Source organism: Rhamphochromis longiceps, linkage group LG23 (genome assembly GCF_057381845.1).
Source record: "Rhamphochromis longiceps isolate RC_006_pf linkage group LG23, R_longiceps_female_GT1.1, whole genome shotgun sequence".
Taxonomy (NCBI): Eukaryota; Metazoa; Chordata; class Actinopteri; order Cichliformes; family Cichlidae; genus Rhamphochromis; species Rhamphochromis longiceps.
In genome coordinates, this window is record NC_140578.1 from 43,122,350 (window position 1) to 43,183,297 (window position 60,948).

Here is a 60,948-nt window from a genome sequence, read left to right on the forward strand (position 1 = left end):
TATAGTGCCAAACAGATGTCTCAAGTCGTCACTGTTACAACATAGATAAACATGAACATGAAATCCATTATTTAATTCTCTTCCATTCACTCCAGTTCAATTCAATAGCTATATAGATGGATAGACAGATACTGTATTATATACTATATTGATTCCAAATGGAGAATTAATGTGTTATATCACCAGGATAATGAATTCAAGTAGTACAATCTCCAATAAACAGACAACACAGTTCAAGTTCAAAGTGCAATATGTGCAGGATCCAGGCTTTATATTGTAAGATGCAAAATGTTTATATATACATAATATTGTTGAAAAAATAAAGAAAGTTAAAAATCAAAATAAGTTTATTGTCACTGTGGCTGATGTGATTGCAATATGAACCCGGAAGCAGACAAGGGAGAGATGGACCTGAATCTTAACAAAAAAACAAACCATTTATTAGGTTGAAAAACACGAACACAAAACAAGGCCCAGCAAACAGGGGCGGAAACTAAAACTAAAACCTATCCTGGGAATAACTCGGTATGACTATGACAACTATGACAAGAAAAACATGAACATGATTCCGAGGAGGTGCATGCGAGAAACTCTGATGAAAAAACATGAACATGAACATGGACCTAAACAGAATCAGGAGATAACCTGAAACCCGGAATAACGTGAACGGAGGAAAACGCACCAACACTGCCCAGAGGAAGACAGCGGACTTAAATACACAGAAGAGAAAGGAGGGAAGTGGAAACACAGCTGACACAAATGAACCTGACACCACAGGGGAAGCAACATGAAACACACTGAACATGGAAACACAACCCTTTCATAATAAAAGACGAAACAAGGAGAGACGTGGACGTGTGATGGGCTGAGTTGCCAAATGGCTGGTAGGCTTTTAGCTAGGCTTTAGCTTCAGCCAAGTGGAAGCTAAATTGGCTAGTCATTCATATGTAAATTAGGTTGTTACCTGAGAATTCTGGAGGGGAGTGGGGGTGTGTGAATGATTGCTGATTTCTAACTGCCAACTGCCTCTTTGTTTGTCTGGGGGGGGGCTGCTAAAAGCGGTGAACTTCCTTTTGTGTTCGTCTTGATGCATTCTCAATCATCCAGGAAAATAAATCTCCAAAAGTCACCAACTTGGAGTGGTTAGTTTCCTGAGCCACAAGGAAACTTGTGTTTCAGTTTGCCATCTTAGGGAGAAGGAGGATCATCACAGTTTTGGTGGTTGTATAAACTAATAATTTGTTTTAATTAAAAAACTTTCCCTCTGTCATTTCCTGAGTGTTTCAAAATAAAAGTCCTCTCTTTCATGTTTTGAATGTGAGGCTGTTCCTGTGATGCCTTCAAATCTGTTTCAGTCTGCAGATTTTTACATTTCAGACCCAAAGTGACTCAAACATTTACTTAAAAGAGGTTTTTGTTCGTCTGGGTTTTCCTGCTCAGCAGCTCTAAACAGGCAAAAGCAGAAACACACAAACAGAAAGAAACAGGAAAATATGTGTTTCTGTGAACAATGCAGCAGCAAAATGAAAGACCAGGATTTATTTTTAATGATTGACCAGTGTTGGGTAAGTTACTTTAAATTAGTAACTTAGTTACATTACTAGTTACTTCTCTCAAAAGTAACTCAGTTACTTCAAGTTACTCGTTACTTTCAAAGTAACTAGTTACTAGGGAAAGTAACTTTGGTTTTACTCAGAATTCTCTTGTTAATGTGTTGCTTCCATAACTTTGCCAGTCTTCTAGCTTGCTTACCTGCCACAGTGCACTGTGCCACCTACCAATAGAAAGGAAAAGATAATGTGCATATTTCCACGAGAGAAATCCCACGCCTGGACCGCCGTTGACCGCCACCATGATTCTAGCCTACGTCACAGCATCATGTGCGCCTTTTACATCCAACACAAAAACTGCAGTCGTGGTGCTTTCGACTGTACTCAGAACTCGGAAATTCTGCCTTCTGAATAGGAAGATGTAGGTAACACCAGACTGCAGATGAGCTGCATACAGGGCTGGACTGGGACAAAAAAATCAGCCTGGGCATTGTGACTAGAGACCGGCCCACCATTATAGCAAAAATCCTAAAGCCTTTGAATGAAAACAAACGCTGTTGTGACAGTGATGCTCACTGTCTTGATGGTGTATATGCATCAATCTATCAATCGTTTGTTGTAAGATTCAGATAATTATTTTTTAAAAGCGAGACATTTTAAACGAGAATAAGAAAGAAAAGTATTTCCTTGTGCCCCCCTTTCCCTGTTAATGCCCTACCTGGCCCCCCTGGCAAAACTTTGCTAGAGCTGCCCCTGCACAGTTACCAGCTGTCAGCTACCTAAAAAAGGATCCTGGTGTTATTTGTCTCTCAGAAACAGTTCATAACTTCCCTTCAACTCATTCATGTCACCTAAAAGGTAAACCTGTTTCTCCATCACTGTTCAGCTCTGATGATTCAGTAAGGACATCTCCTGGTTTCATCTTCATGTTTCCCTCTCACCACGTAACCAAACCGACATCATGACCAGCAGCTTTTTTGCAGCTGTGGCTCCAGCAAACATCAGCTGATACTAGAAATTAATATGAAATAAATTCTAACAACAGCTGATCAAGCTTAAACGTGCTGCTGTTGTTTAACGTGAACTTCGCTGGTTTCCTCTTTCTGTTGCAAAGTGGGAGATAAACAAACAAGAGAGACGATCAGCTGATCATTGATCAGCTGATCAATGATCAGAGGCAGCTGTGCAGCAAAGACACAGATTAACTCCAGCTTTGTGCCTTTTTCATTGTAGCTGAATTACGGGACTAACTGTTCCTTTTCACCTCAATAAGAAACGCGTAATATTTTCTCTGAATACCAGATGAGACGGTTGGCAATTCTAATAACTTATGAACAAAATAAAGTTCAACATCATTAACTTCATAGCACCCACCCAGCTGTATAGAAACTCTGTCATGCTAGCTAGTATGCAGTACGGAAAAAGTCAGAATAACGAAAATAAACTCCACCTAAACTTGGTTTATATCTGACCCAGAGAGACTGCAGGTCATAACTTCTTACCTGAAGTTCAGTTCACACTTGGACCGGCGGCCGCCTCGGGTCTCTTTTCCTTCTGCATCCCCCTTTCCCTCATCCACCTGTTGGCCTCCACCACTTGCTAATGTTACTGAATCTGTGGAAGCTCCGCCTCTGGTCACCACACGAAGTAACGAGTAACGAGCCTATCTAAATCCCAGTAATGACTAACGCGTTCCTGATTTTAGCATAATAACTAGTTACCGTGCTCGTTACCACAATAATAACGTAGTTACTGTAACACGTTACTTAATAACGCGTTAGTCCCAACACTGTGATTGACAAAAACATTAAATGATCATGTTTATTTTCACATAAATGTTCCATCGGTCCTTCTTTTAGAATAAGTTTAGAAATGAAAAATACTAATAACACACCAGGAAAAAGCCAACAGCACGAGTCCTGAAAGGCTTAAAGAGAAAATAAACGCACAAAGAATGAAACAAAAAGGCACAAAACCTCAAAACAAGAGTGAATTAAATCTGAGCGACACACAAAGATGCTAAAAGCCCCAAACATGAACCTGTGAGGTCATTAATACCTGTGTGTGTGCATGTTTACATGTCTTTGTGGGGACCAAAATGCCCGTCCCCACAAGTTTGAAGACATTTGTGAGACTCAGAATGTGGTTTTAGTGTCAGGGACAGTCAGGTCAGGGTTAGGCATTCAGTCTTAATGGTTAGAGTAAAAGGCTGAGGAGAGCATGATGTCAAATAGATGTCCCCACAAGGATATGAAAACACAACCGTGTGTGTGTTACTGTGAATTTGTGAAACAAGTGAAGATTTCAGAATCAGTGAGAAATGTTTCACTTCCTGTTGGTGAAGAAGAGCAGACTCCTCTTCAGCCACAGAAATGAAGAAGCTTTTATTTTGTCAGCCTGACAAACACGAGCTGAGCCACGAGCAGAGGCGACCCTGCAGAGGTGAAGGTCACAGTCAGAATCAGCGCCAGAGAACCGCACAAGGACGGCCTCATTGGTCACGGCTGAGTTCATTATGTGATGGTAACAAGCTGATTATTACAGAACAGGAAACACACGTCTGCTCATCAAACACCAGCTGCTGCTGCTTTTATCAGTCTGACAACAAAACCTCACAAGAAAGAAGTTTTTGTGAGTTTGCAGCGTTCCTCTAAACTGAAAACTAAAACAGACTGAAAATGGGAACACGCACCCACACTCGAGAGTCAGGCAGCTTAAATGTGTTTGTCTTCATCTGTAGTTACGTTTCATTGGCTGGAAATGTGCTAACTGGAATCCTTCATGAGTCCAGATGAACAAAAACAAGTGTTTACTGCTCCACGCTGCACGAATCTGAATCAAAATCACTCAGACGCGCCCACGTAGGCATTCCACTAAAACCATGTGACCACCTTCACCTTTAAACCTGTCGTGAATATAATTTTAGACTCTTCACTTTATTTTGAAAGAACAGATTTGCAGGAAGTGCGGCTGCTGCAGAAACTCTTCACTTTTCACTGGCTTTAATCTTGAAGGTTTCTCCAGATGTGGAACATTCATGCTAAACATTCAACATCTGACGACCGTCTCCGTGTAAAACACTGACAAACTCAAACTTTATACGGTAACTGACAGATTTATTCCTCCATTTTCAGGCATTTCACAATGAACTTGGATTAGTTTGATGATTTTATTCACGTCGGTGAATAAAACCAGCCAAGAGGCTGATTCCTGCAGAGGAGGAGGCAGAGTGGAGGAATCTGCAGGTTCTGTCTCTAACACACAACCAGAGCTTCAATCATAACGAGCACATAATAAAACCATGATCCCCCCCTGATCGACTCTTTTAGCCTGTTTCCTCTGGATCGAACAGGATCTAACAAACCCCAGCTTCTGCTGGGACACTGGTCATGATGGGAGGAAAAAGATGGCTGCCGTGTTGCTGTTTCCTGTCTTACACCAGCATTATACTTCCTGTATCTGTGGGTCTGAGTTTTTAATCAGAGGATGAACTTAAAGCTTTCAGTCTGCTCTACAACCCAGCACCTATCCACACGTCTGCTAAGTGGACTGGAAATCAGTAAAACTTCTACCAGACTTTAGAAAATATTGCATTAAGATGAGCAGACAGATTTTAATCTCAGCATCATGCACACAGATTTTTCAGGACACTGGAAGAGTTCCTGCCGTGGATTTAGATGTTAGTGTTGTGTGGATGATCCCATTCTGTCATCTTTGTGTTACTAACACTGATGCTTTTACACTTTAGGACCCTCGAGACCTCTGCTGCTCAGCCGTCCTGATCGCTGCCTCCACTTTAACCAGAGGCTGTAACCTCTGATCATTTCACCTGCACCGGCAGTAAAACTCTTCTCCAGAACCAAACGTGCCATAAACCCGTCACAGCTTCATCATCAGCTCAGTCTCAGCAACATGCAGACGACCGAGCAGCAGAAACTCTGCAGGGAACGTCTGAAGTCTGTTCTTCAGTTTTCCCAGCTCACTGTTTATTGAACATGAGACAGAAAAATAACTTCACCTTTAATGTGAAACTTTTATCGCCTGTGACATGTTTGCAGGAAGTCTTCATGCTGTGATTTAGTGTCACAGCCATAAATATCACACAAGGTAAAAACTACAAGTCCCAGCATCCTCTGTGTTTAGGGAGGAGCAGTGAAACAATGTACATTTCAAATTCCTTTAATTTTAAATATGTTTATATTGTCTATCCTGTAAAATAGTCAGATGTCTATTCATATTAATGTACAGAATTCACCTGCTTGCTGCTACTACTGTACATTCACCCAATATATATATATATATATATATAATGTTCTTCCTCTACCCCCCCAATTTTTGCACATGTCGAGGAGCGTGTCAGGCTACATTTCACTGTGTGTTATACTTATATAACTATGCATGTGGCAAATAAAGAACCTTGAACCTTGAACCTTGAAAGTGAAAGTGTTGATCCTCCGTTCAGAGCAGCAGGAGGAGGAAGGTGGAGCTGAGGCAGGTGAGTGTTAACATGAATATGTTTCTTCTTATGACATAAAATAATTCCACACTGTTCGTGTCTGTGGGTGAAACGTGAGGCCGGTCAGCTCCTCTGAGCGCTGGTTTCCTGTAAGTAGAGAGGAAGTGAGTTTAGCTGAGAGAGCAGGAGGAGAGTGAGAGCTGTGCTGAGGCAGGTGAGTGTTAACACCGCTCTGACATTACTGTGTCTCTGTGGCGGGAACAACAGGCTCCGTCAGTGGAGGCAAAAATAATCAGACTTTGGTTTTTCAAAGGAAACTACTTTATGTTGGGAGAAGCCGCGCGCTCATTGGATAACGGCTTGTCAATCTCAAGTTATTAGCCAATGAGCGCGCAGGTTCACAGTAAGACCCGCCCTTATCACGACGTCTTTTAAAAACTAAAATGGCGACAGAAACTTTTTTTTTTTTAAATTAAACTTTATTTACAAACAACAGTATAACATACAAGGCACCATAATTAATCCGATTATGTTACATCCTTGGTTGAGCATCAGAGGCGGAGCCAGATATTTGAAACACCCGGGGCTTAGCCCAAAGAGTAGTATGCATGTGGGATTTTTTCTTTTGGGGGGGGGGGGGGGGGGGGTAGAAATGACTGAAAGATTAATAGGCTCTGTTCAAAAAAGAATGACTTCATATAGGGAAAAATCTATATCACATGTGCAGGACACCTTAAACGAGTTTTTTAATTAAGCAGCAAGGCAGAACAAGGTCAGGGCTGTATCAAGACACGAGGACTAAACCCCAATTCAACCAGACCCAGAACTGATCCAGAATTAAAACAGGACTACAACAGTTCAAAATCAGGACTACTGAGGACTTAACCAAGACAGAACCACAATCAGAACTAGATGATAGCACTAAAAATCATCATAGACCTGCACTACACTTGTTTTTTAATTCTACCAAAGTCCACTATTTAGATTGAGAAAAGTTTATATAATTATTTAGCCTTGTTGTGCGAACAAGCCTGCAGAACTTAATAAATACAGAATTTGAAAAATAACAAACCTAAAAAGAAACACTAGGTACGAGATACATGAGTACCTATGATACGCTGATACTTTTGGTAAACAACCATTTGACTAACATGTGTGTCTCACCTGCTCTTGTTCATCTGTTCTGTCCTCGTTCTCCTCTCTCTCCCTCTTTGTGCTGACAATCATCAAATATACAGTTGAAACCAGATATTTACTCTTCAGATAAAAACACTTTTTTAATTGTAACATCAAATCAGACTAAATGTTTATTTTTTTAGATTGATAAATATAAAAACATATTTGTTAACTTTAAGAGTAAAGAGAGAAACTATCTGTATTTCTTAATAGCAAATGGCACCAAATTGTATTCAAATTGAGCCACACTTATGGAGCTCCACAGTTCTTTTCCTGGTGTTTTGGTTGATATCTCTTGATGTTCCCATGTCACAGAAACAGGCTCTGTGTTTTGCCTTATATGCATCCACAGCTGTGCCACCAACTTACTCACATGGACTCTACTAACCTATCAGAAGCTTCTTCAGCTCAGAATGGAATCGTCTGGAGTTTTCTTATTAATTAACAATAAACTTAGTGTATATGTACTCCTTAATATGATGAAAGTGATAATAAATAGACAGCTCTGTCTCTCTTTATTCTGACATTTAACTAATTCAAAATATATTTCAATATTTATCTAAAACAAAAGTTTACTCTAAATTGATGTTGTACAGTAAAAATGTTTTATGTTTTCTCCCTAAAGTGTATGTAAATATCTGGTTACAAATGTGAATATCCTGCTGTGTACTGAAATCCCTCTTGTTTTGCATAGAAATATACTGAACAACATACAAAGCATAATATATAAAATAACATTTACCTGAGTTTTTTCTTTGAAAGAAGCCTCTAATGTCCATTCTTATATTTCAGTACATAACTGAAACCGATTTAGTCGGGGAGGGTAAGAACTGAAAATATGAAATAAACACACGTAAGCTAAGACTCTCTAAAAAAATAGCATTTGTTCGGCTTTTCATTTCGCCATTTGTTGATTCACTCGAAGAGCAAGTAACGTAATATTGGTCAAGTGATCAGTTTGATATCAATCTTTCGTGATGCACTGTCATATTTACATTATTTGTACAGTACGAATGATTTTCTTTGGTACCTGGTCAAACTTCAGCTCTCCTTAGTATGGCTGGCTCCGTTTCTCCAACAGCGCACTCACTGCTGGCAGCAGCTGCCCCGCCCCCTCGCTCAGTTGCTTAGTGCCTGAGCTCGGATCATACCAATATCAGGGGGGATTCACGCACAGTCGTAAATTCCCACAGTGTGCACTATGTGCTTCGAATATTGTGTGTACTTTTTGTTTTATACAGTTGTCAGCCAGGCATCTAACTATGAAAAATTACACTCCAAAAGACCCCGGGCTTCTGACAAAACAACCCGGGCTTAAGCCCAGTAAGCCACCCCCCCTGTTGAGCATTATAGCAAAACAAACAAACAAACAAAACGACCAAAAAAAAAACAACAACAACAACAATAAGCACAAAGCAGTCATTGAAGGACTTGAACCAAAGGCAAAAAATAACGTGCAAAAAAAGGGCAGTCGTGATTATAAAATAGGGAGGTTTTTTTTTTTTAACATAGATTAAACTCTTTAAATAAAACAACAAGTTTATGGGCTTTCTTGTTATTCACAAGTTTCAGCGATTTAGTCCAGAGTCTAAAGTCATTCAGCCATCTGTTTATACATGGTTTAGCTTTAAAGTATCTGCATTTGTGAAGAAAAAATTTTCCCATTAACAAAATCGTCCTAATCAACAGGTCAAAATCTGCATTCTCAGCAAGTATTCCAAATTTTATTACTGTCACTGTCAAATGTGGTAACTGAATTCTCCTGTCCAAAAATTAGTAGTAAGTCCATCTGTCCCTGGGGACTTGTTTAATGCCATTTTCATGACCACCAAATCCAGTTCCTCAATTTTAAACTCTGAATCCCACAGATCTTTGAAAGGCTTGTCAATACATGGGATGAGATTATGAATCTTATCAAAGAAACTATCAGAATCAGCTGCTGAATATTCTGAGGAGTACAATTTGGAATAAAAAGTGAAGACTTCCTTTTCAATCTTTCTGAAATCTTTACATTCAGTCCCATTTATCAACAAGCTTGAGATTAGATTTCTCTGCTGTCTACACTTTTCCATCTTACTAAAATATGATGAGTTCTTTTCTAGTGATGGGTCGTTCGCGAACGAAATGGCTCTTAGAGCCGACTCTTTGAAGTGAACGACGGGAGCCGGCTCCTTATTGGGAGCCGTGGGGTTTTTTTTTTTCTTTCTCTTGCCCTCTCACTAACCTTTTTCGCTTAATGCCACACCTGAGCCTTGTGTTTGCGCTGAGCAGAGGGGGGAGGGAAGCAAACACAGCTGTGCGTTTGTGCCCCTCCCGCCTCTGCTCAGCGCTGGGCAGAGGGGGGAGGGGCGGTAGTTACACTCACAGCAGCAGTAGAACACGAACAGAGCAGGAGGGAGAGAGAGAAAGAGAGCAACAACAAGAGACAACGTCGTCAATTTAGAAAGGTACAGTAAAGAAAATGAGTGAAGCAACCAAGAAAACAAGCAAAATCTGGAACCACTTCAATTTTATTGACAGTACAAAGGCAGAGTGTAGAGTCTGCAAGAAAAGAATTTCATATAGAGCTGGCTCCACAAACAATATGAATAGGCAAGCAGGAAGGCTCTCTCCCAAAAAATCATCCCAGGCATATATGAAAGAGAACGTGCATCACTGCAAGAGAGGGTTAAAAAAGCCACAGCAGTGTGTCTAACAACTGACAGCTGGACATCCCAAACCACCACATCCTTCTTGTCAGTTACGTGTCACTTTATTGAAAATTATAAAATGGTATCCTGTCTTCTGGATTGTTTTGAGTTCAGTGACAGACACACTTCTGAGAACTTAGCAGAAGAGCTGCTCAAAGTGGCAAAAGAGTGGGATGTGGAAAAGAAAGTGGTTTGCTGTGTTACTGACAATGTGGACAAAGTGAAGGCAATAGTGGAATTTTTCCACAGGAGCACAACAGCCACACACAAGCTCAAATCTACCCAACAACAGATGGGCATGCCTGAGCTAAAGCTCAAACAAGAATGTATCACAAGGTGGAATTCAACCTTTCATATGCTAAAACGGATTCTGGAGTCCAAGGATGCTGTCATCTCTACCCTGGCAGTTATCAATGCACCGGTTGACCCTCTGAGCCATGAGGAATGGGAGGTACTACAGCAGGCATGCACTGTTTTGGAGCCATTTGAGCAGGTCACCGTGGAGATCAGTGCAGACAGGTGAGTGTGCAAATGTTATTGCATTATTATTAGTAGTAGTAGTAGTCGTAGTTAGTTGCATTGCTGGTATGAAAAGTAGATTAGACATGATCATAAATAATAATATGATCATGGGGGCAGGGATAGCTCAGTAGGTAGAGCGGTTGCCCCATGATCGGAAGGTCAGGGGTTCGAATCCCCTGAACGGCTACCCTGAGGTACCCTTGAGCAAGGTACCATCCCTACACGCTGCTCCCCGGGCGCTGCACTGGTGGCTGCCCACTGCTTCACTGAGTGAATGGGTCAAATGCAGAGAAGAATTTCCCCACGGGGATCAATAAAAGTGTACATTATTATTATTAATATACTGCTGAATTTTAAAAAAGCATAATTTTGAAACTTGTTATGTACTCTTTTTCAGCCTCCAAAATGTTAATCCTGTGCAAGGGTCTGCAGAGAGTGACAGCTGAACACCAAACCAGAGTAACTACTGGAAAAGTGAAAGAGTTGGTGGATGCTCTCTGTGCATCCATGGACAGAAAATTCCACAGAATGGAATATAATGCTGTTCTCTCTGAAACCACCATTCTTGATCCAAGATTCAAGAAGCTGGTCTTTAATGACAACAGAGCGGTGGATGAAGCTCTTCAGAGAATAACTGCAGCAGCAAGATCCAGCCAACCAACTCCACTGCCAGGGAACCAAGAGGGAGAAGAGGCAGAAGAGGATGAACAAAAGGAGCAACAAGCATCTGCTGTTTGGAGGTTCTTTGAAGAACGAGCAAATAGAGACACTACCAGAAGGAATCCCTCAGCAGATGTAATACTGGAAGTGAGATCCTACATTGATGAGCCCCTTTGCCAGAGAAGTGCAGATCCACTGAGCTGGTGGGAGACAAAGGCTTATACTTATCCACGTCTTACCCAGGTGATGACACGGAGACTTTGCATTGTAGCAACATCAGTCCCCTCAGAGAGAATCTTCTCCAAAACAGGACAGATAATGAATGACAGAAGAAACCGGATCAGCTCCTCAAAGCTAAGGCACTTGATATTCCTGAATGCCAACCTTTCCGTCAATTAAAGATCTGGTTGTTCATGTTTTCTTTTTGTTTTGCATATTTTAATTGATATTTTATTGTGTTGTGGTTTGTAGTGTTTTGTGTTCTTTCGTTTTGAATTGGTTTAAAAGGAAAAAAGCTGAAAATTTAAAAGGAAAAAAGTTGAATTGTAAATAGTTGGTTTTTGTACTTATAATTTATTTTTTTTTACATTTTGTGTGCTGTGAATAAATACAAGAATATTTATATGATAAACATTTATAAATAAAAAAGACATTTTTTACATTAGTAGTTCATTGTGTGCATGATTTTATATTGTTGTTAATAATAAATTACTTAAAGCAATAAAACAACCTGAAGAGCCGGTTCGGAGCCGAAAGAGCCGGCTCTTTTTAGTGATCTGAGCCGAAAGAGCCGGTTCTCTAAAAAGAGCCGGAAATCCAATCACTATTCTTTTCACCTGCCTCAATCCACTTGGCTCTCGATCTTATAAAGGCACCGTGGGCTTTCTCTAGGTAAAGATCGTCCAATTTAGTTTGTAACTCCATCAATTTATTCTTCTCTTGCACGTTTAGTTTTTCTTTACTACAGCACTGAGTTATTTCACGAAGTAAATTACTTTCATATTCCCGTTTTTCCCTGTTCAGTTCTTTGCAGAATTTTATAGTGAATTCTCTGATTTTGAATTTAACAAATTCCCATTTCTGTATATTACCCACTACTGAGTCATCATTTTTTATATCTGTAATTATATGTCTAATTTTATCACAATACTTGTCCTTATTTAAAAGGCTGGCATTAAATTTCCAATATCCTCTGCTACTACGTCTCATCCTTGTTGGTTCTAAGACAAGATCAATGAAACAGTGATCAGAAAGGGGTGCATTGGAGATTTTAGATTGTGAAGTACACCTCAAAATGTCATCGCTCACTAACCAATAATCAAGTCTTGACCTGCTTTCTCCATTAGGTTTAAACCAAGAATAATTCTTAACTCCAGGATTCAAACTTCTCCAAATGTCTGTAAAATTATTATCACTAGAAAAGTTCTCAATAATGTTATTCTGTTGCCTCCTTCCTAAGCGAGGAGGCCATCTGTCCATCCATTCATCTGGTGTCATGTTCCAGTCTCCTCCTACTAGGATGTAATCTGTGGGGTACATAACTTTAAACTCTGAAATAACATTTGTTAGATTTTCCAATAGACTTTTATTTTGACCCTCATTATTATGTCCATAAAGATTTGTAACAATTAGAAATATACCTTCGCTCTTCAAGACTGCAGTTAACCAATGACCCTCACTATCAGCTTTATATGTTATAATCTCCCCTGGGAACTTATTAAAACAAATCGCCACACCTCCAGATCTGTTAGATCCATGACTGAAAAGAATCTTGTCTCCCCACTGATTAGCCCAAAAGGTAGCATCGGCATCCACAGAGTGAGTTTCTTGTAAAAACAGACAATGACATTTTTGCACCTTGCAAAATAAAAAAAGTGCCTTTCTCTTAACAATTTCCTTCAAACCCCGAACGTTTAATGAACCAAAAGAAATTTTTGAGTGAACCATAATAAGAATATGCTAAGAAAATAACTTTTTTTAAAAAAGAAAAGAAAAATATATAAATATGAGTTTAAATTGTAACACTTGTCACCAACTCAGTGACTAATAATCTTTAACTTTAAGTAGAACTCTTTTGTCCCATTAATAATATTCCACTGTATACAGTCTTACATCAAGTCTTTCATTCAACGTCAATGATCCTCCGTCCTTCGATGTATCCATGAGGACCCCGGAAAAAGGCCCGTTTCCCAGCCCGTCTGGCTTGTTCAATTTGCGGCCACAGCCGCCTCCTCTCTTCCCAGTCCTCCCGCGGCAGTACCTCAGCGAAGTGGAAACCCCCGTTCTTACAGACAGCCGAATCTTTGGTGCGACGCCAAATCTCCTCTTTAGCGTGTCTCAGAGCAAACAGAATGATGATATGTCAGACCTTGTTCTCAATCTTCTTCCCAACTCTATGCACCACATCCACAGATTCTTCAAGCTTTGATATCATATCAGGTGCGATCTTGCCAAGAATTCCAATAACCAGCGATCTGACATCTTCATCTCTTTTCTCTTCTAATCCTTTAATCCGGAGGCACCACCTCATTTTGTACCTTTCTTGCTCTCTCACTCTCTCCTTGAGATCGTAGTTATCTTTGGTCAACTGCTCGTTTCGTCTCTCCAACTCTTTAACCTTTTGTTTACATTCTTTCACCTCCTCCGAGTTGAACTGAACCGCTTTGGCTAGGCTGGCTAGCATCGTACTAGCTTGCTTGCATTGCACACTCAGGTCAGCTAGCTGCTCGTCCACTCTTTTTTCAAGGTTTAGAATCGCTTTCAATATAGTAGCATTGGAGACTTCGTCACTTTCACTTATCTCTGCTGACTTAACTTTCTTTTCTGCAGGCTTCTTACAAGGTGTAGATGGAACCGAATCATTGCCCCGTTCCCTTTTGCTCATCACTGCTACGTCCATTGCTACGTAGTCATGATCCGTTCCTTCTCTGCTGTCTTCCCTTCCATCACATGGCGATGTTGTTTCTTGTTTTTTGAGGTCGAGTTTGAATTTAGCAGGTTTAACTATACTTGGGGCAGTCATTTTACTACTTTCGAGTGGAAACAATAACGAACACAAAGTAAATTCTGGGACAAGTTCAACGAGCTCCTAATTTGTACGACTGCTCAACACGCCATCTTGCGCCACCACGGATGATGGCGACAGAAACTCTGGTCGTGTCTTTTTTTTTTTAAACTTTATTTAACAAACAATGAGTATACAACATACGAACAGATGAAGTATACAAAACAACAGAACATTAACACAAAAAGCCAAGGATAAAAGAAAAAGGTAACAATTATAAGAATACACGCAAAAATTCACATACATATATTGTTTTGGGAGCCTTTTTGTTGGTGGAGTCTGATATTGATTGTATGTACATTTCCACATCCTTAAAATAATGACAGAAATATGGTGTTTTGTTAGTAAACTTACATTTATGGATAAAAAATTTAGCTAAAAGTATTAACAAATTTATCATAAAAAAACATTTATCATACTTCTTGGGGAACTTAAAGAAACAGAATAAAACATTTTCCCATCGTAAAGAAAACTCCCTTAAAATATGGACAATAACAAACCTGCTAAATTCCTTCCAGAATCTCTGTGTAAAAGAACAGTACCAAAAAAGATGTGTCACAGTTTCTGGATGATCCCCACAGAAAGTACAATTAGTATTAATGTCCCTTTTAAATTTTACCATGTAGTGACTGGCTGGATAACATTTATGTAGAATTTTAAATGAGACTTCTTTCACCTTATTTACAATCAAATATTTATGGGGGACCATCCAGACTGTCTTCCACTTGATATCTGGAACATATCGGTTCCAATAAGATATTACATATGGGAGAGAGACGATATCTTCTTGGAATAAACTACGTATTCTCTTATTGCTGTTACCAAGTTCCTGTGAAAAGCAGATTTTTCCTATTGGTGACTCAGCTGGATCAGGGAGAGCATAGGTGTCAAACTCTGGCCCGCGGGCCAATATTTGGCCCGCAGCCTAATTACATTTGGCCCGCGAAGCCATACCAAATTATTATTAGAGCTGGCCTACTGGTATTATACAGCTAATATATATATTGTTTAGTATTAAGCTTTGCTTGTTCCATATTCAGTTTTTCAGAAAAACTTGTTTGAGTCCATAAGAAGAGATTCATTCTTAAATCTGGAGGAAGATTTTTTTTTCAGTAAATATTAATGTTAGCCCGCGACCTTGTTCCAGTTTTGAATTTTGGCCCACTGTGTATTTGAGTTTGACACCCCTGAGGGAGAGTGACTGAGGTAGATATTGAGCTGTCAGTGTTTTTATATAACATTAAAGTCCCTGAGGGTATGGCACCAAGCACCATTGAGAATTCCTGAACACTGATTGGAAAATTATATAGTGCAATAAAGTCGTTGTAAGTAAGTAGTTGTCCCTCTTTATTAACCAGCTGAGCCCCCAATAGGATCCCATTTTGGACCCAAGTTTCCAGGAAAAGTGATTTATTTTTATATAAAATATCTCTGTTGTTCCAGATAAGGTATTTGTGAGGTGAGAAGTTGTGTTTATAAATGAGGGTCCACGCTAAGAGGACCTGCTTATGGAAGGATGAAAGCTTTACAGGGAGTTTCTCAACATTGTAATTACAATTTAAAACAAAATTAAAGCCACCAAAACAAGAGAAAATATAATGTGGTATAAAGTTCCAGATAGAGGTAGGGTTTTTAAGAAAATGTTTGGCCCAATTAATTTTGAAAGTGTTATTTAAAGTAGAAAAGTCTAAAACGTTAAGCCCACCTGATTCGTACTTATTCATCACAACAGTTTTTCTAATATAATGCGTACGGTTTTTCCATATAAAATTAAAGAGCATACGGTCAACATCTTTACTAATTTTCTTATCCAGATGTAAGGAGACAGCAGCATATGTTAATCGGGATATCCCTTCTGCTTTAGTAATTAACACTGTACCTTTCAAAGACAAGTCCCTTTGCAGCCACTGGTTGAACTTTTTTAGGGTTTTCTGTATAATTGGAGTGAAGTTTGAAGAGAATCTTGATTTTTGGTCTTTGGATATTAACAGATTGGGATTGGGGCTGCAGCTGCAGTAATGCGGACGCTGGACGCCGGTCAGTCGTGGTGAAGTCGTAGTGACCGAAAGAACGAGATCGCGGATACAAGCGGCAGAAATGAGCTTCCTCCGAAGGGTGGCTGGCCTCTCCCTTAGAGATAGGGTGAGAAGTTCGGCCATCTGGGAGGGGCTCAGAGTAGAGCAGCTGCTGCTCCACATCGAAAGGAGCCAGCTGAGGTGGTTCGGGCATCTGACAAGGATGCCCCCTGGGTGAGGTGTTTCAGGCATGTCCCACCGGGAGGAGGCCCCGGGGCAGACCCAGGACACGCTGGAGAGGTTATATCTCTCGGCTGGCCTGGGAACGCCTTGGTGTTCCACCGGATAAGCTGGAGGAGGTGGCTGGGGAGAGGGAGGTCTGGGCCTCTTTGCTTAGGCTGCTGCCCCCGCGACCCGGCCTCGGATAAAGCGGATGAAGATGGATGGATGGATATTAACAGTCCCAAGTATGTGACTTCTTGTCTAACAGAGATATTACAGATAGTATTTGCAGGGCAGTCTTTAATTGCTAGTAACTCACACTTTTTTAGATTTAGGCATAAACCAGAGGCCTCAGAGAAATCACTAATTTAGTAAGAGCTGGAGGGATTTGGTTTGCATTCTTCAAGAAGAGTGTGGTGTCATCGGCTAACTGGCTGATGACGAGCTCCTTATCAGCTATGGTGATTCCTTGTACAACACTGTTTGAAATATTAGTTGCAACAATTTGTGTACAAAGTAAAAATAAATATGGTGAAATAGGACATCCTTGGCGAATACCACGTTTCAGGTCAAATCTCGGGGTGGAGCCGTTAATCATTTTAATAGAACTATTGCCATTTGTGTATAAGGTTTTGACAGCTTTACAGAAAAACTTGCCAAAGCCAAATTTTTCCAAAGAGTGGAAAATAAATTGATGTTCAATTGTATCAAAAGCCTTATAAAAATCCAGGAAGAGAATGAAGCTATTGTCAGATACCAAATCAGAGTAATCAAGTAAATCCAAAACCAGTCTAATGTTATTAGAAATGTGTCTGTTTCTCATAAAGCCTGATTGTGTCTCATCAATAATTGTTTCCAAGACCTCTTTAATTCTGTTAGCAAGTATTAAAGCCATAACCTTATAGTCATTATTGAGCAGGGAGATGGGTCTCCAATTATCAATAAAGAGTAAGTCTTTGTTTGGTTTTGGAATAAGTGTTATGAGACCTTGAGTAAGAGAAGGAGGGAGGATGTTATTCTCTATACTTTCTGTAAAAACCTGCAGTAAAAATGGAGCCAGGAGATTAGAAAATGATTTATAAAACTCTGCAGTCAAACCATCTGTGCCGGGAGATTTATTGGCCTTAAGTGCAGAAATGGAATTACAAACTTCCTCCACAGTCAGAGGGCTGTCACAATAACTTCTATCTTCCACAACAATAGATTTTAGGTTTTTAATATTATTGAAAAATCCTGTTGAGACAGCCTCATTATATTTTGAGTTGTATAGTTTAGTATAGAATTCGGCACAGAAATGTGAAATTTCTCCAGGATTGTCAGAGACAATGCCATTAATATTTAGTTGATGAATAGAGTTTGTTTTTGATCTGTATTTTTCAAGTCTGAAAAAGTAAGCAGAATTTTGTTCACCCTCCTCCAGCCACCTCTTCCTGGATCTTATGAAAGCACCCTCAGCCTTGAGTCGTTATAAACCGTCCAATTTATTTTGAAGTTCTAGTAAACTTAATTTATCTTCCTCTGAGATTTCTTCTGGGGACTTCTGGTAATAAGAGGCAATTCTGCTTATTACTTCTTGTTCTTCAGCTTTCCTTAATTTAGCAATTTGACTCCCATATCTTCTCAAGAATTTGCATGCTTCAAATTTAAAAAGTTCCCAATTGGTACAAAAGGACTTCTCTCTGTTAGCTTTGTTCCAATAATGAACAATTAATTTATTAATCTGCATGTTAACCATTTTATCTTTTAGTAAAGAATTATTTAACTTCCAATAAGAGAATTTATGAGGTATATTATCAAGTGTAAACATTCGGACGTTAATGTAAATTGCTCTATGATCAGTGAGGGGCGTGGCAAGTATATTAATGGTAATATTATCTTTATCAATACAGTCAGAAACAAGCCAAAAGTCAATACGTGATTGCCTGGATCCTGTCTTATTGCTCCAAGCAAAGAGTCTATCATCTGGAAATTTTTCTCTCCAAATATCCACAAGATTAAATTTTCCCATGAAATTTTTTAAGTTTGCACTGTATGAAGACTGCTGCCCTGGAGGCCACCTATCAACCGTATTGTCTAAAGCAATGTTAAAGTCTCCACCAATTAAGAGGACTGAATTTGGGTATTTGGAGAGCCAGAAATTAATTCTTTCTTCTAAGGAGTCAAGTAATTTATCATTTTCAGTTTTATTATTGTAACCATATATATTTACTGCACTGAAAGTACTGTTATTGTGTCTGATTAGTGAGCAGAGGTAGTGTCCTAAGGTGTCACAGTCAGAGTGTAACACATCTACAGAAAAAGAATTTTTAAGCGTGGCAACTCCAGCAGAACGCTCAGAGCCATGGGACAACCAGACTTCATTACCCCATTGTGATTTCCAAAAATTTGTATCAGCAGGTGTGGAATGACTCTCTTGGAAAAAGCAAAAATCTGTTTTAAATTGTTTGGCAAATAAAAACAAAGCTTTGCGTTTACATGTTTGTCTTAAACCCCTGGTATTAAGAGAAACAAATGAAAAAGACAAAGTTATTAGAAAAAAGAAAGAGAAAAAGTAAGTTCTAAACTTCTACAACTAAGAATAGATCTATAGGATAAGGGGACCGGGTGCTGCACAATTTAGGTAGTAGAACAGTAAAAACCCTGAGTAACTAAGCTTATAAAAATACAGTATTTAACTATCTGCTTTGGTTTAAATATAGCTTTTTATAGATAAACACACTCTTCAACACAAAATAAAACTTTAACCTGAGGGTGAAAATATCAAGTTCACCATGTAAACAAGCTTACAGAAATGTCATTTCGGAGACTGAATAAGCGTCTCTATGAAGGAGGGAAAACTTCTGATCCACTGATGAATCCTCGGCCTCCCACGAAATAAGCCGGCTTACCCTCCTTAGGGGCTTTGTCTATCATCGGCCACAGTTTGTCACGACGTTCTCTGTCCTCCCTGGACAGATCTTCAGCGAACCTCAAATGATTGTCCTGCAGGTAGGAGGATGTTTTGGCTGCTTTCCATACAGCATCTCTGTAGATTCGGGAGGTGAACTGCACGATGATGCCTCTAGGTCTGGTGCTACCTTGTCGCTTGGCTCCGAGTCGGTGTACGGTGTCGATGACGTCAGGCAGCCTATGATTTTGTTCTGGCAGAACAGACTGGCATATCACAGTCACCTTTCCCCTTACGTCTTCTTTCTCAGCCTCCCTGACTCCATGTAGTCTGAGATTCCACCTCCTGGAATATCTTTCCAACTCAGAGATTCTCTGTTGGCAGTTGTCCACTCGACCTTCCTCTTTAGTTACTTTTTTTTCCAAGTCGCAAACTTTCCCCTTCATATCTTTCATTTCCGCGCACACAAAATCAATCGTCTTTTTGAGACCCTCAATCTGGAGCGTATTCTCTTTCACCATGTTCGAGTTCTCTCTCACCATGCTCTCAATGTTATCAGACCTGGTGTTTATTAGTGCCGACAGACGAGAAATTATCTCATTTACATCAACTGGGTCAGAGTTGCTGCGTTCGTACATCACCTTCTTCGGAGCTGGCGATTTGAGAGGTGTAACAGGGAGAGGTGGGAACTCATCCACTTCTTCTTCGGCTAACGTGAGTGCCACCGTAATAGCTGCGTAGTTATGGAAGCTATCCATTAGCACGTTGCTGGGCGTAGCACTCTCCTCGTTAGCATTCTCAGGCGCTATCTTAGACTTGGAACTTTCCAGTCCCCTTTTCGCTCCTTTCTGATTCGGCATTCTGCTGCTTCTTGCCCTATGATTGCTGCATCTTCTCTTATTTAGTGAATTGTTAGTGTTAGCAGCATAAAGTTGAGGTTTTACCGTTGTTCACGAACTTTCTGTGCAGAACTCGGTAGAGAGCGTCTACTCACTCCGCCATTTGGCACACCCCCGATCGGGTAGTGACAGTATCCAAATTCATCGGCTGCATCCTCCCGAGGACCCGGCCTTCGCGGCGTACGTGGGCTGGGTCCTCAGAAGGTTGGATATGCTGGAAGTAAACAGCTGGGGAAATTGGACAGTCTAGCCTTCTGATTAGCGTCACCGCTGTCTCGGTGGAGTTTAATAAACTCGGCCGTCTGCTCCTTGCTATCTGCAATATAACAGGACACTGGAGTAAATTCTCGACCGTCTCATACTTCTGTTTAATCAGTTTTCTGTTTGATGTTTATTCAGCTGTGTAAAAACCAAGGAGGAACCCACCCGGGGGATTAATAAAGTTTTATTTTATCTAATCTAATCTAATAACTTTAATCTCAGCCAAACCGATTTACTCACGAACAAACAAAACACTGAAAAAAGCCAAACAATAACATTTTTAGGTTGTCTAAGTGACTTATGCAGGCACGTGCAGAGGGGGGGGGGGGCTGGAGGGGCTTGAGCACCCGCCCCTTTCCTGATGGGTGCCCAAAGTGCCCTTTTGTTGAGGCAACTTTTAAAAAACTTTTTTTTTTTTTTAATTTATTTTTATGTGTGTGTGCGTGCGGAGTCCTGTCTGTGCCCCTCAACAATAATATTTAACTATTAATCACAGTTTTGCTAAATAAAAGGATCTGGCTTGCATCAGTCACATGATCACATTTAACCAATGATCGCCCTTGATGGCAGAACGCGCTGGTTACGAGCCGGGAACGAGCTCACAAAGAGCACGCGCATTTTTAGCGGTCCGGAGCTGTAGGAGAAACACAAGTTTGTTAAAGCAGAGACACAGACTGATGCGACAAACCCAGTAAGTAGGTGTACAGCGTACACTGTAGTGTGTAGCACCCAGGAGTATTGGCTTATTACGTACACGTTGGTAAGTTGTCTTGTGGCAATTTGACGAACTGAAACAAACGAGCGTGCTGTGTGTGCAACAGCGTGACAAACATTACCTGTCCTTTTATTAACTGCACAAGTAGTGCTGGTCATAGCTGCTGGCTACCTGTGTAAGGCTGTCATGGGTCTGTAGCTCTGTCACCGTTTTAGTGAACATATTTAGTTTTAAAGTAAGTTACAGAGCATTTGCTGCCTTTCTGGGGGGATTATATTTCACTAAAAACCGATTTAATATACATGTCCACATAATTATGCATTATTATAATATTTTAAAAAACACACGCTGTATTTTAAAGAACATACTTTAAGAAGCAGATTATATTAGATTTATATTTTAAATAAGACAAAATTTGGATTTTACAGCAGTAAAATGATTGTATCTCTATACATGTAATAAGCTTTGCCCTGCACAGAGTGGATAGTGAAACAAATGGAATCATCATAAATACATTATTTCATATTTATTACTTCCCCCTCCTCATTGCTTTATTATTGTAGCTCTAGTAATAAATGGATTCTGAATCAGCACCGTGATGCCCATAGTATATACAGTATTCTGAAGAAGGTCTAAAATGTCACTGTGTGTGCGTGCATGTGTGTGTTTTATGTATATGGATTTTTTTAAATTATTACTCATGATATAACATTGTCCAGACATGGCTGGTAAGGACATGAGGAGGAAACAGTAGGTGTGTGAGGCTACTAAAGGCAGTGCTATAACATTTTTCTGTCATCATTTTATTATAGATTAAGTGCAAGAGTTGTTAGGTGTGGATAATTAGATTATAGTTTATTGCAATAGCAAGTTGTGCCTTGTTCTCAGATGGACAGCAAGTGGAGAGTGATGTATGAAATGATGGGATGGAAGGAAGAAGAGAAGCAAAGAGTGATTCACAGGCAGAGCCTAATTTGTTTCTCACAGTTTTTTGTTGCCTTATGGTTCCAAGCGCTGTCACCAATCTTTGCATTTTGTTATTATCTCATGACACTTGTTTAATCAGCTACCATCTCTCCTGTGGACTTTTTAATGTCTACAGTCTCAGATCAACACAGCCCTGCCCTTCAGCACTATCCACAGCAACCCCTCAACAGCAACATTGTACCCATCAGGTAAAACATCGGCTACGTTTGCTTTGCCTTGTCGCCACCTCACAACAGTGATATAGTATGATGCAATCCCAATTAGATTGTTGATGAATGTGTGTTGTTGTTATTCAGCCTGGTTCAATGTGCCCCTTTTTAACTTTGAGCACCCGCCCCTTTAAACGTCTCTGCACGGCCCTGGACTTATATATCATGTTTAACCTGAGTAGCGAAAGTCCGCGGTGATCTGAAAATGATGTGCCGGGAGTTGTGCCGTTCTCGGTGGCTTCAGTGACCCTCGAGCTCCCGGCTGGCTATAGTGCTGGTGGGTAGCAGACGTCTCCGAAAACGTCGAAGCACTTTTGCAAATATGCGGTATCTTGATAAACCGAGCAGATATTTGATGTTTACACAGCTACTTTCTCGCCTGAAAATATGTTAAAAGTTTATTTTGTGACCCAGAAAGATTAGTATGAGTAATTTTAAAACTTAGTAGCGGCCGCCAAATTGAGGAACTGGATTTGGTGGTCATGAAAATGGCATTAAACAAGTCCCCAGGGACAGATGGACTCACTACTAATTTTTATCAATTCTTCTGGAAGGACCTAAGAACTTTATTGTTTGATGCATTAAAGGAATCGATAGAGAAAAAAAGAACTGATGCCGAGCATGAAACAAGCGCTGATAACCCTGATCCCTAAATCGGGTAAGGATAAAAGAATTTTAGACAATTTAAGACCCATCACCTTAAACACTGACTATAAGATCCTGTCTGGAGCTGTAGCTGAGAGGCTAAAGAAAGGCATCTCAAACATTATCAGTGAAACACAATCAGGTTTTTTGAAAGGAAGACTAATTCATAACAATATTGGGCTGGTTTTGGACCTCCTTGAGTACAGTGAAATAATCCAAGATGTCACGGTCCTGAGTCTGTGGACTCAGTGTTTTTCTGTTTGTATTAGTTATCTTTGATTTCATGATGTGTTTTGATTCTCTTGGGTTTGATTTTTGTCGCTAGTATTCCTAACTCCCTAGGTCCTTGGCATTTCTTGTGTTCTCCTTCTTAGGTCGTGGTTCTGTGTTACTTCTGTTAGTATACAGTCATCTCTGTCAGTGTGTCTCTTGTTCTGTCACTGTATCCCCTAGTTTAGTCCACGTCTGTTCAGTTTCCTGTTTTACTTTGAAAGTCTGTGTACTATGTCAATGTGTTGAGTTTTGCCGCCCCTTGTCTTGTCATGTCTGATGAGTCCCAGCTGTGTTCTCCTCCTGTTTCACATTCCCTAATCACCTCAGTATGTATTTAAGCCCTGTGTTTTTCTCTGCCAGTTGTTGCGTCCTCCACGTTTGTTGTGTGTGTATTCATTGTCGTCTACCTTCATCATCTCCAGTCTAGTTAGTTTAAGTTGTTGTTTATGTATCGCCAAGGGTGACTCACCAGCAAATAAAGCTGTCGTTTAAGTTAATGTTTTGTCTCTGAGTCCTGCACGTGGGTCCAGCCACTGACAGCCACACAACTCATCGTGACACAAGAGAGAGGATACATCCTGTTCTTAGATTTTTACAAAGCATTTGACTCAGTTGAACATACGTTCATATTCAAAACTCTGCAGTCTTTTGGTTTTGGACAGGAATTTATCAATGTTATAGAGATGCTATATAATGACATTAACAGCTCTGTTTTGCTAGAACATGGTACATGTTCAAGGTTTGAGGTTAATAGAGGGATAAGGCAGGGATGTAGCAGCTCACCACTTCTGTTCATCATGGTTGCTGAGCTGTTGTCTATTTTGATTATAAACAGTCACATTGAGGGGTTAACTGTGATGGGTGAACAGATAATAATCAGTCAGCTCGCAGATGATACCACCCTGTTTCTAAAAAACGAGGACCAGATTCCTTTAGCCTTACAGGTGATCAACCACTTCTCCAAAGCTTCTGGCCTACAGCTGAATATTAATGAATAAGAAATTCTAGCTCTGCATGAGTGTCCCCTGCAAGCAATAAATAATATACAGATAAAAAAAAGAGGTTAAGTATCTGGGCATTGTAATTTGCAAGGATAAGACATCAACTGAAAATAAGAATATCTGTGCCAATATAGAAAAGTGTAAGTCAATTTTAAACAGGTGGCTGCAAAGGGACATAACTCTGTTTGGGAGAATCTTGCTAACCAAAATGGACAGTCTGTCCAGACTAATCTATCCAGCCTTTTCTCTGCCCATATCTCCAAAACTAATTAAATCTATAAATAATCTTAATTTTAGGTTCATATGGAGGAACAAATGTCATTATATAAAGAAAAATGATATGATTAAGAATTATGAAGAGGGTGGGGCTAATGCCATTGACTTTGATGTTATGAATGGTGTACTAAAACTGAAATGGTTAAGATCTTTCATTAGGAACAAAAATTCCTTTTGGAACATTATTCCCAGTGTGATTTTTGGCAAAATGGGTGGAATAGACTTTTTGTTACGTTGTGACTTTGATTGCAGTTCGTTACCTGTTAAACTCTCAGCTTTCCATCAGCAGGTCCTTCTCTACTGGAAATTAATCTACAAACATAACTTTACTCCTCACAATACCCCTATATGGAACAACAGGTATATCCGTTTGTGTAGGAAATCTGTGTACATGGATGAATGGAGATCTAAAGGGATTTGGGCTGTAGCTCATTTTACGGATGATAATGGGGTCTTATTAAAACATGAGACGTTTTGTGAGAAATTTGATGTAAGATGTACTGTTAAGAGATATAAATCCCTAGTGAAAGCCATTTCAGTCCCTTTGAGATCAATGATAAAAGAAGATATTGTGCACTCTAAAATTTCTCCTGGACTGAGGCAGCTCTGCATAGCTGGAGCTGAATTTGGTGACAGCAGGTTTACAAACAAAGTGATCAGGAATATTTTGATCAACGACATTTGCCCTAATCTGGTTAAAAGAAATTATATCCTTAAAGAATTTGAGACCATGGAGGTTAAGGCGATAAGAAAAAAGTATATTTCACTTCCTCTTTCCCCTAAAGTAAAAGAGGTTCACTTTAAAATCATTAATGAGGTTTATCCAACCAATGAATTCTTAAGACGGAAATTTAATTTAGATGTGAACGCCTGCACATTTTGTGAAAATGATATTGAAAGTCTGGATCACTTGTTTTTCTACTGTGAATCAGTGCACTCCTTCTGGACTGACATGTGGAGCTGGCTACAGTCCAGGAGAATTCAGTTACCACATTTGACGGTGACAGTAATAAAGTTTGGAATACTTGCTGAGAATGCAGATTTTGACCTGTTGATTAGGACGATTTTGTTAATGGGAAATTTTTTTCTTCACAAATGCAGATACTTTAAAGCTAAACCATTTATAAACAGAAGGCTGAATGACTTTAAACTCTGGGCTAAATCGCTGAAACTTGTGAATAACAAGAAAGCTCATAAACTTGTTGTTTTATTTAACGAGTTTAATCTATGTTAAAAAAAAAGAAACCTCCCTATTTTATAATCATGACTGCCATTTTTTGCTCATGGTATTTTTTGCCTTTGGTTCAAATCCTTCAAAATACATACAAAATCAGTATTGATACTGACGTAAATTAATAGAAATAGAGATGGACCGATACGTAATATCGCATTGGTCCATCTCCATTTCCCTTTCTGGATTAAGTAAGGTTGTAAAAGCAGCTCGATGTACAACCTGTTCTTTGGATCCTCTACCAGCCTGGGCTATAAAGGAACTGTGGTCAGCATTAGGACCCTACAACCTGTTTCTTTTAAATACTTCATTGAGCCTTTCCTGAATGTTTTAAATCAGCTGTGGTAGTACCAATCTTGAAAAAGCCTGGACTGGATGTTGACATGGTCGCAAATAGGGCAGGGTATCGTCACTGATTTCTAGAATCGATTTGATTCCGATTCACAAGGTCCTGAATCAATTCGATCCACGATTTGATTCAATTCGATTTGAATCTGGGAAATTTTGCCTCAGACAGTCAGAAATATTATAATTCAGATCAGTACATTTACATATTTTTGTATCTATAAAAAGGAAGCTGACACTCGCAAGACTTTATCAAAGGTGTGAGCATCACAGCAGAGGCCTTTGTGTCAAAGTAGCTGAAGATAAAACAGAAAAACATGAAGGTGGTTTTATAAAAATATTCTACAGTAGATCAAAAACGAAAGAAAACCATTAATCGACATATGAACATTACCTCTGAAGTTACAGCGGTTTTATGACAGACACAGCGTTTTGCATTTTGCATAATTTTAAAAAGTTAAAATTTGTTCAGAAGCCTGTTGAACGGCAGAAATTAGGTTTTCTTTTCGGAAGTAAGTAAAAGGAAAAAAACAGCGGCCGACAGCGCTGTAAACAACGGTAGACTTGTGCGTAACAAGCAAGCGAATAATGCAGAAAACAGATTTTTAGACAGGAAACTGTGTGTGAGAGAGAGAGAGGGAGAGAGAGAGAGAGAGAGAGCTGTGCATGAAGTGTGATTTTATCCTGGTGGAAGCAAAACAGCAAAAGTCAGAGTGAGTTCATGACGATGTTTATGTGAAGCGTAGTTTGGATCTTCTTTTGCTGCTGGTTCAGTCAATATTGTTTGGAGAGAGATAAAACTAACAGCTTTAGAATCAGCGTAAAAAGGACGTAAACACAAAGCTCGGAGCCGCCGAAACATCAGAATCAGCGAGCTGTCGGCTTTCAGCCCCGACCGTGTCCGTGCCATCGGGTGAGAAAGGCGACATCTCACTGATTCTGATGTGTCGGCGGCTCTGAGCTTTGTGTTTACGTCTTTGTGCAGAATCCGTGTTCCTGCTCTCATTTACTGTTTCAGCTGTTTGGTGGTTGTTAAAGTTTTGTGAGGTTTAACCTGAGATTCTGGCGTTGGTGCAAAATGCAGCTGCTCGCATTTTAACAAGAACTGGGAAATTTGAGCACATTACCCCTGTTCTGAGATCTCTTCACTGGCTACCTTGTCAGGTTCGAGCAGATTTTAAGGTCCTGCTGCTCACCTACAAGGCTTTAAACGGATTGGCACCTTCATATCTCTCCGACCTTTTACACCTTTATGTTCCATCTCGTGCTCTCCGATCTCAGGACTCTGGTCTTCTAAAAGTTCTTAGAGCCAGAAAAAAGACAATTGGAGAGCTTTTTCTTTTCATGCCCCGTTTCTGTGGAACAACCTCCCACAAGATATGTGGCAGGCTGCTCTGTGGAGGTTTTTAAAACCAAGTTGAAGACACATTTGTTCACCCGATCCTACATGTCTTAATTCTATGGCTTTTAGTTTTTACATTTTTATTGTTTTTAACTTGTATTGTGTCTTTTACCTGTATTGCTATGTATCGCTTTTATTTTATTTATCTCTTTAGTTGTACAGCACTTTGTTTGAAAGCGCTTTATAAATAAAGTTATTATTATTATTATTACAAGGTCCACGTTTACGGGAACATCTGCTACAGATATGGGAGAATATTTGATTTCTATTGTAGACAGAAGCCACGGGTGTGTTCAGTCAAACGTTTAGAATAAACTTTGGTCTATAAATGTGTTTCATGATTTATTTTTAACTCCAACTGCTTATTTGTACTATGCTTTCATTTCAGAGTGCAATGAGAAATAAAAAGGATATTTTCAATAAAACTGTCACGATCCTGGGTCTGTGACTCAGTGTTTTCTGTTTTGTATTGTTAATCTTTGATTTCATGATGTATCTTTGTTTATTCTTACGTTTTGGTTCTGTGTTTTGTTGTACCTCTAAGTTCAGTCTTTCTATTTCCTGCTTTGTTGTGAAGGTCCGTGTCTCATGTCAGTGTGTTTAGTTTGCGTTTCCTCTGTCTCGTCTTGTCAATCACTCCCAGATGTGTCTTCCTTCTGTGTCTCATTCCCTCGTTATCCCTCTGTGTATTTAAGCCTTGTGTTTGCCTCTGTTAGTTGCTGGTTTGTCTGTGTAGCTGTCAGGGTCCTGGGTCTCCTGATCTAGTGGTTTCAGTTCTTTGTGATTTTTGTATTATGTCGTTTGTGAGTTATTCTATGCTTCCTAGGTTTTGATTCCCTGTCCCCCTTGTTTCTCTGTGCGCTCTGTTCTGTGTTTAGTCTTCTCTGTCCATTTGTTCCGCCCTGTGTTGTTGCCTTCTGTGTCTCCCTCTGTGTAACTGTCTATATAGTGATGTGTTGTGGTGCTTTGCTCCCACCCCTTGTGTTCCGTGTTTTCGTCTTCCCTTCGTGTACTTCTTCATATTCGTGTACTATTAGTTTTTAGGTTTTTGCTTAGTTACCATGCTCACCTTCGCCATTTCTGTTTGTATCACCATGTGATGAATAAACTCACTTGCATCTGAGCTGCCTGCATAAAGGGTCCTTTAATAATTTACACACGGCTCGCAAACCGTGACAAAAACACTGGAAAAATTGGGCTGTTCTAAAACGTTTGACGGGTAGTGTATATATTTAGTTTATATATTTTCTTTATTTATAATAGTTTGTTTTATATTGTAGCAAAGTGTTACTTGGATACTTCTCTATGTGCTTCTTCATGTGCAATTTTGTTGCATTCTGAGCCTTAGAAATTTATTGTGATGAACTGCTGTTAGAATCAAGTTAAATTCTGATAAATCAGACAATTACCTCTCCAGCTGTTGTTACAGTCTTTGTTTATCGGGTCCTTACAGGGTAAAAGATGACGACACCTAAAGAAATCCTTCTGGGGACTTTGAAGGATTTGGGACGTGATGACTTTGAAGAATTTAAGTGGCATCTGAAGAATGGGTCTGTAGAAGGTTTACCAGCAATCCCAGAGAGTGAACTGGAGAATGCAGAGAGGACGGACATAGTGGATCTGATGTTTGATACCTACTCTATCAACACTTTTCAAGTTGCTAAAAATCTTTTGGGGAGGTTAAACAGGAATGATCTGTTGGAGAATTTAAATAAAACCATCCCAGAACCCACAGGTAAGTCAGGGAATGACTAAACAAAAAATACATAAACAATAAAAACATTAGTTAACATTACACAGGTGCCATTAAAATCTATATAAATAATAAATCCAAAACACTTGCCAACACTTTCAGGAGTGAGAGACTGCAGAAAGCCAACAGTTTGTGTTTTATGCATCTGCACAAATAACCTCCTGTGTACACATGAATATCTGCTCTTTGGGTTGGTTTGATTAAAATGGGACCAGCAGCAGGTTTTCTGCCCATTTTACAGATTTATATTGTCAGATTGGTTTTAGAGCTGTTTTATCAACATAAATGAGGCGACAACAACAGTTTGGGACACGTCACAAATATGATCAAAGTGCTATTTCTTAAATCTATTTACCAGTTGAAGGTAAAGTTAAAAAAATGGCTGCCATTTCTTTCTGCTGTTTGGAGACCCAAACAAAAAAATGCCCAGACAGTAAATGCTTTTTATTATGGTTTATAAACAGGACACTAAGGTGATTGGTCAAAAGTTGGAGGAAAGCCACAGTTCTCCTTATATGACTGAAATCCACCATTTCAGCTCATGTTTTTTCTTCTGCAGCTTTCTTGGAGATTCCACTTCAGCCTTCTGCTGGCAACGCTCCAGTTACCAAGCTTCCCTTAGGCAGCATCATTAGAAGACATAGCATACATTTACACTGCTATGCAGATGATACCCAGCTCCATCTGTCCATGAAGTCAGATAACACACACCAATTAAACTGCAGGAACGTCTTAAAGACATAAAGACCTGGATGGCCGCTAACTTTCTGCTTCTTAATACAGATCAAACTGAGGTTATTGTACTCGGCCCTGAAAATCTTAGAAATATGGTATCTAACCAGATTCTTACTCTGGATGGCATTACCTTGGCCTCCAGTAACGCTGTGAGGAACCTTGGAGTCATTTTTGACCAGGACATGTCCTTCAACGCACATATTAAACAAACATGTAAGACTGCTTTCTTCCATTTGTGCAACTAAAGTTAGAAATATCCCGTCTCAGAGAGACTCTGAAAAACTAGTTCATGCATTTATTACTTCCAATTCATTATTATCAGGAAGTCCAAAAAATTCCCTGAAAAGCCTTCAGTTAATCCAAAATGCTGCAGCAAGAGTCCTGACAGGGACTAGAAAGAGAGAGCAGATTTCTCCTGTTTTGGCTTCCCTTCATTGGCTTCCTGTTAAATCCAGAATTCAAAATCCTGCTCCTCACATACAAGGTCTTAAATAATCAGGCCCCATCTTATCTTAATGACCTTGTAGTACCATATCCCCCTATTAGAGCACTTCGCTCTCGCTCTGCAGGCCTACTTGTTGTTCACAGAGTATTTAAAAGTAGAATGGGAGGCAGAGCCTTCAGTTTTCAGGACCCAAAAAGATAGTTGGGTTTTTTTCTGTTGTATTATTGTAGGTTCTTTACCTTACAATATAAAGCACATTGGGGTGACTGTTGTTGTTATTTGGAGGAATTAAAAAAAACCGTTTATACTTGAAATTCTTTCATTTATTCTTTTTTTTTTTTTTTTTGGCCTGTCCCGTTTGGCTCTTTTGCCATCAGAATTATTGTCTAAAGGCAAAGAAAGATGCCCAACGGATTTACTTTACCAAATTGACCATTCCAGCCTTGCCATAATGGTCCATTTGAGTCACCTTTTATTGTTTATTTTATTTTCACTTGCTGTATACGGGACAGACTTGACTGGAGAAAGAAGGAGAGAAAGAAAGAGGGGAAGAGAAACAGCTTAGAAGAGGGACGGGGGAGAAGGGCAAAAAACAAAAACCAACAGAATGGGCAGGAAAAAAGAAAAAATGCATATATCGATCACCTGGATCACCTGTTGAGAAAGAAAAAAGAAAACAAGCCGAAGCGAACAAGAGTAATAGAATAAACAACATCACAATGATATATGGGAATATGACAGTAAATACTAAATATTAAACATTATTGTGCAGCACATAAGATCAACAGAACACAGTGTGCTTTGAGGTAGGAGCCAAAAGGGTGTAGTTTGTGGGTGTGATCACCCGTGTGTACACCTGTGAGCATGGACGCGCTTGTTTTTTTAAAAGGTTCCTTCATGTAATGATCTGCTAGAGGGTGTGGGGGGGCCACAGCCCCGTCCTCCAGGGCATGAAGCAGGTATGGAGGAGATCAAAACTCCAGACATCCAGAGGCCCCCAGAACACAAGAGACCAAGGAAGACTAACAGAGGGGCAGCTGCGCCACTGTCCCAGAAAGAGCTGAGGAGAGTCCCAGATGAGGGTTCACCCAGCAGCCGCGGAGCAGAAGCCAGGGGGAGTTGCAGTGACGCGCCCGTGTGCTCCGCCGGCAGCCAGCTGTGCCTGAGTGACCGAGCCCCAGGCCGAGAGGCTGAGGGCACCCCACCTCCGAAGTGGCCTGAGCGAGCCCCAGGCTCCAGGCCCCGATAAGCGGCCGCCAAGGAGTGAGCTGGCGTGTACCTGGACGCCCATCCCCAGACACAAAGAACCACCAACGCACCGATGTCTGAGGGAGTCTGCCACTGGCAGGGGAAGTGGTGGTGGGGGGAGATAGGCCTCCAAACCTTGGAGGGCCTGAGATGTCCCCAGAGAGGTGGCGTCTGATACCCAACCTGACATATAGACACAGACATACAGGCACACACAAATACAAACATCCATTCCCACCCTCATGCTCTCATATGCACTTACTCCACACTCAACCAACGTGGAGACAGACATAAAGAGACGCTGTACACACGATCACACTCCCCAAGCGTACTCTACGAACCGGGTCTAGGTACCCTTGCCCCTGGAGGGGGGAACTGCACCCAGACCCAGGTGGTGTTACCCTTTTCCCTGCGGTGGGGAGAGGCAGACCGCCCCGACTCCGCAGCAGCAGGGAGGCCCCACACTCCAGACCGCAGTCGGACGTCCAACTCCTCCTCCTAGCCCCCCCGCTCCAGCAGGTCGCAGAGAACGGAGGTGAGAGAAGACTCCAAACCTCCCTCCACCCGCTCATTGTAGTGTTGATGCATGTGTGTTCTAAGGTGCATTTAAAACCCAGGAGGGCATGGAGCTACCTGCCAGAGAGCAGCAGGTAAGCGCATAGCCCCTCCTGCTAGCCCTCAATGTCTAAGTGTATTTAAAATTGAGAGGTGGGCAACAACGCCAGTGGTGAGGTGTACACCCTGATGGTAACCTGGATTCCATGTATCGTGCCCACCCCCAAGATCCTATATGTATGTGTAATGAGAGTGTGAGTAATGTGAATGTCTAAGTTGTGGGATAAAATTGAGGCAGAGGCAGCCAGAAGAAGACAGAGGGGGGGGTAGCCTCCTCTGCACCCTGGTGACATACCCCTACTCCAAGTCCCTGCATGTGTGGGTGGTTGTGGTGGAGCGGGAAGAGGGAGGCAGCTGGAGATGGGGAGGGAAGGAAGGGAGGGGCAAGTGACCCCTCCCTGGGGCCAGCTCCCCCGCTGACCCCAGTAGGCACCCCCATACTCCGCGACCCGCCAGGGAAAGGGGGCCCAGGCCCATCCAGACCGGGGACCAGTGCAGCAGCGCCTCCCGGCCCCACAGAGCCTGGGACAGTCCACCCAACCCCACCACAGAGAAAACTGCACCCACCCCACCATCCACTCATCTTCCAGACTACATAAGACAATAGACGCCCAGGCTGAGATCTTCCTCCACCTCTCCTGTATCTCCCCTTCCTGCAGAGAGAGTTCCTGAAGAGAGGAAAGCTCCTGCAAGATGTGACAATCTCCCCCACCAGTTGAAGAGCCCCCCAGGTGGCTCGATGCACCGGCGGCACCCCGCGCCAGGGCTGGGCCCCCATGCACCCGCCCGCCCACAACCCCGGCAACACACCAACCAGGACCCAAGCCCCCGAGGCCCGGCCAGGGCCCCAGCCCAGAGACGGAGCGCCCCCAGAACCTCACGCCCATCCCGGACCCACCCAGGGGCAGCCAGGCTACCAGGTCAGTAACCCACGTCCGTCAGCACAGACCCTCCCCTAGCCCCGCTGCACGCAGCCACGAGGAAACAGTCACCTGAGAGCCAACAGAGCCCCTAACCGGACATGACCGCTACCCCGGGTTGAGCCCCCCAAGGAAGATGCCTCCGGGAAACCCCCCGACGCCCTAGGCCTGTCCCTACCCCCACACCAATCACAACAGTGAAGGTGGGACCAAACTATGACCCCCCCACCCCCACTAGGTGATGGAGCTGATCAAAGGAGCCCAGAGCAATTGATCTGATGTGGTGGCAGAGGCTGTATCAAGACTAATGTAATCTAATAGATAATTTCTATATTGGTTAGAATTAAGATTATTTTTATTTTTCCAGTTCATGAGGACTGTTTTCTTGGCTATGCATAGGGCAGTGAAAACCATATGGGCGATATTCTTTTCTGAAGTGACATTATCTAAGCTGCCCAACAAACACACTAAGGGGGAAGTTGGAATGTTACATTTCAGACACTTTGATAAGTCTTCACATATCTCGCGCCAAAACTTCTGAACTGGTGGACAGAACCAAAGAGCGTGGATATAATTGTCCGGTGAATTGGTTTGGCAGTGTGAGCAGTTGTTGGTAGACGTAAAGCCCATCTTGAACATCCGATGACCTGTATAGTGTACTCTATGTAATATTTTGTATTGAATTAATTGAAGACTGGGATTTCTAATTAGATGAAAGGTTTTTAAGCAAATCTGAGACCAGAAGTTTAGGTCTAAGTTAACTGATAAATCCGCTTCCCATTTTGCAATAGGAAGTGATATTGATTCATCTGTTTTAGAAAGCATTCTGTATATTTTGGATAGTAATTTGGGGGTTTTAAGAGTAAGAAATTGAACCACACTTGGTGGTGTTTGTAGTTCAACTTGACCCGGTTTAAATTTCTTTTTTACTATGGATTTAATTTGTTGATATTCTAAAAATCTTTTCTTGTTGATCCCATATTGTGTAACTAGTCCGTCAAATGAAATAAATTCTGTTCCTTCTAGTATATGTTCTAAATATTTGATTCCTTTACCACTCCAATCTGAAAAGTTTATCATATTATTGTTTTGTAATATGTCAGGGTTGTTCCAGATAGGTGTACGTTTGCATGGGATTAATGAAGACGCCGTCAATTTTAGAAACTCCCACCATGCTGTCAGAGAAGAGCTGATGTTGATGCTTTTAAAGCATTCATGTCGTTGGATGTTTGAGCTGATAAATGGTAGGTCTGAGATCTCTAGATTATTGCAAAGTGCTTGTTCTACATCTAGCCAAGGTTCATCTAAGAGGGTGTGTTTTAGCCATCCTGAGATAAACTGAAGCCTGTTGGCTAAGAAGTAGTGCTGAAAGTTAGGCAGTTCTAGTCCTCCTTTATCCTTGGTCTTTTGTAGTGTTTTTAAGCTTATACGTGGGGGTTTATTTTTCCAAAGGAATTTCGACATACATGAATCTAGAGATCTGAACCAATCTCGTGGCGGTTTAGTTGGGATCATTGAGAATAAATAATTTATTTTTGGTAAGACCATCATTTTTATAGCGGCAACCCTTCCCATGAGTGATATGGGTAGACATTTCCACCTAGCCAGATCATCTTCTACCTTCTTTAAAAGTGGGATATGGTTTAATTTAGTTAGATCTGCAAGCTTGGGAGAAACATTAATACCTAAATATTTTATATTTCCCGATTGCAGTGGTGTAGAAGAGGAATTATGGAGGGAGCAATTAATCGGTAGGACTGTAGATTTTGACCAGTTAATTGAGTAATCTGATATTCTTGCAAAAGAGTTTATCAATTCAATCACCCCAGAGATATTGGTTTGTGAATTTTGGAGAAAGAGTAACACATCATCCGCATAAAGGCTGATTTTATGTTCCACGTTCTTGCATTTTATGCCCTTAATTACTAAATTCTGTCTAATTGCTGCTGCTAGTGGTTCAATAAAAATTGCAAACAGTGAAGGGGAGAGTGGGCATCTCTGCCTGGTGCCCCTCAAGAGACAGAAGCTGGAGGATGTCTGGTCATTTGTTCTGACACAAGCTGTTGGGGAATTATATAATATTTTTAACCAGTTTATGAAAGAGGATCCAAAACCAAATTTGTGTAAAGTTGCAAATAGAAATTTCCAGTTAACTCTGTCAAATGCTTTTTCTGCGTCTAAAGAGAATATTGTAGTTTCTAGGTTTTTACTGTATGAGTAGTCTATCAAATTAAGTAATCTACGTGTATTTGTTGATGAGTGCCTACCTTTTATGAAACAAGTTTGGTCAGGATGAATTAAGAGGGGGTTATTTTCTCCAGTCTCTTTGAGAGAGCTTTGCAGATTATTTTAAGGTCTACATTTATAAGGGATATTGGACGATAGCTTGAGGGATATACAGGGTCTTTGCCTGGTTTTAGCAGGAGATTAATGTTTGCAGAATTCATATTTGATGGAAGTCTGCCCTTTGATTTCCAACAACGTTCTGTAGAAAACTGGTGCTAGAATCGACCAGAATTCTTTGTAGAATTCTGCAGGAAAGCCATCTGGACCTGGAGCCTTATTATTGGGCATACTTATCAGGGCTTCCTGGAGTTCACCTGGTGTCAGTGGTGAATCCAGTGCCATTGCTTGAGTGTCTAACTGATCAATTTCTTTTTTAGATGGGTTTATTTGTGGTGAATACAACGTTTTATAGAAATCCCTGAAAATGTTGTTTATTTGTATCGGTTCATATATTGTGTTCCCAGATAAATCTTGAACAGCACATATAGTTGTTTTTTCTTTATTTATTTTTAGCTGGTTTGCTAGAAATTGACCGGATTTATTACTATGTTCATAATTTTGTAAGCGTAGTCTTTGTACTAAGAATTTTGTTTTTTTATCAATTATCTCATTTAATTCTAGTTTTGTTTTGCGTATTTTGTTCAATGTTTCCTGATCTTGGTGGGACACGTAGGCTTCTTCTAGTGATTTGATGTTTTTTTCTAATTCCTGAATATTTTTGTTTTCTTTTTTCTTTTTATGTGATGAGAAAGAAATTATTTTACCTCTCATCACAGCTTTCCCTGCTTCCCATAGAACAGAAGCTGATGTTTCGGGAATGTCATTATAGTCCAAATATGAAGTCCACTCTTTTTTAAAATATTTAATAAAGTCTTCATCTTTAAGTAGTGATATATTAAATCTCCAGTTTTTTCTTGGCGTAGTATTATTCTTGTGCATTAGTGTTAAAGATACAGGAGCATGATCGCTGACAGCTATAGGATGAATCTCAGTGTCTGAAATGTCGTTCAGCAGTGAGCTGCTGACCAAAAAATAATCCAGACGAGAGTAAGAGTGATGAACATGCGAGAAAAAAGTATATTCCTTACTGGTGGGGTGAAGGGAGCGCCATGCATCGCAAAGACCAAAGTCGCTCATATACTGTTTGATTATATTTGTGGACTGCCAATTACGCTGAGTTCCCGCTGTATTGAGCCTATCCATGTCTTCATTTAGTCCAAGGTTGAGGTCGCCTCCAAGAACAAGTGTGCCATCTAAGTGTTCAGAGAGTGCACTGAAAAAACCGTGAAAGAATGAGGGATCATCAACATTTGGACCATATACACTTGCAATACATAGCTTTTTATCAAGTATAGATAGTTTAATGATTAAGAATCTGCCCTCTGGATCTATAACTGTATCGAGTACTGTGAAATTAATATTTTTATGTATTAAAATTGCTACTCCCCTTTGTCTAGAATTATAACAAGCTGAGAACACATTAGGAAACTCAGGTGTTTTAAGTTCATTCGAACCTCTAAGAGGTCTGTGGGTCTCTTGTAAAAGGACAACATCTGCCTGTAGTTTTTTGAGTTGGTTAAATATTTTTAACCTCTTTTCTCTGGAGCCAGCTCCATTTATATTCCATGTAATGAACCTTAGTGTACCCATAGATGTTTGTGTATAACTAGGGATGTATGCTGTGTGCCTCGCTTAGACAGGTGGAGAGAATACGTCACTTGTTCATAAATAAAGAGAAGGAGAGAGAGAAAAAATGTGTGGCGAGATGCTCCCTGAGTCTGACTTTGTGTATGCATAGTTACTAATATGAGTAGGCTTGGCTTAAGTGTGTGTATCCTAAACGACTGTGTGCGCTGTCTGACTGAAGTAAACGTGCTGCCGTTGAGCGCATGGTGCGTATGTGTCGAAATAAAGGATGTTTGTGGATGAGTGTCGAAGCAGGTGATCGAGGCAGTGAAAGGAATAAAGAAAGAAACCAAGGACAGGGGTGAGCAGCATAAAACCGAGAGGGGGAAAAAAAAACAAAAAAAACAAAAACCCGAGAAGAAAAAAAACAAAAACAAAACGTAAACATTCCAATTAAATCACTGACGGAGAGTGACGGTGTTAATTCTGCTATGAAATCACACTTTAAGATGCGATTTGATACCGGTAAGTTAAACAGATGTTAATGCAAGTTAGTGTGAGTGGATAGGGAAAGGGTGTAGCTGATTCTTATCTGGTGTGAGGTTAATACAGCCACGGAGTGATGTTGGGGTAGCAGTGGAGCTGTCCGTCCACGTACAGCCGGTCCACAGCGATGACAGCGCGGGAGCCCTTCTGGATGAAGCCGCGTCGGATTGGGAAGAGGACCTTGCGTCGTTCCAAGATCTCTTTGGGGAACTGGTCGTTCACGCTGAAGTCCGTTCCTTTTAATTCCCTGCCGCGGCTTTTCACATGTTGCTTTTGTTTGAAGTGGCCGAATTTGGCCACGATAGGACGTGGTCTCCCGGCCGTAGCCCGAATGGGGCCGAGGCGATGTACCCGATCAAAGACGATGTTCTTCACAGTGTCCTCCGGCAGCTTCAGGTGGGTTTTGATGAAGCTTTTTACCGTGGTCTCCGCGTCCTCTCCAGCGGCTTCTGGAATACCAGAAAATACCAGATTATCACGCATGCTACGAGCTTGTAGATCAATAACTGTTTCTTTTATTTTTTTATTTTCTCTATTGAGCTGGGTAACATTTTCTGTGAGACATTTCACCGACTCCCTTAGCGTGGCATTTTCAGCAGCAAGCGTTTCCACCTGCTGCTGGCTGAACTCCAGGGATTCTCGCAAGCATTTAAATTCTCGGTGAAGAATCTCCACCAAGGACAGCCTTGCATCGAAACTGGACAATCGCTTGTCGATTGACTCCAGTATGTCGGCAATGTCTTTGCCGGCTGGCGATGTTGAGCCGGGGGAATCTGCCGGGCGTTGTCTTTTCGACGACGGCGTCTCAGGTTTGGCCGGGGAAGCTGCACACTGGGCCTTCTTCATCACGAGATCCTGAAAACACTGATCAATATAATCTTGGAGAGTCTCTAAACTCTCCTCGTTGTTCTCCAGGGTGTTGGAGATTATTTAGACAAATATTGTTAGTTATAAGACAGTTGATAAGTGTATTTGGTAATACTGAAGCTTAAATGAATTTGTTCAAATCTAAACTACCATTCGCTTTAATTTTCCGCCAAAATCTCCGGCGTCTGACGTCAGTTACAACATGAGTCGCTTACCTTGTCCGTCACTTCCGTCACTTACCTCTCCTTCTTTCATTTATTCTACATATTTATTCATTACTGGCTCCATAGTGTTGTTTATGTAATATGTGAAATGTTGCTAGTATTGATTTGGTGCTGTATAAATAAACATAATTAAATCAAATGTGTCTCTATAAAACCTGCCCTCAGTTATAACCCAAGTGTCAGGGCTCAATGGCTCATGAAAAGGAATGGAGTCAAGCACAGAACCAAAAAACGGAGGCTGAGTGACTTTTAACAGAAATGTATTTTACTAGATTTCTTGACGGAGAAAGCTGAATCACGGCTAAATTCAACAGCAAGCGAGGTATTATGAGAAGTGCAGAGCTGAGGCCAGAACATAAGCTGAGGCAGGTCAAAGGAACAACAGGGGCAGAAACGGGCGAATAGAAACTATCCAGGATCACTGGAACAAAGGAGATAATAATCAGAGTGGTCCACAGTGTAGTGAATGAGTCCAAGATTTAAAAACTAAGAGGTGTTACGTGGCTGCAGGTGGAGATCAGCTGGAGGAGGAGATGAATTAAATCTGGGTACAGAGTGAGATGTGGGTGCACAGGGAGGCAGGCAGCTGAGGATGGCAGTTTGCAAGAGTGAGTTTTCCCAGCAGTGGCAGGCCAGAATCCTGAGGCGTGACTTATGGCGAGAGTTGGAAGATGTATCCAGGTGCCGACTAGGGAACAGGAAAAGAGGGTTACGCGAAACAAGCTGAGGAGCACAAGACAAAATGTGAGGCAGAGAACTGACTGTGCTAAGCACACAATCTGGAGAAGGTTCATTGTGAGTGCTGCTCATAGATACTGCCGGAGTAATTGGCAACAGGTGAGGAGCAGGGAGGAGTGAGGAGGGCTCCACCCAGGGGAGGAGAGCTGATGCTGTGGAAAGTTACTCAGACTCACTCGGATCATGACACCAAGAGTCCAGTGAACTGAACACATAACCACAGTAACCAGAATGCAGTTTTCTCATTTGTGTCATTTGCTGTTTATTCATGCAGAGATTCTCACTGAGTGTCAGCTCAAACTCAAGTCAGACCTGAAGCAGAAGTTCCAGTGTGTGCTCGAGGGGATTTCTACAACAGAAAACCCGACCCTCCTGAGTCAGATCTACACAGAGCTCTACATCACAGGGGGAGGGACTGCAGAGGTTATTGATGAACATGAGGTTAGACAGATTGAAACAGCAACCAGGAAACCAGACAGACCAGAAACAACCATCAGACAAGAAGACATCTTTAAACTCCCACCTGGAAGAGATAAACCAATCAGAACAGTGCTGACAATGGGAGTGGCTGGCATTGGGAAAACAGTCCTAACACAGAAGTTCACTCTGGACTGGGCTGAAGACAAAGCCAACCAGGACATCCAGTTCATGTTTCCATTCACTTTCAGAGAGCTGAATCTGCTGAAAGAGGAAAAGTTCAGCTTGGTGGAACTTGTTCATCACATCTTTACTGAAACCAAAAAAGCAGGAATCTACATCTTTGAAGACTTCCAGGTTGTGTTCATCTTTGATGGTCTGGATGAGTGTCGACCTCCTCTGGACTTCCACAAAACTACAATCCTGACTGACCCTAGAAAGTCCACCTCAGTGGATGTGCTGCTGATAAACCTCATCAGGGGGAAACTGCTTCCCTCTGCTCGCCTCTGGATAACCACACGACCTGCAGCAGCCAATCAGATCCCTCCTGACTGTGTTGGCGTGGTGACAGAGGTCAGAGGGTTCACTGACCCACAGAAGGAGGAGTACTTCAGGAAGAGATTCAGAGATGAGGAGCAGGCCAGCAGCATCATCTCCCACATCAAGACATCACGAAGCCTCCACATCATGTGCCACATCCCAGTCTTCTGCTGGATCACTGCTACAGTTCTGGAGTTTGTCATGAAGAACAAAGAGAGCAAAGATCTGCCTAAGACTCTCACAGAGCTCTACCTACGCCTTGTGCTATTTCACCTAAAAACGAAGGACATCAAGTATGATGGAGGAGCTGAGACAGAGTCGTGCAGGAAGATCATTGAGTCTCTGGGAAAACTGGCCTTTGATCAGCTGCAGAAAGGAAACCTGATCTTCTATGAATCAGACCTGACAGAGTGTGGCATCGATATCAGAGCAGCCTCAGTGTACTCAGGAGTGTTCACACAGATCTTTAAAGCTGATGAGTGTCACATGTTCACCGGTGTCGTTTACTGTTTCGTCCATCTGAGCATTCAGGAGTTCTTTGCTGCTCTTCATGTCTATCTGACCTTCATCAACTCTGGAGTCAACCTGCTTAAGAAACAATCTCCTCTCTTTAAAATCTTCCAGAAAACACTTACTGTAAAAGACTTCTACCAGAGTGCTGTGGACAAAGCCTTAGAGAGTCCAAATGGACACCTGGACTTGTTCCTCCGCTTCCTCCTGGGTCTTTCACTGCAGACCAATCAGGATCTTCTATGCATGCTGACACAGACAGGAAGTAGCTCACAGACCAATCAGGAAACAGTCCAGTACATCAAGAAGAAGCTCAGTGGGAAACTGTCTGCAGAGAAAAGCATCAACCTGCTCCACTGTCTGAATGAACTGGATGATCGTTCTCTAGTGGAGGAGATCCAACAGTCCCTGAGATCAGGACGTCTCTCCACAGATCAACTGTCTCCTGCTCAGTGGTCGGCTCTGGTCTTCATCTTACTGTCATCAGATCTAGATGAGTTCGACCTGAAGAAATACTCCCGTTCAGAGAAGGCATTTTTGAAGCTGCTGCCAGTGGTCAAAGCATCCAAGAAAGTGCTGTAAGTGAATCTATGAACAAATATGTTTAATAATGCTAGATGAATAAAATAATATGTCTCCATTGTTATTCTTCCTCAGGCTGAGAAATTGTAAACTCTCAAAAAGAAGCTTTGAAGCTTTGTCTGAAATTCTCAGCTCCCCATCCAATCATCTGAGAGAGCTGGAGCTGAGCTCGAACAAACTGCAGGATTCAGGATTGGATTTGCTGTGTGTTGGACTAAAGAGTCCTGACTGTAAACTTGAAACTCTCAGGTAAGGATACAGACGTTTTGACACTTTTTGACTCTTAAATCTGTAAGTTTATCTTGATGCGGACGTTCAAAGTCAGCACAATTTTCCTTTTAAGTTCCTGAGTTTATATTTTTGACTGTCAGGTTGTCTGGACAGATGTTTTTATTTTATTTTATTTTTTTACTTGTCCCTAAAGTCAGAACTAAACCCACATGTAGATGACTTTCAAATTCAAATTCAAATTCAAATTCAAATTTTATTTGTCACGTACACAGTCATACACAGTACGATATGTAGTGAAATGCTTGGACAACTGCTCGTGACCTAAAGAAAACAAAAAAGGAAAAGGCTATGAATAAGATAGGAAATAAATATGAAAAATTAAAAAGGGTAAATTTAACTAGGAAGGAATAAAATATAAATTAAGGTTAAAAATGAAATAACTGTACAACACAAATTAGAATGAAGGGTAAATTTAACTGGGGAAGAATAAGATAAAATATATAAATTAAAGTTGAAAATAAAATAACTGTACAACAAAATACACAATATAGAACTATATAAGAATGTATGAAGAAATATAAATAAATATATACACAATAACAGCAGCTGTACAAGTATTAGCTTGAAATGAAGAATATAGTGTCCAGTGTTGTGCAATCCACATTATGTCTTGTGCAGTGCAAATATGCTTAAAGTGATTTAAGTGATGAAGTGAAAACAATGTCCAGAATGTCCAGTGTGTGTGTAAGAACTGTATGTGTGGGTCAGTCCTGTGTGGTGGTGTGATTGAGAGACCGTATCGCCTGCGGGAAGAAGCTCCTCCTCAGTCTCTCTGTGTTGGTCTTCAGGGAGCGGAATCGCTTTCCTGACCTCAACAGAGAGAACAGTCTGTTGTTGGGATGGCTGAGGTCCTTCACGATCTTCCTGGCCTTGGTCCAGCACCGCCTGCTGTAGATTGAGTGCAGGTCAGGGAGCTCGGAGCGGATGGTGCGCTCAGCTGATCGCACAACCCTCTGTAGAGCTCGTCTGTCCTGCATGGTGCTGTTCCCGAACCAGGTTAAGATGTTTCCCGTCAGGATGCTCTCTATGGTGCACGAGTAAAAGTTCCTGAGCACCTTGGAGGGCAGTTGGAAGTCTCTCAAGCGGCGTCCGGGTACACACCGGCTCACTCCTTGGCGGCTCGCTCGGGCCACTTCGGAGGTGGGGTGCCCCCGGCCTCTCGGCCTGGGGCTCGGTCACTCAGGCACAGCTGGCTGCCGGCGGAGCTCACGGGCGCGTCACTGCAACTCCCCCTGGCTTCTGCTCCGCGGCTGCTGAATGAGCCCTCATCTGGGACTCTCCTTAGCTCTTACTGGGACAGTGGCGCGGCTGCCCCTCTGTGGGTCTTCCTTGGTCTCTTGTGTTCTGGGGGCCTCTGGATGTCTGGAGTTTTGATCTCCTCCATACCTGCTTGATACCATAGAGGACAGGGCTGTGGCTCCCCACACTCCCTAGCAGATCATTACATGGAGAAACCTTTGGAATGCAAGCATGCTGATCCACACAGGTATGCACACAGGTGTACACATGGGTATTCACAGACGCGGACTAAAGCTTTCTTGGCTGCTGCCTCAAAGCACACTGTGCGCTGTCTATCTTGCGTGCTGCACAATATCGTTTATTATTTAGTAACTATCGATATCTACTGCTAGCTAGTTTATTGTGATGGTGCTTTTTTTTTCTTATTATGTTGCTCTTTGTTGTTTGCTTTCTCCTCTGTTTTTTTTTCTCCATACAGGTGACCCAGGAGTTTTGTTTTTTTTGTTTGTTTGTTTTTTTCTCTCTTCCCCCCCTTCTCACCGTCTCTTCTCCCCTTTGGTTTTCTTTTTTTCTCTCCCTCTCTTTCTTTCATTCTTTCCCCCTGTCCTATCCCACAGTCATGTCTGTCCCGTTTGTAGCAACTGAAAATAAAATAAATTCATAATTATAATAAAGGTCAATCAAATGGACCAATATGGCAAGCCCATGATGATCCACTTGGTAAAATAAATCCGCTTGGCATCTTTCTTGGCCTTAAGACAACAATTCTGATGGCTAAAGATCCAAACGGGACAAAAAAAAAAAAAAAGGAAGTCTCTCGAGCGTCTGAGGTGGTAGAGACGCTGTTGGGCCTTTTTCACCATGGTGTTGATGTGACAGGACCATGACAGGTCCTGCGTGATGTGAACTCCGAGGTATTTGAAGTTGTCCACTCTCTCCACTGGGCACTCGTTGATGACGGGGGTCTGGTAGTTCCTCTCCTGCTTAGTGCTGAAGTCCACTATCAGCTCCTTTGTCTTACTGATGTTTAGAAGGAGGTTGTTCCTCTGGCACCAGTTCTCCAGATTCCTAATCTCCTTCAGGTAGGCCGTCTCGTTGTTATCAGAGATCAGGCCCACCACGACGGTGTCGTCAGCAAACTTGATGATGGTGGTGGAGCTGGTAGTGGCCACACAGTCATATGTGTACAGAGAGTACAGCAGGGGGCTCAGAACACACCCCTGGGGGGCTCCAGTGCTGAGAGTGGTGGAGGCTGAGACATGTCGGCCCATCCTTACTGCCTGTGGTCTGCCAGTTAGGAAGTTGGAGATCCACTGACACATAGATGAGCTGAGTCCCAGATGCTCCAGCTTGGTGGTGAGTGTGGAGGGAATTATGGTGTTAAATGCAGAGCTGTAGTCTATAATAATAATAATAATGGATACTTTATTGATCCCCATGGGGAAATTACTTGTTTTTCTCTGCATTTGACCCATTCACTCAGTGAAGCAGTGGGCAGCCCACTAAGCAGGCGCCCGGGGAGCAGTGTGTAGGGACGGTACCTTGCTCAGGGGTACCTCAGGGTAGCCGTTAAGTGGATTCGAACCGCCGACCTTCCGATCATGGGGTGCCCACTTTACCTACTGAGCTATCCCTGCCCCCTATGAAGAGCATTTTAACATAATTCCCCCTTCTAGTGTCCAAGTGAGTAAGTGATGTGTGGAGGAGATGAGAGATGGCATCGTCTGTGGAACGATTTGGACGGTAAGCGAACTGTAGTGGGTCCAGTGTGTCTGGTGGTGAAGAAATGATGAAGTCTCTGACCAGGCGTTCAAAACACTCAGGGGTGGAAGTAACGAATTACAAATACTCACGTTACTGTAATTAAGTACATTTTTTGGGTACTTGTACTTTTACGAGTAATTTTTCAAGTTTGTAATTTTACTCATACTTGAGTACAACTTACACCATGTAATCTACTTCGCTACTTATAAAATCAAAAGTCACTACTGAGTACGCCCACAATTTGAATTAATATTCAAACCTTTCGTCTGCATTTTTGCAGCCAATAACGCTTACGTCTTTGCTTACGTCTTAAATTGGCGCGGTCTCGATTGACCGCGCCAATTTAAGACGTAAGCAAAGAATAAACTCCGCTGCAGCAGCAGGCACAGGTGTCTGGAGGTGCTAAATGGTGGAGTATAAACTACTTTATAGACGGAAGATTTGGAGACAAAGAAGCCAAAATGGAGACAGAGGATAACACTGTCAACCATGAAAACGACGTAGAAAAGACGGAGGACGCGTGCCCGTGGCCATACCTGGAGGAATTTTTCGTGTACAGAGGGAGAAAAGGAGACAGCGTCCAGATGCAGTGCAAACTTTGTTTGACCTCTACAGTCATTTCAGCTTACAAGACTTCAGCATCTAATCTAAAAAAACACATTGAGGTAAGAGGTTTTACAACTATACGTGTATGATATTGCTTTCTTATTTTTCATGTGTTTTAAGGTTACTAGTTTGGCTAAGATATTGTCACCGCCATTGGTTAGCCTGATATTAAAATAAGACGGAGCTAGCTAATGTGCTTGTGTGTGCATGCATAATTGAGCTACAATTCGTAGGAATGTTTTAGCTTATTATTTGGATAACCACCGTCATTACAATAAATTAAACTTGTAGTCATTTAAAACTCACAGGCCTACAATCAGCTGGCCTATATATATATAAACAAACAAACAAACAAAAAAACAAACAAACTTGAACACAATGCTGAGCTGCATCTCAAATTAATCTTCCAGCTCTCAGCTGACATGTACCAGAGCCCGATTGATGGATCAGTTGATCAGTATCATTGGCCTGATATAGGTCTATCATAGTGACATGGCTCTTAATCAGTAGGGTTATATGTTTCCCAATATGATATATTTTTTTAAAGAACATAATGTGGATTGGTTTTATTTGTTAGCTGTATGGGCAGCATTTTTGTGTATGTGATCCCTTTTCTTAAATTAGATTTGCTATATACACATATTTTGCTCTCTTAGTATTTTTAGGACCTGACTAATACTGAAAACTTTAGGGTGATACTGATAAAAAGGAGTTAAAAATTTAGATACTGATACATTGGTCGATACTCTTTTTACAGATAGTATACATATTACAGAACTTAGAATGTATACAGAAATTCATGTTTTTTGCAATGATCGTTCAAAATTGGTTTACACTTGTGAATAAATACAGCAATATATCTGCAAAATTTGACCAATTCACCACTCTTTTATACTATGCTCAACAATCAAAGATTAGCTCAAGTCTAGTTGAATAATGTTTTAAAAATGTGTTTTCCTTTAGTGTTAATCACAGTGATGTTATGAAGTAATGTATGAACCTGACGTATGATAATATTTATCTCTACAGAGGAAACATCCATCGAAGATTGAGCAGTACAATATCACTGTGGCATCAACATCTCGACAGCGAAAGACCACAGCCACACCAAACAAGCTCTCAGCAAATACACAAGCCAAGTTACCAGACCTGATGTTGAGAGCTGCAAACAAACATGTTCCACAAGCAACTGTTGACAAGCTTGTCATCAATTTCATATGTGAGGGTCTACAGCCATTTGCAGTGGTAGAACAGCCATCTTTCAAAGAATTGGTTACCACATTACAACCTCAAGCCAAAGTCATCTCCAGACCCACTGTCCGTGCCAGAATCTGTGAAGCTGCTGATCACATGAAGATGACTTTGGTTGCAGCATTGGATAAAGTCAAATTTGTTGCTACCACTACTGATTGTTGGTCAGCTCATCAGAAAAGTTACCTTGGAGTCACATGCCATTGGATAGAGGAAGCGTCCCTGGAAAGAAGATCTGCAGCACTAGCATGCAAAAGATTGAGAGGGTCTCACACATTTGACATGCTTGCTGGTGCGCTTGATGATATCCATTGCCAATACAAGATTAGAGGCAAAGTTGTAAGAACCACAACTGATAGTGGATCCAACTTTGTCAAGGCCTTCCACATGTTTGGGGCACAAAATGATGCAGATGAAGCTGAAGATGAAGCAGACCCAGAAACTCTTGACCTGACTGACCATATTGACTACCATGAGGCAAGTGCAATTCTTGATGAAGACTCTGGTTTGGAGTATCAACTTCCGCCTCATCAGCGATGTGCATGTCACCTGCTAAACCTTGTGGCAACATCTGATGCTGCCCTAGCAGAGAGCATGAATGACACCTACAAGAGGCTCTCCCGTGCAACCTTTGCAAAATGCCAGGCCATTTGGAACAAAACTGGCTGATCTCATTTGGCTAATGAAGTGGTAGAGGACAAGTGTGAGCTACAGATCATTCGTCCCAATGCAACACGATGGAATTCAACCTACCTTGCCATTGATAAGAAGGGGGAAGATGCCACCAGGAGCATTTGTGAGGAGTTCAAGGTGAAAATGTGAGTAAAATTGGACACCTACCAATATGGTTGCAAATTTTGTGAATTTTCCTTAATGGATGGTTAAAAACGTGAGCAGACTCTTAATATTAAATCAGAAGATCCCTATTATAGTCATGGTGGGTTTTGTTGTTGTGTCTTACAGGTTGAGTCCTGCAGAAGTTGCATTCCTAAGGGAGTACTGTACCACCATGAAGCCACTGGTGAAAGCTTCAAACATCCTTCAGTCTGAGTCCACTTCCTTTATGGGATGGCTCCTGCCAGTAATCCAACAACTACTGTCCAAACTTAGCAGGCTGGAGACATCAAGCAAGACATGCGTGCCACTCATCAGAGCCCTGCAAAATGGCCTTCAAAAGCATTTTGGAGCGATGATTGAGGATCCAGAGTTGGCTGCAGCTGCAGTCCTCTTACCCAAGTTCAAGACTTCCTGGACTGACAGAGCAGATGTAATAGAGGCTGGTAAGGATTCATGTGATCCCATTTTTGTGTATTTTTACATTTGAACACATGCTTAAGTGAGTATTTCACCTAATACATTGTAAGTTATTGATGGTCTGTCCTGAATACTAAACAATCCTTTTTGAGAATTTGCCGATTTTAAATTTGTGTTCAGGAATAATCACTGAAATTTAAATAACAAAATTGTGTTATCTACTTGCAATTACAGCCTTGACATACATCAAACAACATCTTGAAACGACAGAGCATGAGAGTGAGGATCAGCAAAGAGAGTCATCTGATGAAGATGAATTCTTCTCCAGACCAATCTCCAGAAGGCTGCAAAGTGCAGTTGAGCTTGATGGTTATCTTGCTTGTGCCACAGACACCATGGAGCTGCTGCACTCCTTCTCAGCCATCAAAAACCTCTCTCTTAAAATGAACACAGCTCTGCCTGCTTCTGCTGCGTGTGAACGACTTTTTAGCTGTGCTGGTCTACTCTTCACTGCCAAACGAAGTCGGATTGCCTCTGTTAATTTAGAAAACCAGCTCTTGCTGAAACTGAACAAAAGGTTCAGAAAGTAAAGTGTGAAAGAAATGCTAAGAGTTTAAGACACTTACCTGCCTGTTGTTCAGTGTATGGGGAAAAGTTTAAATGGTTCTACGCATGTTCAGAAACATTTTTGTCATTGTTTTAACAAACAAAATTCCTTCTTTTATATCTACATTTATTTACAAAACAAGTTACCTTTCTATACCTTGTTCATCTGAAAAATGTGCTTTGAACATAAATATTTATACTGGTGAATCGAGTTGAATGCCTGCTATTGACAACAGAATAAAACATCAGTCTGTTAAAAAGTAATTAATACTCTGAGTAGTTTTTGAGAACAGTACTTTGTACTTTTACTCAAGTATTTTTTTAACACCAGTACTTTTACTTGTAATTGAGTACAATTTAACCAGTGTAACAGTACTTGTACTTGAGTACAAATTTTGAGTACTCTTTCCACCTCTGAAAACACTTCATCACTACTGAGGTGAGGGCTACAGGGCGATAGTCATTGAGAGAAGCAGGGTGGGGTTTCTTCGGGACAGGAACAATGATGGACTCTTTGAAGCATGTGGGGATCACCGACTGAGATAAAGAGATGTTGAATATCTCAGTGAACACAGGAGCTAGCTGGTATGCGCAGTCTCTTAGGATACGACCTGGGATGCCGTCTGGTCCTGCTGCTTTCCTGGTGTTCACTCTCTTGAAGGCTCTCCTTACTTCATGCTCGGAGATGACGAGCACGTTTCCGGTGCTGGCAGTATCTTCCTGTCTGCAGCCGTTAGCGCCGCTAGCACTAGCATTGTTGGAGTCCTTAGCTGCAGCCTCAAAGCGAGCATAGAAAGTTACTGGAGCAGCCTTCCTGAAGACAGCAGTGTGTTTTCATGCTTTTAAAGCCAAACTCACCTTTCAGACCTGGCTTTCATTTATTATCTATTTTTATTTGTTTATTATATATTTATTTCTACTGTTTAACTACTGCTCACATCTTTTATCCTCCTTTTTAATTGTTCATTTCTTTTTACCCAGTGTTTCTATATTGCACTTTGTATTTGTCATCTATATTTATCATGCACTACTTTGCTCATTTATTGTTTGCTTTTAATGTTATTAAATTCTGGTCCTTTGGTATTCTTTACGGCCAAAAAGACACGGCTCAAAAGTGGTCTTTTTACTTTAAAAGATTATCTTTATTTTACATATCCGGATATGGAGACCTGAACACACAACCCCAGGTCTGAAGCACAAAACAGCAAGCCTAGTCATTTATATAGACATCACACACACTTTAAGTTTCGACCAAACACTCTGCTTAGTTTCACTTTTCGCCTGCAAAAGCATGTAATTTCCTGTCAGTCCTGTCGGCACAGAGTGTACTCAGATTTGGGCCTTTCTTATAAAGCAATATAATCAGCATATAAGTATTTAAGATTATAAATTTAAACCTCAACAATGTTCTTACCTGGGGTCCGTTCTTCGTACCTCGCTTACTACATCCAAGATCAAATCATCGCGCCAACTTTGAGCTTGCTATTCCGGTACTCCGAACACACCTGTTGTTGACGATTAGTATAGCTGGATGAAGTAATGTGAGATCACTGGGTGGCTTAACAGGGGCTACGCATCGATAGTAGAAACATTGATCGGCAACCCTTTGTTTGTTTATTGATGTCACACAGATACATACAGGTCATTTCCTAAAAAAGGGAAATGTACTATTAACATTCTATTACATGTATGTGATTATTACAGATGTAATTCATATTTCAGAGTAGTAATTGCAAATTACTTTGTGTAATCAAGATGAGAGACCACGGCTATAAAAGCGAAGGTGGATTTGGGAAGCCTGTCGCAGCCATGTGCTGTCCGTATACGCGAGCAACCCATTGCGGAAGGTGCAAGATTGATAAGGAGAGTCCTCAGAATCCAGCGTATATTGCGGGACAGACAGGATCCTTTAGCTCAGCGCGACAGTGTGCTCATAGAGAGATATCGATTTTCCCGTGAGGGTATTATTCACTTAACCAACTTGTTGACGAGGGGGTGCAGGACCACCACCTGTCTTTTTTGCTCTGCCCTTTTCTTCGTTGCTGTTATGAACAAACAGATTATTCCAGGGTCTCTTTCCAAGAGAAGTGATAAATATTACCATTCTGTAGAATATTCTTATATTTCACTTTTACTTGTTCCCATGTTCTAGTGGGTCCTGTTGTGGCTCTAATGTGAAAGGGGATATAATGTAATATAATATAATATAATGTAATATAATATTGGATAATATAGTGTAATATAATAAATCTACCCTACCGCCTACTGGTGTTGGCCAGAGGGGCCGATGGCACGATATGGCAGCCTGGCTTCTGTCAGTCTGCCCCAGGGCAGCTGTGGCTACAACTGATTAAACTCTGAAACTCCTGAAATCCCTCACTCAAGAGTTCTTGCTCTGCTGCCGAAAAATACCGAGCGCGCTCCTTCGACATTTCCGCCGACCAATCAGAGGGTTGCCGATCAATGTTTCTGCTATCGATGCGTAGCCCCTTTTACGACACCCAGTGATCTCACATTACTTCATCCAGCTGTACTAATCGTCAACAGCAGGTGTGTTCGGAGAACCGGATTAGCGAGCTCACCGTTAGCGCGATGATTTGGTCTTGGATGTGTCATTTGATCTTGGATGTAGTAAGCGACGTACGAAGAACGGGCCCCAGGTCTCTGGTTTGTTTGTTTGTTTGTTTGTTTGTTTGTTTGTTTGTTTGTTTGTTTGTTTTGCTCAGTTCTGTTTTTCTGAGGTTTTTTAAGTTATTAAATTTGTAACTCTAGTGATTTGTGTATGTGACAGAGAGGCACTGCTAGGGATTTTTTGACACAAGTTGTTCTTGTAAAATCAGTCTGTGGAGGTTCTCAGACATCCAGGTCACCGTAGTCTAAGGAGCTTGGAAAGAAAAGCGTCTTCTTTAAGTTTCCTTGAAGATGTTTCACCTCTTATGAGAGGGTCAAATGGTGGAGTGGGGCAGTCAGTGAAAGGGCAATGGTGGTGGCTCAGGGTTTGTATGTTTGGGGGGTTCAGAGGGAAAAGATGAATGCAGGTCTGGAGTTGGTGTGTGAGAGCAGGGAGTGAATTCAGCATCCTGACAACCTGGATGAAGCTGTCTCTCAGTCTTCTGGTTCTGGCCCGGAGGCTCTTCAGTCTCCTCCCTGATGGCAGCAGGTCCTGACAAGCATGTTGATAGTGTCACCACCCGATCGTTGGGGGGTGGAGTCTTCTGTGCTGGGGTGTTGTTCTGTGTCTCAAAGCAAGAGAAAATTTCACTTAGCTCTTACGGTAATGTGGTGGACCCGACAGCGGTCTGAGGAGTGGGCTTGTAGTCTGTGATGGTCTGTATCCCTTGCCACAGCCTCTGAGTATCTCTGCTGTCACTGAAGCTTTGCAAAATCCTCCTGGAGCACTGCATTTCCACCTCTCTGATGCATGTGACAGGTTTGCCCTTGCTGTTGTTAGGCTCACCTCATCCCCAGCTTTCAAGGCTGCATTTCTCACCCTCAGGAGCCTGTAGACCTCATGGTTTCTGATTGGCCTGGACAGTGGTCTCTATGACCTCATCGATGCCTTTTGAGATGTAGCCAATGACAGTTTCTGTATATTCCTGCAGGTCTGTGGTGTTGTCATGTGTGGCGGCCTGTTTAAGGATCTCCCAGTCTGTGGTGGAAAAGCAGTATTGCAGGTCCTTCTGGCCACACACGTACCTGCTTACGAACTGGTTTAGTGACTTTGACCAGGGGCCTGTATGCTGGCATTAGCATAACAGTGATGTGATCAGAGGCACCAAAGTGGGTGGGGGGCTTTGTAATCTCCTCTCTTGGTGGTGAAAACATTATCCAAAAAGTCGTTTCCTTGTGTTGGAAATTCAATGTGTCTATGCAGTAGTAAACATAGGGGGTGTCCAAATTCATGGGCTGCATCCTCCTGAGGACGCATTTGTAGACCGATTACGTCACAGCGACACGATGAAGGCTGTCCACATTCATAGACTCCTCTGAATGCAGCCGACCAATGCGTCCTCTTTTTCCCCAAAATTAAAGGATGGGTCGGGTGTGTCCTTCGTGGCCCACCATATCCCAGAATTCATAGCGTGGCCCATCCAATTCCACTTTCCGGCAATGGCGGTCGCTACTAAGTTTTCAATATTACTCTTATTACTCTTTCTGGGTCACAAAATAAACTTTTAACATATTTTCAGGTGAGAATGTAGCTGTGTAAACTTTAAATATCTGCTCAGTTTATCAAGATATCGCATATTTGCAAAAGTGCTCCGACGTTTCTGAGACGACTGTTACCCACCAGCTCGATAGCTAGCCGAGAGCTCGAGGGTCAGTAGAGCCGCCGAGAACAGCAAACTCCCGGCACATCATGTTCAGATCACCGCGGTCTTTCGCTACTCAGGTTAAACGTAATATATAAGTGACTTAGACAACCTAAAAATGTTATTGTTTGACTTTTTTCAGTGTTTTATTTGTTCCTGAGTAAATCAGTTTGGCTGAGATTAAAGTTATTAGATTAGATTAGACAAAATAAACCTTTACAGTGGCAAAAGTATTCGGTCCCCTTGAACTTTCCCACATTTTGTCACGTTACAGCCACAAACATGAATCAATTTTATTGGAATTCCACGTGAAAGACCAACACAAACTGGTGTACACATGAGAAGTGGAATGAAAATCATACATGACTCCAAACATTTTTTACAAATAAATAACTGCAAAGTGGGGTGTGTGTAATTATTCAGCCCCCTTTGGTCTGAGTGCAGTCAGTTGCCCATAGACGTTGCCTGATGAGTGCTAATGACTAAATAGAGTGCACCTGTGTGTAATCTAATGTCAGTACAAATACAGCTGCTCTGCGACGGCCTCAGAGGTTGTCTAAGAGAATATTGAGAGCAACAACACCATGAAGTCCAAAGAACACAGCAGACAGGTCAGGGATAAAGTTATTGAGAAATTTAAAGCAGGCTTAGGCTACAAAAAGATTTCCCAAGCCTTGAACATCCCACGGAGCACTGTTCAATAGTGATGGGCAGATGAAGCCTCATGAAGCACTGAAGCTTTTCATCCAATTGGTTCACCCCAACGCGAAGCTTCTTGAAGCTTCATTTGCTCTAGCAGGACACCTACTGGACGTAAAAATATTAGTTGGCATGAATTTGAAGAGTGTGGCCTTTTGCACACAGCCTGTAAATGTCAACAACAAAAGGAGTGTGTAAAACATCTATATTGTAGTGATGGCAGTATACTGTGTATATTTATGCTGGCAGTATGGAAAATGATTATTTGGAAATGCCTAAAATGGAAATGATCATATACTGTGAGGTGAGGTGTGGACAGTGGTTGTGCTTTTGTAACATTGAGGCAAGGACAGTGATTAGTAGGGGTGCAACGATACACAAAATTCACGGTTCGGTTCGGTTCGATACTTTGGTGTCACGGTTCGATATTTTTTCGATACAAAAAAAATGTTCATGCCTTTTTAATTTGTCATTTATTAAAATTATAAATATATATTTTAACTCAAAAGTACAGTTTTTAAATTTAACCCTAACCCTTGTGCGTGTTTTTTATTTTGACAGAGAATGCGCACCACTTATGTGCACCCCTGGTTATTTAGCTCGTCATATTGCAGCCACAGAAATTCTTTTGTCCATGAAACCATAAAGCTGCACTTTCTTTTTACCTTATAGTCTGATTTGTCATAACTTCTCCGTTTTGTGGTAAGCTTTTCTTTGGCTGTCACTTCTTCACCCTGACCTGTCTTATTTGGCTCAGCAGAACTAAAATATATATTCTGCTGCTTTTACACGCGCACTCACATAAGCTCAGCGATTCTCTGCGCGATCAACTTCTCACATGTTTAAGCTGCGGGAGATTTCACTTGTCATGTTTGCATAGTAAGCTAACGATTAATAAGACAATGTCAGAGGAATTGGTGCACAAATTATCATCACTCACCAATCAGTGCTGTCGCTCTCTATACACAGTTCGCACGATTGCAAAGTGAAAGCAAAAAAACAAGCGCAAATTCAAACGCGATTTCAATATGTCACATATTGACAGTGGCTCACCGATGCCAATGACATAATTACCCAGCTACATTTCCGAAAGAATGCAAAAGCATTGACATATATTTTTCCTTCCTACAATAGCCCGACGGGCAGGGCAGAGATAGATTTTGGTACCCCGACTGAAAAAATCGCTAGCCCCGGGACGTCGGGCTAGCGATATTGCGAGCCCTGTATCTGATTGAGGAATCACTCATCTTTGTCTTTGCACTAGGATAATGTCGGTGTAAATGTGCAGTCATATTCGTTATGTTCCCACTAGTGCTTTCAGGTTAATCTTGTTGAAATGACCTTAACGCCACAACACGGCAAATCTCCGTTAACGAGCTACCGCCGATCACCCCGTGCATGGGGCTAGACGGCCAACACGTTAACGAGCTAACTGCGCTAACACACTAGCTCCCACCCATGTAATTGAGCATTGCGTGGCACATCCAACATACTGTTTTACTTTAGTCCATGACTCGCTTACCTTCAGGGTCATACGTCACATGAAAACCAAAATAATTCCAAATGCCAGATCTGAATGAGGGTGGGCGAGGTCCAAGTTGCAAGGAGTGCTTAACTTCTGTCTCGCTAGCTTGCCCTGCGCTCTTCCTTCTGACGATGCTGTCTGTGTTGAGCGCTCAGTGGATCTGCGCTGGACAGTACAGCCTAGGCGGAGTAGTCGAACGCAGATTCACTGAGCGCTCAACACAGACAGCATCGTCAGAAGGAAAGTTGATAAAATAAATTACAAATTTTGTATTGTTCGATACATATGCGTACCGAACCGAAAGCACTGTATCGAACGGTTCAATATCGATACGAATATCGTTGCACCCCTAGTGATTAGTGTTTAGGGGACACATCATTGGTTTTTATTTAAAAACAACAGTTTCTCCACTGTGGCAGGTCGTAGGCGATTTCTTTTTTTTCCAAACTGTCTCTAACTCTCACTAACCGCAACTCTCCATCAAACGCCCACATTTTGAATGGGGTCTGAGGGGTTTATATCGCTGTCATAGCTCGCGGCAAAGTTTGAACCGCTTCCTGAACCAGTCACGTGGTACAGCCGGACAGCGAGGCTTCGGACGTCATCATTTTCAGCTCCTCCCATAAATGAAGCAAGCCTCGATACGCGCTTCGCGGAAACGCCCCCTCCATTACTCGACACACGCTTCGAAGCCTCGATACAGAACGTCACATCACTACTGTTCAAGCCATCATTCAGAAATGGAAGAAGTATGGAACAACTGTAAACCTACCAAGACAAGGCTGTCCACCTAAACTCACAGGCCGAACAAGGAGAGCGCTGATCAGAAATGCAGCCAAGAGGCCCATGGTGACTCTGGACGAGCTGCAGAGATCTACAGCTCAGGTGGGGAATCTGTCCATAGGACAACTATTAGTCGTGCACTGCACAAAGTTGGCCTTTATGGAAGAGTGGCAAGAAGAAAGCCATTGTTAACAGAAAACCATAAGAAGTCCCGTTTGCAGTTTGCCACAAGCCATGTGGGGGACACAGCAAACATGTGGAAGAAGCTGCTCTGGTCAGATGAGACCAAAATGGAACTTTTTGTTCAAAATGCTCTGTGTGGAAAACTAACACTGCACATCACTCTGAACACACCATCCCCACTGTCAAATATGGTGGTGGCAGCATCATGCTCTGGGGGTGCTTCTCTTCAGCAGGGACAGGGAAGCTGGTCAGAGTTGATGGGAAGATGGATGGAGCCAAATACAGGGCAATCTTGGAAGAAAACCTCTTGGAGTCTGCAAAAGACTTGAGACTGGGGCGGAGGTTCCCCTTCCAGCAGGACAACGACCCTGAACATAAAGCCAGGGCAACAATGGAGTGGTTTAAAACAAAACATATCCATGTGTTAGAACGGCCCAGTCAAAGTCCAGATCTAAATCCAATCAGGAGTCTGTGGCAAGATCTGAAAACTGCTGTTCACAAACGCTGCCCATCTAATCTGCCTGAGCTGGAGCTGTTTTGCAAAGAAGAATGGGCAAAGATTTCAGTCTGTAGATGTGCAAAGCTGGTAGAGACAGACCCTAAAAGACTGGCAGCTGGAACTGCAGCAAAAGCTGGTTCTACAAAGTATTGACTCAGGGGCTGAATAATTACACACACCCCACTTTGCAGTTATTTATTTGTACAAAATGTTTGGAATGATGTATGATTTTCGTTCCACTTCTCACGTGTGCACCACTTTGTGTTGGTCTTTCACCTGGAAGTCCAATAAAAAATGATTCGTGTTTGTGGCTGTAATGTGACAAAATGGGGAAAAGTTCAAGGGGACCGAATACTTTTGCAAGCCACTTTATTAATCCCCCGGGTGGTTTTCACACAGCTGAATAAACGTCAAACAGAAAACTGATTAAGCAGAAGTGTGAGATGGTCGAGAGTTTACTCCAGTGTCCTGTTATATTTTAGATAGCAAGGAGCAGACAGCTGAGTTTATTAAACTCCATCGAGACAGCGGTGATGCTAATCTGAAGGCTAGACCGTCCCATTTCATAGCCGTTTACTTCTGGCCTACCCGACCTTTGGAGGTATAGTTCTCATCACGCTGATTTATGTCCAAGTTTGATTCTAATTCCGACAGCGGTGATGTTAAAATGGGGTGTAACGTCATCATAGCAGCTTTGACTCAGAGTGATGCTGAAAAACTAGTTCATGCATTTATTACGTCCAGGCTGGACGACTGTAATTCATTATTATCAGGATGTCCAAAAAACTCCCTGAAAAGCCTTCAGCTAATCCAAAATGCTGCAGCAAGAGTCCTGACAGGGACTAGAAAGAGAGAGCAGATTTCTCCTGTTTTGGCTTCCCTTCATTGGCTTCCTGTTAAATCCAGAATTGAATTCAAAATCCTGCTCCTCACATACAAGGTCTTAAATAATCAGGCCCCATCTTATCTTAATGACCTTGTAGTACCATATCACCCTATTAGAGCACTTCGCTCTCGCTCTGCAAGCCTACTTGTTGTTCCTAGAGTATTTAAAAGTAGAATGGGAGGGAGAGCCTTCAGTTTTCAGGCCCCTCTTCTGTGGAACCAGCTTCCAGTTTGGATTCGGGAGACAGACACTATCTCTACTTTCAAGATTAGGCTTCAAACTTTCCTTTTTGCTAAAGCATATAGTTAGGGCTGGACCAGGTGACCCTGAATACTCCCTTAGTTATGCTGCAATAGATGTAGGCTGCCGGGGGATTCCCATGATGCATTGAGTTTTTCCTTTCCAGTCACCTTTCTCACTCACTATGTGTTAACAGACCTCTCTGCATTGAATCATATCTGTTATTAACCTCTGTCTCTCTTCCACAGCATGTCTTTTATCCTGTCTTCGTTCTCTCACCCCAACCAGCAGATGGCCGCCCCTCCCTGAGCCTGGTTCTGCCGGAGGTTTCATCCTGTTAAAAGGGAGTTTTTCCTTCCCACTGTCGCCAAAGTGCTTGCTCATAGGGGGGTCATATGATTGTTGGGTTTTTCTCTGTATCTATGAAGCGCCTTGAGACGACTTTTGTTGTGATTTGGCGCTATATAAATAAAATTGAATTGAATTGAATTGAATTGACTGGCAGCTGCAGTCACGGAGAAACTTGCGTATCTCTGTTCGGGAATAGCAGATAGAGGTAGGCTCTGAGAGGACGGCCAGCGTTTACGCTACGAAGACACGACCGAGTGTTTTAACCTGACAGCCTGAGGTGTTCTTCAGTAAACTGGACTACCCGACAGAAGGACCCGAGGCCCCGCTGCACTTTTTCGGTAAGTTAAACGTGTTTGTAAGCTACTCCGTAACTACCGTCCTTAGCTCGGTCCTGAGACCTAGCTAGCTAAGATGAGCACTCGGCCGTCAGGGTTTGTTTAGCTAACCCGTGCAGGTGAATGAATTTACCCTGACTAAAGAAATCAAGAGAAACGCCCCGGGCTGCTCAGTCACTAATTACCGTTACTGTACTTTTATTACAAGTATTATACTGTAAAGGCAACAGGCTGCACCCCGCTGCAGCTCCTGTGCAGAGCTGAATATTAAATATCTTATTAAACAGCACCATGTTTTCAGTCTCCACATGTGTAAAGACAGTAACACCTACTTTAAAAACCTGGCACTTCAGTAACTCCTCATTAATCTGTAAAAACCGATCAAATAGCAAAGCCTGATATTTACTGAAACCAACGACTTCCTCTTGGCAGCTTAAGTTAAAATTTTAATTTTTCGACTGATTAATTTTTTAGCACTGACTGTATTTTTTATACTGAGTTTGTTGCAAATATTCAGGTTAAAAACTGTCTGAAATATTGTTAATGAGGTATGTTCACAAAGACACATGTGCAGAACTCTGTACAGCTTCCATCCTTTAAGACAAATAGTTTGAAGCATTAATATTTCTTCTTCAATACCAGTGCCCCAAGAAAGCCCAGCAGAGGATGTACTTCCTGAGGCAGCTGAAGAAATTCAACCTGCCAACACGGACGATGATGCAATTCTACACTGCAATCATCGAGTCCATCCTCACCTCCTCCATCACCGTGTGGTACGCTGGAGCCACTATCAGGGACAAACAGAGACTGCAGCGTGTTGTGCGCTCTGCTGAGAAGGTGATTGGCTGCAGACTCCCATCTCTGCAGGACCTGTACACCTCCAGGACACTGCGGCGTGCAGCCCGGATCTCAGCTGACCCTTCTCACCCTGGACACAGTCTGTTTGACCTGCTCCCCTCAGGCAGGAGGCTCCGGTCCATTCGCACCAGAACCTCTCGCCACAAGAACAGTTTCTTCCCCTCTGCTGTTGGACACATGAACAATAACCACATGATTGTCCCCGCCACTAACACATGACCCTACGCTGTGTCACTGCATCATTTCATGTTTGGCACTGATCACCACCTGCACTCATGTATATATCTTTCTACGTAGCACTCTTAATTCTTATTCTCATGTATATATCTCATGTATATCTCATGCACATATCTTTCTATCTATCTTTCTTTCTACATAGCATTTTAATTCTTATTGTCTGCACTGAAGCACCGCAGCAATTTCCTAATGTTGTAAACCTCAACATCTGGCAATAAACCCATTCTGATTCTGATTCTGATTCTGATTCTGATACCAGTGCTGATACCAGTGCTGATACCACCTCCGTATGTTGTGACCAGGATGCAGCAGCACTGAAACCTGCTCCATCATCACATCTTTGCAGATGTCCATTTATAAAGCTCCAACAACTCAAAGGTGAACATGATATAGGAACATCTGTTCGTATATAAGGCTTTTTTTAAATAAACAGCTCATATGTCAGCTGTCAGCAGAACTGTAGGACTGAAAAAATGTAAGAGAAGAGAAGAACACTCCCGAGTGTGGGAGGACAGAAGGATCAGCTTTATTTCAGATTTGAGAGATAAACTTTATTTATTTATTTATTTATTTATTTATTTATTTAGGACAGTGCATGTTAATGAACATAAATGTAAAAAAAAAAATTACATGAATGTAAACATACCAGATTATAGCCAAGGACTAATTTCCATCTGTTGTCCTTAAGCATAAAAAATAGACATAATAATTCATAAAAATTCATCATTCATTCATAATAAAAACTCCGTCACCAAACTTACACACACACACCATTCTGTTCCCAAATAAAACATTAAAACTGTACAATTCATACATGATCGCACACTTGATTTGTCCATAACCAGTTTTTAACCTTTGCCTTAAACAAACTGAGTGTAGAGCATTCTCTAATGGGTTGAGGAAGACTGTTCCACAGATGGCCTCCCTGGACAGAGAGGACGTTCTGCCCAAATGCTGTCCGTCTGTGGGGTATAAACAAGTCTCCTCGGATTGTAGCTCGAGTGGTCCTGTCTGAGCTTTCTTTATGCCTAATGAACTGCTTTAATGGTGGTGGAGCAAGGGAGTGTAAGACTTTATATATTAAACTCACTCTTTTAAGTTTCACCTAGTTATTGAAGTTCAGTAATTTATGTTTTTTAACACATGACAGTGGTGGTGGGAAGTCGGTTTTTTGTCAAGTAGTTTTAAACTTCTTTTATAAATGTTTTCAATAGTTTTAAGTGTTGTTGGACAAGCAAGTGACCAGGACGTCAAACAATAGTCCATATGAGAGATGATCATTGAGTAAAAATAAGTTTTTGCAACATTCATATTTAAATTATTACGTATATGATTAAAATTTCGATTATTAAATTTAAGTACCTGGGACACTTTATTTATGTGACTCTTGAAGGATAATGTTGGGTCTAGAAGGACCCCAAGATATTTAAATTCTGGAGCTAATTCAAGCTCTACTCCATCATATTTATATTTCAGTTTGTGATGATTGT

At 41.6% G+C, this 60,948-nt stretch overlaps 4 protein-coding genes across 4 annotated transcripts; all 4 read left to right on the forward strand.

Moving 5' to 3' along the window:
* Positions 1-6,029: 6,029 nt before the first annotated feature.
* LOC146642734 (NLR family CARD domain-containing protein 3-like) lies at positions 6,030-41,791 on the forward strand. Its single transcript, XM_085398286.1, has 4 exons — positions 6,030-6,045; positions 28,940-29,221; positions 39,764-41,534; positions 41,614-41,791. The coding sequence occupies exons 2-4, from the start codon at positions 28,948-28,950 to the stop codon at positions 41,789-41,791; spliced, it is 2,223 nt and encodes a 740-aa protein (XP_085254412.1). The 5' UTR covers positions 6,030-6,045; positions 28,940-28,947.
* On the forward strand, positions 9,952-11,453 carry LOC146642735 (zinc finger BED domain-containing protein 4-like). Its single transcript, XM_085399317.1, has 2 exons — positions 9,952-10,391; positions 10,970-11,453. The coding sequence occupies exons 1-2, from the start codon at positions 9,952-9,954 to the stop codon at positions 11,451-11,453; spliced, it is 924 nt and encodes a 307-aa protein (XP_085255443.1).
* Positions 41,792-44,894: 3,103 nt separating the features above from the next.
* Positions 44,895-47,445, forward strand: LOC146642736 (E3 SUMO-protein ligase ZBED1-like). Its single transcript, XM_085399127.1, has 2 exons — positions 44,895-45,497; positions 46,468-47,445. The coding sequence occupies exons 1-2, from the start codon at positions 45,294-45,296 to the stop codon at positions 47,356-47,358; spliced, it is 1,095 nt and encodes a 364-aa protein (XP_085255253.1). The 5' UTR covers positions 44,895-45,293; the 3' UTR covers positions 47,359-47,445.
* A 104-nt stretch (positions 47,446-47,549) lies between these two features.
* LOC146642737 (uncharacterized) lies at positions 47,550-48,964 on the forward strand. The gene is made up of 2 exons (XM_085399128.1): positions 47,550-47,969; positions 48,178-48,964. The coding sequence occupies exons 1-2, from the start codon at positions 47,567-47,569 to the stop codon at positions 48,531-48,533; spliced, it is 759 nt and encodes a 252-aa protein (XP_085255254.1). The 5' UTR covers positions 47,550-47,566; the 3' UTR covers positions 48,534-48,964.
* Positions 48,965-60,948: the final 11,984 nt, after the last annotated feature.

What these genes read in the sequence shown, in the direction of transcription:
- LOC146642737 (XM_085399128.1), top strand. Translation starts at nt 47,567, where the DNA reads ATGGTTAAAAACGTGAGCAGACTCTTAATATTAAATCAGAAGATCCCT. An exon ending in AGCAGATGTAATAGAGGCTG is followed by an intron (nt 47,970 to 48,177) that starts GTAAGGATTCAT and finishes TTGCAATTACAG; the next exon opens with CCTTGACATACATCAAACAA.
- LOC146642736 (XM_085399127.1), top strand. Translation starts at nt 45,294, where the DNA reads ATGGAGACAGAGGATAACACTGTCAACCATGAAAACGACGTAGAAAAG. An exon ending in ATCTAAAAAAACACATTGAG is followed by an intron (nt 45,498 to 46,467) that starts GTAAGAGGTTTT and finishes TTATCTCTACAG; the next exon opens with AGGAAACATCCATCGAAGAT.
- LOC146642735 (XM_085399317.1), top strand. Translation starts at nt 9,952, where the DNA reads ATGGTATCCTGTCTTCTGGATTGTTTTGAGTTCAGTGACAGACACACT. An exon ending in GTGGAGATCAGTGCAGACAG is followed by an intron (nt 10,392 to 10,969) that starts GTGAGTGTGCAA and finishes TCTTGATCCAAG; the next exon opens with ATTCAAGAAGCTGGTCTTTA.
- LOC146642734 (XM_085398286.1), top strand. Translation starts at nt 28,948, where the DNA reads ATGACGACACCTAAAGAAATCCTTCTGGGGACTTTGAAGGATTTGGGA. An exon ending in AACCATCCCAGAACCCACAG is followed by an intron (nt 29,222 to 39,763) that starts GTAAGTCAGGGA and finishes TTATTCATGCAG; the next exon opens with AGATTCTCACTGAGTGTCAG. An exon ending in AAAGCATCCAAGAAAGTGCT is followed by an intron (nt 41,535 to 41,613) that starts GTAAGTGAATCT and finishes ATTCTTCCTCAG; the next exon opens with GCTGAGAAATTGTAAACTCT.